The sequence below is a fragment of the Lactuca sativa genome, chromosome 4 (assembly GCF_002870075.4).
Source record: "Lactuca sativa cultivar Salinas chromosome 4, Lsat_Salinas_v11, whole genome shotgun sequence".
Taxonomy (NCBI): domain Eukaryota; kingdom Viridiplantae; phylum Streptophyta; class Magnoliopsida; order Asterales; family Asteraceae; genus Lactuca; species Lactuca sativa.
The window spans coordinates 295,391,039-295,461,198 of NC_056626.2; the positions used below are offsets into that span (position 1 = coordinate 295,391,039).

The window sequence follows — 70,160 nt, forward strand, 5'->3', positions numbered from 1 at the left end:
CTAACCTCTAGACTTCCAATTTCACCCATAGACTAGATCCCACAAACCCCAAAATGAAGAAACAACATACAATCAATCCAAGAACGAGATGTTACCTCCAATGGACGCCCCAACTGCAATGAAATTCGAATCCAAGCAAAGCCCCTTGCCCCAAGCCTTCAATCTCACAAGATTCCTTCAACAAACTCCTCCAATGCTCCAAATACACTCCAATCTTCTTCAATCACACTTTCTAGGGTTTCTGGACTTCAAGAGGGAATAAAGAGGCTGGGGGAAGGATATAATGTTCTTTAAATAGGGCTCAACCCCGAGAATTAGGGCTTTCTCCACTCAGCGCCTACTCGCCGAGTCCATCTCATCGACTCGCCGAGTCGGCTACTTAACACGCGACCAAGCCGCGACTCTACTCGCCGAGTCCATCCATGGACTCGCCGAGTCGCTCTTTCCCAAATAACACTTTTAGCCCTTCAACTCTACTCTTGCTATTCCGGGATGTTACAATTCTCCCCCACTTATATTAGGCTTCGCCCTCGAAGCCTACAACAACTCAACTCCAAGGGTATTCCCACAACTCTCCACCGGGCCTTAACCGGCCCAGGTCTCTTAAGGCATAAATATCGAAACTCGAACATACTTTCTCCCTCCTTCACGGTGTCCTGATCACCATCTCGAACCGAGCATCGACTGTACCCCTGATCATCTCTCTCAATAACCGAGAATTACCCAAGATGCAACTCTGCTCTAAATCTCAACGATCACTCGACCCATAAGGGTTAGGAAACCATGAACCACGGATCCCCGATGCAAAACCCACTCTATCCATTCCGGAACGACTGAGAGACCCATTCTCACTCTCAAAGAAACTCTCACGAGTTCTCTTCTTGCAATCACATACACATGCTGAACTAGCCCCAACACCCACAGGTTGGAAGACCCGATACACTGATGATATCCTCAAACATCCCCCCAGGATGAACCACTGATACATACCCAATACCCTGATCAGAATCACACTGAGAGTCCAGGATTCTCTCCCTGGATCCCTTCCGAGCCTCCTGGCTCTACACCCGTGGAATCCCTTCCGCGTCCTCAGCAGACATCTCATCACGATGTCATTCCATACCACTGTAACGGACACCACGTTCAACCCTCATACTCTAAATCATCCATTCGCACTACTACCTTCACTTCCGTGAACCAACACTCCCCCCCCCCTCTGGGGTTACATACCTTTCTCTTCCCTTACCTAGAGAAATCCACTTGACAACCTTGTCACTACTCCGTGTATCGCACATGCTCTGGATCTGCTCGCAAGGACTCTCGGGTCCATGCGTTACCTCTCCTCAGCAAATGAGGGTCCGACACCACCTCCTATACAACAGCTCAAAGGGCGGCATACCAATGCACTAATGATGGCTGTTGATATAGGACAACTCAACCAAGGATAATTACGTGCCGCAGCTTCCTCCGAAATCTAATACACATGCCCGAAGCATGACTTCGAGCGTCTGAATCGCTCACTCGCTCTGGGGTGTCCTTAGACAACCTCATGATAAGCTCTAGCTCATTTCTCATATCCCTCTTCGAGACTAAGCACCAGGTCAGCTTTTGACTCCACAGCTGAGCCTCCAAAGGTCTCCCATAACATGATCCAAACATCTCACTAACCTTTTCCTCGTGACCACTCTCCTTGCCCAGTGACACGCAAGTCACGAAATCCTCGTTTCCTCATGCGAGAAGAATACGATCCAATCGAGGATCGTCTCAGCCCTGATCTCTGGTTTCTGCTGCGCATATCCCTTGCGCATCTCACCGCATCTCCCGACAGAGACGGAGACCCCAGTCTCGCCCCCGATTCAACATCCAGGCTCCAAAGACTCAATACTAGGGCTACTCAAACCCAAAAATCTTCCACTTCATACACTGCTCGGAAAACATTCCAACATCACATTCTCTTGCCATCTAGTGAGTACTGCGACTCCACGCAGTATCACAACACCCTCTGAATAGTGAGTACTACGGCTCCCCGCAGTATCACAACACCCTCTGACTAGTGAGTACTACGGCTCCCCGCAGTATCACGACACCCTCTGACTAGTGAGTACTACGGCTCCCCGTAGTATCACAACACCCTCTGAATAGTGAGTACTACGACTCGAATATCCATCACAGACTCTGGAGGCAATCAACATAACAAATGCCCACCCTTGCGAAAATCCACTCTCTCAAATAATCTCCCTGGATGCCCATACTCGAAGGGCTCCCACTAGATCCATAGATACCTGATATATCACAAGTCGATTCAATTCAAGATTCACGAGTAACTCCTGAAATAAAGATATCATACCCGGATATCTCAGAATACCCCAACAGAACATCACAAGATCCTGCCACAACCACTGATCTCCTGCCCCAAGCATCATATAGACACAATAATACATTTCCTCTGAATCCCAAAATTAGATCTGCATTTTCCAAATTGCAATCTTGGTGTATCCAATTTCTCAATTGGAATACAAGAAAACGCTAACGCTACTAAATACGCTGATAATTTTCCGAACTCATTTCCACCGCTCAAAATTCAAACAAGGATACACATACCGAACCGGGAGTTGGCTGCCCAATCATTCTCTATCTACTTGCAACAACACCAAACACCTGCCGTGGAGACATTCATCCTTCTCATCAAGTACTTCCCGCATTAACTCACTCTGACCCCTTTCCTCAATCACCGACATCTCTGGTCTCATGATTTCTTACAGAAGATCCCTATACTCCACTTATAACTACTCTTGACAAATCTCTGCTTTCTTACATACTGTACCCGATTCTCCCCCACTTAGGGTTCAAACCATCACCAATTAGCACACAACCAACCCACAACTATTTTTCACCAGCGAAATCGCACGTGCCCCAGGAAAGTACTACACAACGCCCGATAATTCCCTCTTAAGGAAATCAATCAACCTCATATACTCTGAACCTCTGATGAACTACTCAAGAACTTCTCATCACGACTGCCTCTAGTCGTTCCAAATCTCATACCAATCTAGCACTAACCATCTCAACTGCTCAATAACATCCCTGGCTCATAGACTGAACCGCAAAATCATCGTACCTCTCACCTCAACTCATCAACCAACGCTCCAACACCGGAATCGTCCCAAGGACAGGGACCCACTCCCAACATAGATGAAAACTCTCTACACTGCAAAACTCGACTGAACTCCCCACTGATACCATTACAACACATCCTACTATTCTCAAATAGGTGTGGTGTGGTCCTTGACTACCTCAGTCCCAACTGACTGTCTGCTCATGATAAGTCACTGCCTCGTGGCACACATGTTGCCTGATACTCTGGGAGAAATCATCACCAATAACGACCTGCAGGGTTTACCCCCAAACCCAAAACTAAAACATCAGGCCTCTCATGTCTTGCACACAACATAAATAGCACCACCCACATAGAAGGTGACCTCTCCTCTATCGACTGATTGCTCAACTCAGACCAAAATTCTCCTCTCCCTCTAACTCCTTACCAAAATACTCTGATAGGCACTCGACTTCCCTCTCGAGGGACGCCTCTCCAAACTCAATCATGGCCTACAGGCCTAAAACCCATAGCGTCCAATCTCTACCTCATCAATCGTGACCGGATAACAAGATAATCACAAGCATCATTCACTACGAACCATGGTACTCATCCCATGACATCCCTTCTCAATATGCTCCGGTGTATGGTACCCGAACCATAGCATCACTCCTCCATCTGCTCCGATGTATGATACTCGAACCATAAAATCACTCTTCAATCAGCTCCGATGTATGGTACTCAACCATAACATCACTCCTCAATCTGCTCATTAGAATCTTCAGAATACTCCCTGTATCAAGTATGGGTCCTCTGCTTTCAGTAGTACGGGCCCATACTACCTGCCACATCTACCCATACTTTCCACACGGACTATCCCGGAGCTCCTAAGTAGCTGCTCGACCTTCTAGTTCACCAACTCCGTCGCGCACTCGCTCCCTAGCGAAATTCTCTACCCTGCCAGTGCACTCATCTGGCTAAGGTTACTCCCTAGGCTCTTCCCAGATTCCCACACTTCTCTGCCATCAGCTGCTGAAGAGCTCCTAATGATGCCAGCCATCTACCTCCTGAATATCGTCATATTCGCTTGGTAGCTGACTCCCATCATCGAGAGTTCCACAAAGCACGAAGCAAGCAGCATTCGAGCATCGAAGAATATATATGACTCACCCTGAGTGATAACTCCGCTTGCTCTGCTCCTCCTCGGAAGTACCGCCGAACTCTGCAACTCTTCCCCTCGCGGGCTCTGACTATTCTTTCTCCAAGTACCACAGTACTCATCTAGGTATCTCCCCTAGATTACTCCTCTACTCAAATCCCTTAAAGGATTCCAATCAAATATTCTCACTCATCACATACTCAAAAGCACATCGCATATCACAGAAATTCCTAGGCTAAGGCATCACAAATCAGGCCACTCTAGTCCTAATATATGGAATACCTAGCCTGTCTCTAGCATGCAATAATATCTCATAAAGTGCATCATAAATATCTCATAACACAGAAGTAAGGGTATTTTGGGAAATCACCGTTTGGGCTCTGGCTGATTGTACACACTGCTCTTTCTCGTTTTCTCTTTGAACTCTTATTCGCTTTAGAAAATTATTTCTTTGAAAACCTTTCTCACTTCCTCAGTTTGAGTTCAGAATTACCCGAAGGCGCATCCGAATCCCTCAAACCAAGGCTCTGATACCAACTTGTAACACCGTAAATTTCATTGTAACACCGTAAATTTCATGATAAAATTTTCATTTAAAATAATCATTTTAATGTTAAAACACTTGTTTAAAATCTCATTCATAATTGAATTACAAAACATAGCTTCATTTTCACTTGCATAGAAAACCAGGATCCTCCAAAATATGACTCTTTCTCTGATGTGTACAATCAAGCCGGTGCCGTCCCGTGATACTGAAAGAAACCTGAAAACAACATAGCACAAAACACTGTAAGCACGAAGCTTAGTGAGTTCCCCAAAATACCACACACATAACTCATATAAGCCACTCGAGGCTATAACTCTATGGGTCCGTGCACCCAAACTCTGTGAACCCTCAGGTTCTAACTCTGTGAACCTTCCGGTTCTAACTCTAGGAACCCTTCGGTTCCAACTCTGCAAACATGTACAGCATAAATCACATAGAAATAATGCAGTTCAACACATAACATACATAGCATACAAATACTCTGTCACATAACTCTGGTTACCTACTCAAGGTAAAGTATACCGAGAAGACTCACCTGGCAAGCAGAAAGCAGATATCTCCATACTTGAATCTCGAACTCGCCACCGCCTAACACGTAAGGCAAAACTCTCATGACTGTAACTCTCGAGACTAGAATCAATCCTCTCAATGCACCTTCTTAAGGGTAAAAGAATATTTTACCCCTCTCTTGGCCCAAAGGCCACATCGCTGACCAAACCCTAAAAGTCAACGGTCAACCCTTGGTCAAAATCAAAGTCCTCAGTCAAAGTCAACCCCTGACTGACCCTACTCGCCGAGTCAACCCTATGACTCGCCGAGTTCCTATAATCAGAACTTCACTCAATCCGCGACCTAACTCGCCGAGTCACTCCGAGACTCGCCGAGTCCAACAACTCTGAGTCCACTCGCACACAACTCACCGAGTCATCCCTTGACTCACCGATTCTCGACTCAACCAGGGAATATCGGGACTCTTCGACAAGACTCGCCGAGTCCAAGAACAGACTCGCCGAGTCTTAGACTATCATCAACCTACTCGCCGAGTTGTTCATACAACTCGCCGAGTTCCAGGCCATCTTCATCCAACTCGTCGAGTTGTTCTTCCAACTCGCCGAGCTCCAGCTCATCTTCAAGCAACTCGTCGAGTCCACTCATGTGACTCGCCGAGTACCTCCGGTCTGAATCCACTCAGAAGCATTCCAGGCCATGCAAATGATCCAAAACATAGGTCTAGTCTCATACAACTCATCCATCACGTAAAGTGGCCAACTTTACGTGAATCCAAAGAGATCTAGGCCTTATTCACTTATAACTAGGGTTTGGGACATGCAAGCTTCACTAAACAGTCCAACACAGGGACTTTCATGCTCTCTGATTCTTCTCCATTTCAGATCTGAGGTAGCAACCTCAGATCTAACCTCTAGACTTCCAATTTCACCCATAGACTAGATCCCACAAACCCCAAAATGAAGAAACAACATACAATCAATCCAAGAACGAGATGTTACCTCCAATGGACGCCCCAACTGCAATGAAATTCGAATCCAAGCAAAGCCCCTTGCCCCAAGCCTTCAATCTCACAAGATTCCTTCAACAAACTCCTCCAATGCTCCAAATACACTCCAATCTTCTTCAATCACACTTTCTAGGGTTTCTGGACTTAAAGAGGGAATAAAGAGGCTGGGGGAAGGATATAATGTTCTTTAAATAGGGCTCAACCCCGAGAATTAGGGCTTTCTCCACTCAGCGCCTACTCGCCGAGTCCATCTCATCGACTCGCCGAGTCGGCTACTTAACACGCGACCAAGCCGCGACTCTACTCGCCGAGTCCATCCATGGACTCGCCGAGTCGCTCTTTCCCAAATAACACTTTTAGCCCTTCAACTCTACTCTTGCTATTCCGGGATGTTACATTTACACTTACATACATTTTAGAAACAAACATTGGTCTTGAGTGAAGGCTACTTTTATACTAGTAGAAAATACTGGATTTTCTAACCACAAACAAACGAAGATAAAACATTTCAGTTCATTCAAACATTGTTACTTAAATACTTATGAAATTCACCAGCTTAAATGCTGATCTACTCTTTCAAAATTACTTGTATGTCCCAGGGAATCAGTAATTTCAGGTATTCATTTCGCTTTTGATGAAGGGATGCTGCGGCGCCAGTTTAATCTCGTATTTTGACATCATATTGTAATTGAGTTTTGAACATGTAACTTTTGACAAATGTAAACTTTCAATTATATATATGATGGTTGTATTGCTTTCTTTACTATGTATTCATTTGTTACGTTACCACATGAAGTCATCCGCCCCCGAACGTTTCCGCCGTTCAGGTTTGGGGGTGTGACAGTGACCAAGATTGGGGTGTATTATTTAGTTCTTAGTAATGGATTAGGATTAGATTTAGACAATTGTTGCTATTCGCCAGATATGGCAAGAAACATCATTTCATTTCATGGTTTGTTTAGACAAGGTTTTAGATATTCATTTGATAATGAGAAAGGTTCTATTTATGCTTATCTAAATGGTGTTTTATATTTTGAAGCAATGCCTTGTAATGGAATTTATGAAACTGTGATGGTTGTAGATAACTTAGGAAATGATGTATTATGTATCGATTCTTCCAAAAGTTTGGATAAAGCATGCTTGTGGCATTGTCGTCTTGGACATGTCAACAAGAAAGGCATAGCCCAAAAGGATGGAGTGTTGGAGTCATTCGACCTTAGGGATAATGACGTGTGCGAATCTTGTTTGCTTGGAAAGATGACCAAGTCACCCTTTACTGGCACTTGTGAAAGGGTTGAGGGTTTATTGGATCTCATACACACCGATGTGTGTGGACCCTTTAGATCCACCACAAGGGATGCGAGCCGCTTCTATGTAACTTTCACCGATGATTATAATAGATATGGTTATATCTACTTAATCAAGCACAAGTCAGAAACCTTTGAAAAGTTCAAAAAGTTTAAACAAGAAGTGGAGAATCAGTTGGGCAGGTAAATCAAGATGCTTGGATCCGATCGAGGAGGAGAGTACCTAAGTCTTGAATTCCACGACTATCTCAAGGAATATGGAATTGTTTCACAATTAACGCCATTGCGGACACCACATTTGAATGGTGTGGCTGAGAGGTGTAATCGAACCTTGATAGACATGGTTCGTTCCATGATGGGTCGTGTTTCACTACCTATCTCATTTTGGGGGTATGCCTTAGAGACTGCCGCCCATATCCTTAACATAGTACCTACGAAGAAAGTTGCCAAAACACCTCATGAAATGTGGATAGGGAAAGCTCCCTCGTTGGCACATATCAAGGTTTGGGGTTGCAAGGCTTTCGTAAGACGAGAGACTCACGACAAAATCTAACCTCGAAGCAAGCGGTGTATTTTCATCGGCTACCCGCAAAAGTGATGGGTTTTGAGCATTCTAAAACTTCCTAAGTGTACATGCAACCCTAATAACCTTGGATCTATGTTTGTCTAATTATCATGCAAAGTTGAATTTCCAAGGTTATATTCCTATCTAGCATACATGGGGAACAATTTTAACTTGAATAATAGATAGAATAACTTACCTTGTTGTTGCTTGTGTTTCTTGAAACCTTGTGAGCCTAGCACGCCAAGTGTGATGCCTCAAATGCTTCACACAACACCAAATGCTCTTGAAAGACTCTTGAGATAATACACACTTCTAAAAATCGGCCAAGCCCTCTAGTTTCTTAGTGTAGCCGATTTTGGTGGAGAATATGCTTCTTATATAGTGTTGTCACATCTAGGGTTACACCATGTAAACCCTAATGTGTCATGACTCTTCATTTCCATGACCCATGGGTTTGTAACTCCCATGGAGCATCCATGGAGCATCCTATGGGTAGAACCCAACTTGATAATCCATGGAGCCTCTTAGCCCACTATATAAGATATGGATGATTTACATAATCAACCCATATATTTAATTAGTTATCCTTTGATCACTTAATTAATTCCAACTTAATTCTTTGATCAAACTAATCAAATAATATTATTAATATATTAGAACCTATAATATATTAATAATCTCCAAGTGTTATTTCTCTCATTTAGTCTATCCAATTGCATGGTGCCATGCAACCCAAATGGACCATGCCGGGTCGGGTCAAGTACACGCCCGGAATAGTTATGGACTTAGACACCTTATCCAACAGTCTCCCACTTGGATAAGTCTAATAACTATATCTCTAGTACTTCAGGAACCGACCGGCAATCGTAGCTCTTTTCAAGGTTTCTCAGAACTGAGAAGATGATGGTATGCCATTTAAGATAAGTGATCATATAATCCTCCATTCTAGATATCAGCCGGACAAATACATGCAACATTGTCTTGCTTATTGTCCAGCATTTGTTTCCCGATTTCCGATTTGTTTGACATAGAACTTAATTGAACACATCAACTTAGTTCTGACCGGGCCCGGTACATGGGTCAAAACAAAATCATCGAGGGGCCCAGATATCAGCTTCTAATCCAAGAAGGAACAGATAAACTTCGACTCATATGTTTGTTCTACCACTCATTGAATTACACACAAAAGCACATTTTATAACATCGAGTTACCAATATGTTTTCGTACAGTCAATGCATAACCAACTTGTAAGTAACAAATCATATCTCTAGGTTTGAAGACTTATATGATATTACTGTCTCACGATCACTCAAGATAGAATTCCATGAAGTGATTCCAGTGAGCGTGGGTTGAGTCCAATGCTCAGAACTTATGAGCACTCATGATTGTTGTAGCCTTGTCCAAGACCTCTACAACCAAACATGACAGTCTTGATTCATACCTACTTCCAACATATGACTGACTATGGAGGTTTGAATAATATGTTACACCAAACAAAAAATATTTTGGAAGTCAAAACATGCAAAAGAAATATAGTAAACGATCGACAAGAGATAGCAACACCTTACTCATAAATAAAACATTTTTATTCATCATCAAATGTCAATTACACTTTACAAATTTCGAGGTTATCTAACTACTAAATCTAATATCATCCTTCAGCCCTATGCTCCGAGCATGCTGAAGATGCTTAACCCGAGTCAGTCCCTTTGTGAGGGGATCTGCCGGATTCTCATCTGATGATACCCTCTTTGCCACGAGGAGTCCTTCTTCGATCCGATGTCTGATGAAATGGTATTTTCTATCGATGTGTCTGGATCTCCCGTGATCCCTTGGTTCCTTGGCTAAGGCAACAGCACTTTCACTATCACAAAAAATTTCCATTGGCTCTTTAATAGCTGGTACAACTCCAAGGTCTCCAATGAAGTTCTTCAGCGATATCGCCTCCTTTGCTGCCTCGCTAGCTGCAATATACTCTGATTCACAAGTAGAATCTGCCACTGTCTCTTGCTTGGAACTCTTCCAAGAAATTGCTCCTCCGTTTAGGGTAAAGACCCAGCCCGACTGAGAGCGGAAATTATCCCTATCAGTCTGGAAGCTAGCATCACTATACCCTACTACTCTCAAGTCATCACTCCCACCGAGGGTAAGAACCCAGTCCTTAGTCCTCCATAGGTACTTGAGGATATTCTTTACCGCAGTCCAGTGTGCTTTGCCAGGGTTCGCCTGATACCTGCTAACCATGCTCAGGGCAAAGGCTACATCGGGTCGAGTACACGTCATAGCATACATGATCGATCCTACAGCCGAAGCATAAGGTGTTCGACTCATTTCTGCTATCTCAGCCTCAATGCTAGGGCTTGTTGTCTTACTCAATCTGGTGTTACTTTGGATGGGTAACTCTCCTTTCTTGGAATCCTACATGCTGAATCTCTTCAGCACCTTATCCAAGTAGGTATTCTGACTAAGTCCAATTAGTCTTTTACTCCGATCTCTCAAGATCCTTATCCCTAAAATATAGGCAGCTTCACCAAGGTCCTTCATAGCGAAACACTTCCCAAGCCAAGAATTTACTTCCTGCAGGGTTGGAATGTCATTTCCTATGAGTAGTATGTCATCCACATACAATACCAAAAAGCTAACTATACTCCCACTAGCCTTGACATACACACAAGATTCATCTTCACTCCTAGTAAAGCCAAACTCCTTGACCTTCTCATCAAAGCAAAGATTCCATCTGCGAGGTGCTTGCTTCAATCAATAAATGGATTTCTCAAGCTTACACACTCTATTAGGGTACTCGTTGCTGACAAAACCTTCTGGCTGACTCATGTAAACATCTTCAGCCAACTTTCCATTAAGGAAAGCGGTTTTGACATCCATTTGCCAGATTTCATAGTCATCAAATGCAGCTATGGCCAACAGAACCCGAATAGACTTAATCTTGGCTACTGGGGAAAAGGTCTCATCATAGTCTGCTCCAGGAATTTGAGAGAAACCCTTTGCAACCAGTCTAGCCTTATAAGTGTGTACTTTACCATCCATGTCGGTCTTCTTCTTGAAGACCCATTTGCACCCTACTGTCTTACGACCTGGTACATTTTCAACCAAGTTCCAAACTTGATTGTCATACATGGATTGTATCTCGCTATCCATAGCCTCTTTCCATTTAGCAGACTCAGGGCCTGCCATGGCTTCCTCGTAGCTGTTAGGGTCATCTTGACTTACTAGTGTCCCATCACTAATAAGTGTCTCACCTTCTGCAGTAATATGGAATCCACAGTAATGCTCAGGTGCACTCCTAACTCTCGTGGAACGTCTCAGAGGCACAGATTTGTCAATTGGCTCAACAGGAGTTTCCTCCTCAAGTTGAGGGCTAGAGTTTGAAGTTCCTTCACCACTTGATTCTTGAATTTCTTCAAGATCAATTTGCCTCCCACTGTCTCCTTGGCTTATAAACTCTCTTTCTCGAAAGACTCCTCTTCTAGCTACAAAGACCACATTGTCACTGGGTCTGTAGAAGAGGTAACCAAAGGATCGTTGTGGGTAACCGATGAAAATACACCTCTCGCTTCGAGGTTCGAGCTTATCATGAGTCTCGCGTCTCACGAAAGCCTCGCAACCCCAAATCTTGATGTGGTCTAGTTTAGGTACTTTACCAGTCCACATCTCGTGAGGAGTTTTGGCAACTTTCTTTGTAGGGACTAGATTAAGAATATGGGCGGCAATCTCTAAGGCATACCCCCAGAATGAGATTGGTAGCGTAGCTCGACTCATCATGGAACGAACCATATCTAACAAGGTTCGATTACGCCTCTCAGCTACACCATTCAACTGTGGTGTCCTGGGAGGTGTCAATTGTGAGACTATCCCACATTCCCTTAGATAGCCAAGGAAATCTGAACTAAGATACTCACCACCACGATCGAATCGAAGCATCTTAATGTTCCTGCCCAATTGATTCTCGACTTCCTGTTTAAATTCCTTAAACCTTTTGAAAGTCTCTGACTTATGCTTGATCAAGTAGACATATCCATATCTACTGTAATCATCAGTAAAAGTCAAATAATAACGATTAGCATCCCTTGTGGCATGTTTGAATGGTCCACACACATCCGTGTGTATAAGGTCCAACAAACCTTCACCCCTTTCACACGAGCCTGTGAAGGGTGACTTTGTCATTTTTCCAAGTAAGCATGATTCGCAACTATCATCTGACTTTAGGTCAAACGACTCCAAGACTCCATCCTTTTGGAGTTGGCCTATGCGTTTCTTGCTTATATGTCCAAGGCGACAATGCCATAATGATGCTTTATCCAAGTTATTATTAGTAGTAGAATCAATACACAAAACATTATTTCCTAAGTTATCTACAACAGACACAGCTTCATACACACCATCACAAGGTAATGCTTTAAAATAAAGAACATTATTAAAGAAAGCATCAATAGAACCAACTTCATTATTAAACGAAAAGGTAAACCCTTGTTTGTACAAAGCATGAAAGGAAATAATATTTCTTGCCATTCCTGGCGAATAACAACATTTATTCAAATCTAAACTAAACCCACTACTTAGCGATAAAGTATAAACTCCAATCTTGGTAACAGGTAAAGCTTTCCTATTCCCCATGATCAAGTTTATTCTTCCTTGCTCCACATCCTCACTTCTTCTTAGTCCCTGCAAGTCACAACAAATATGAATACCACAACTGGTATCAAGGACCCAAGAATTAGAATGGGGTGAGTTATTAGAAATGATAGTGTAAATACCTGCATGGTTGGGTTTGACTTTCCCATCCTTCACATCCTGCTGGTACTTTGGGCAGTTCCGCTTCCAATGAGCCTTTTCATGGCAATAGAAGCATTCAGCCTCTTTTGGGTCAGAAGAAGGAGTAATGAAACCTTTCTTGGTTCCACTTGAAGAAGAGCCATCAAGGGTCCGAGCCTTGGTACCCTTCGAAGATCTCTTTCTCTTCCTCCCTCGACTTTTCCCGATTGCCAAAACCGGAGTAGAGTTTTGAGTAGGAGTGATAGCAACCGACTTCCCCTTAAGACCTGATTCTGCGGTCTTGAGAAGTCCCTGAAGTTTGCTGAGGGTGACTTCTTCCTTGTTCATGTGATATGTCATGCGGAATTGATCATAGCACGATGGTAAGGAATGCAAAATGATATCTATTGCAAGATCCTCCGGGAAGTTCACATTAAGCTTCAGCAAACGATCCACATACCTTTGCATTTTCTGCATGTGGCTCGTGACGGATTCCCCGTCCTTCATCATGATTGTTATCATGGAGCAGATGATTTCGTACCTCTCTTGTCTTGCACTTTGATGGTATCTTTCCATCAAATCTTGGTGCATTTCATAAGGGTAGAAATCCTCATAAGACTTTTGGAGTTCCGCTGTCATCGTGGCCATCATGATGCAAGCCACTTTCATAGCATCTCTTTCATGTGCCCGAAATTCAGCGATCTCCTGAGGAGTTATAGTGGTCTCATCAATCTCCTTAAGCTCCTTGTCAAGGACATATTCTTTGTCCTCGTAGCGGGTAATCATCCTGATGTTTTTGATCCACTCATTGAAGTTGGATCCATCAAAGGTGACTTTCCCACACAAGTTCATAAGGGTAAAGGAGCCATTAGGATTAGAGCCAGAAGCATTGTTGAAAGACATCTGAAGAAAAGTGAACAAGATTAGTTTAGATATAAGAGAGTCCTTAATAAAACACCCAAATGTAATAATAAGGCTAGGATCCAATCATAATATAATATAACTTAGAACAGGTATGCCGTAATCTAAGCTATATCATATTTGAAAGGTAGCTGAATGACGATTCACCAATTTCCACCACGAAAACCGCAATATTTTAGTATTAGGTTTTTTGAATGGTTCTTAGAAATTCCTATATTCTTTGAGATTCAATGAACTTTTCAAAGGCATGTTTCAATCTCGAGTGTGCCCTCCAAGTTTTGTGACTGGGATACCGAGGATCACAAAACGAGGTGTGAAGTAACCATGCAAATCACTAGGTACCCTTAAGGTTTATCACTCAATCGATGTGCCGGTAAACCACACACGCTCCATCGATACTATAATAAACCCTAAGTCACCCTTTACCTACCTTGTTAAGTCCAAGTTAGTGTGCCGGTTAACCACATACGCTCCACCAACGACTTAATCAAAGTGTAAAGTGTAATTTCATGGAATAGCACCTTATTCACATTTTTCCTAAAGTAACTAAGATTGGGAATTTAATAAAACATTTAGTTACTTTATAATATTCATCATACTTTGAATGAGAATTTGTAAGTCCTTGTCTTACCCGTTCGGCTAACGAACCTCCACCAATCAAGCAAGCGGTGGGTGAGAGTGGACACCCATTAAGTCACCATTTTATAGGCAACAACCTTATACCCACCTTATAGACCGGCTTCGTGAATGAGGCGTACTAGCAGTAAGACGACTTTGTTCTTATACATTTATATATAATTATTAAATCATAATAATATAAGTATAAGGGTTGAATTTTAACTTTTTAAAAATTCTAGGGGTTGTAACTAAAGTTTTAACTTAACTTTACTTGTTCCAAAACTTGAGGGCAAGTTTTGTAAACTTTCAAAACTTTTCATTTCTTGTAACTTATGAGTTTAATAGAGTAATAAAATGAGGACTTTTCATTTTTCCTAACTCTTTTGTTCTTTTAATGGTTTTTAATCCAAGAGACTTTTGGTTTTCCATAACTTGAGGATAAGTTATGGACTCCATTAAAACACATTATGATCAAGAATTAAACTACCACATAGGTTACAAATAATTCCTATGATCATCTAAACATCATAAGAACAAGAATATGAATATGAACACCTTCAAGAATCAAAATCACATTTAATCTTTGTAATTTTGATAACTAGTTGTTGTAAATGAGTTAGAAAAGACATTACACCTTCTAAAACAAGTTTTCAAGTACCAAAACAATTTAGGGTAATGTTTCTAATCCATTTCCAGCAACTGAAGTCGAAATTCTGCACTCTGTCGACCCTACTCGCCGAGTGCATAAACCTACTCGCGGAGTAGGTTGAAGATACAAGTGAACTCGACGAGTCCTCCCCATGGACTCGCCGAGTCCATCAGTCAGACAACAAGATTTTCGACTTTCTTCAACTTTTAAGCACAAATAACAAACAAACAAGCCTAGGCTCTGATACCACTGATGGGTTTTGAGCATTCTAACACTTCCTAAGTGTACATGCAACCCTAATAACCTTGGATCAATGTTTGTCTAATTATCATGCAAAGTTGAATTTCCAAGGTTATATTCCTATCTAGCATACATGGGGAACAATTTTAACTTGAATAATAGATAGAATAACTTACCTTGTTGTTGGTTGTGTTCCTTGAAACCTTGTGAGCCTAGCACCCCAAGTGTGATGCCTCAAATGCTTCACACAACACCAAATGCTCTTGAAAGACTCTTGAGATAATACACACTTCTAAAAATCGGCCAAGCCCTCTAGTTTCTTAGTGTAGCCGATTTTGGTGGAGAATATGCTTCTTATATAGTGTTGACACATCTAGGGTTACACCATGTAAACCCTAATGTGTCATGACTCTTCATTTCCATGACCCATGGGTTTGTAACTCCCATGGAGCATCCTATGGGTAGAACCCAACTTGATAATCCATGGAGCCTCTTAGCCCACTATACAAGATATGGATGATTTACATAATCAACCCATATATTTAATTAGTTATCCTTTGATCACTTAATTAATTCCAAATTAATTCTTTGATCAAACTAATCAAATAATATTATTAATATATTAGAACTTATAATATATTAATAATCTCCAAGTGTTATTTCTCTCATTTAGTCTATCCAATTTCATGGTGCCATGCAACCCAAATGGACCATGCCGGGTCGGGTCAAGTACACGCCCGAAATAGTTATGGACTTAGACACCTTATCCAACAAAAAGTCCTTTGGATATCTCTTCTATAGGCCGAGTGACAATGTTGTCTTCGTTGCGAGGAGAGGGGTTTTTCGAGAGCGAGAACTCATAAGCCAAGAGGAAAGTGGGAGGCAGATTAATCTTGAAGAGATTCAAGAGCAAAGCGATGAAGGAACCTCTAACACTGGCGCTCAACCCGAGGAGGAAACTCCGGTTGAACCTATTGACGAGTACTTACCTCTTAGATGTTCCGAAAGATTTAGTGTTCCACCCCAGTTTTATGGTTTTTGTATTACTACAGAAGGGGATACGTTCATTAGTGATAGTACACTAGTGAATTTAGATGAACCTAACAGCTATAAGGAAGCCATGGTAGGCCCAGAGTCTTCAAAATGGAAAGAGGCGATAGACAACGAGATTCAGTCCATGTATGACAACCAAGTTTGAAATTTGGTTGATCATGTATCGGGTCATAAGACGGTCAGGTGCAAATGGATCTTCAAAAATAAGACCAACATGGATGGGAATGTGCACACTTATAAGGCGCGATTGGTTACGAAGGGCTTTACTCAAACTCCCAGAGTTGACTATGATGAGACCTTCTCACCAGTTGCGAAGATAAAATCTATTAGGGTAATGATGGCCATTAATGCATTTCATGACTATGAAATATGGGAAATAGATGTCAAAACCGCTTTCCTTAATGGGAAGTTGGCTGAGGATGTTTACCTATCTCAGCTAGAGGGTTTTGTCAATGCAAAGCATCCTAATAGAGTGTGCAAGCTTGAGAAGTCCATTTATGGACTTAAGCAAGCGTCTCACAGATGGAATCTTTGTTTCGATGAGAAAGTCAAAGAATATAGATTTCTGCGAAGCAAGGATGAATCATGTGTATATGTCAAAGTCAGTGGGAGTATAGTTAGCTACCTCGTATTGTATGTCGATGAAATACTGCTCATAGGAAACAACATCCCGACATTGCAGGAAATAAAGTCCTGGCTCGGGAAGTGCTTCGCTATGAAGGACCTCGGAGAGGCTGCCTATATTCTGGGAATAAGGATAGTGAGAAATAGAAGTAAAAGAGTAATAGGACTTAGTCATAATACTTACTTGGACAAGGTACTAAAACATTTTAGTATGGAGAATTCCAAGAAAGGGGAGTTACCAATCCAAAGTAATGCCAAGTTGAGTAACACTCAAAGTCCGAGTACTGAAGCCGATATAGAAGAGATGAGCCGAGTACCCTATGCTTTCGCAGTTGGCTCGATCATGTATGCTATGACTTGTACTCGCCCTGATGTGGCCATCTCTTTGAGCATGGTCAGCAGATATCAAGGGAACCCTGGCAAAGCACATTGGACCGTAGTCAAGAATATTCTTAAGTACCTTCGGAGGACCAATGAATGGTTTCTAGTCCTCGGTGGGAGTGATGACTTAAAGGTATGAGGGTACAGTGACGCCAACTTTCAAACCGATAGGAACAATTACCGTTTGCAGTCGAGGTGGGTCTTTACCTTAAATGGAGGAGCAGTGACTTGGAAAAGTTCCAAGCAGGAGACCGTGGCTGATTCAACGTGCGAATCAGAGTACATTGTAGTGAGCGAACCGTCAAAGGAGGCGATATGGTTGAATAACTTCATTGGAGACCTTGGAGTAGTGCTGACCATAAAAGAGCCTATGGAAATTTTCTGTGATAACGAAGGAGCGGTTGCCTTGACTAACAAACCGAGGGATCATGGTAGATCTCAACATATTAATAGAATATACCACTTTATTCGACACCGGGTAGAAGAAGAACTCCTCGTAGTAAAGAGGGTATCGTCGGAGGATAACCCAGTAGATCCGCTTACGAAGCGACTGAGTAGGGTTAAGCACTTGGAGCATGCTAGGAGCATTGGGCTGAAGGACGATATTAGTTTAGATTATATAGTTTGAAACATGTAATAGATAAATGTAATTGACATTTCATGATTAAATAAAGGGGTATTATTTATAAGTAAAGTTACTATCTAATGTTAATTGTTTACCTATTGTTTCATTTTGCATGTTTTGACTTCCTGAATAATTATAATCGAATTATTCAAACGATCCACAGTCGTTCTTATATTGGAAGTAGGTATGAATGAAGATTGTCATGAACTGCTGTGTAGATTGTCAAAAGTGTATTAGACATACCAAAGGTTTGCTGCAATGTTCATGAGTGTTTATGAATACGAATTTGAGCATTGGAATAAACCCACGCTTGCTGGAATCACTTCATGGAATTTATCACAAGTGATCGCAAGACGATAATATCATATGGTCTTAAAACTAAGATATATGATTTATTGTTTTCTGGTTGGTTATGCATTGATGATGCGTAAACGCATTAGTAACTTGATGTTATAAAACACATTGTTGTGTACGATTTGATTAGTAAATGGTAAATGCATATAAGTCAAAGGTTATCTGTTCCTTTTATTCTAAGAGGGTAAATGCGATATCAGGGCCCCTCGATGATTTGATTTGACTTATGTGCCGGGCCCGGTCAGGACTAAACTGATGTTTTCAATTAAGTTCTATGTCAAATAAATCCGAGATCGAGAAACAAACTGCTGGACAATAAGTATGACTATGTTCCATGTAATTGTCCACACGATATCTAGAACGTAGGGCTATACGATCCCTTATTTGTAACACCCTGGGTTTTCTCGGTACGTTTGGTTATTTTAATTTAATTATCCTTGTAACCTTGGGTTAATTTATTTAACCAATGTCTGATTTCTTATGTTATTGGACTCTTTTGATCATCTTGTAAACTCCTTTTATTGAAGTCCATGGGCTATGGGCCTATTTGCAAAGTCCATCTAGTTAATTCTACTTAATGTGTAAATTGAATCATTTGGAACACACACAAGGAAAACACTCTAAACCCTCCCTCTCTCTCAAAAATCGTCCCTCTCACTCTCTTTGGGATCAAGAGCAGCCAAGGGGCTGTTTGGAGCTTAATTCTTGTTCATTTCCAGCCTTGATTTGTATTGGTATGAACCTCCTTATCCTTTCTTACAACTTGATTCATAACCTTGTTCTAGTTTTATGATTTCATCTTCACCTCTTCTCCTTCTTATTTTATTTGTAATTGTATTTTATACATCATCTCAAGATCCTATCTTCACCCCATATATGGTGGATGATGGATGTAGGGGATTACATGTGGCAAAAGATCATGGAAACCCTAAAAGGGAGAATGATGATTTTATGTGCTTATGTTTATTTTCATGTTGATTATTATTACATCCTTGTGGCTAAATGAAATCCTAATGATCCCTAACCCTTTTTAGTACCACCATTATCATGGGGACTGAATTGGGATGATGAACACATCTTAAAATGTGTTTCAAAAGGAGAAGGATGGATAAGCCAAAAAGGAATCACAGGTGGCTACGATTCTGTTTTCCATCAGATCTATAGTCATTTTGTAAAAATCATATCTGGAGTTATAAAAATCAAACGGACCCCAAACCAGTTCCAAAAGTTCACAAATTGAGTTGTATAACTTTATTAAGAAGGCCAACCTCACTGATAAGGGTTTTATCTATGTGAAAGAATGGCATCTTTGCTGTTAGGTCTGATCCGGGTCTGTTCTGATATGTCATTTTGTTTTCATCATTTCTAAGGCTTGGAAAAGGATCCAGAGTGATTCCAAGTTTCTATATGTTCCTTATATTATGAATTTAAGATCTGGAGAATATGGGGTGTTATTTCCAATTATAAATTGGTTAGAATGAATCCACACTCCAGGTCAGTGGGCAGTCACCAGCTTTTGCTAGTGCTGTGATTGTCCACAATGTGAATTTTATATCTGGAGTTTGAGAGATTCTTTTCATTCAATTCCAACTCTGAGACTTTCACTTGTATGTCCTTTACTTCTCTTAATTTTCTTTTGGACGAATTCTACTCACAAGTTGGGTAGAATTGGCCAACATCACTTGACTGTATTGTTGGAGACAGAAGTGATACACCATTTTGTAAAATTCATATTTAATTCGTCTTTTGGAGTTAGAATGAGTTCTTTATAGTTGTGGAATCCAGGGCAATCATAGTTTCCTATAAAATTTAGTTAAAGCTATGTTTCTGTTTTAGATTTTGGAGTAAATCCGTTTTGAACAGCAGGTCTGTTTCAGAGACCTTGCTGTGATTACTCTTTTCTCAACTCATAGCTTCATTACTTCTCCTTTCTAACCTTTAGTCCTTCTTAGGTGAGGTTTTGAATTTTGCTCAAACTTGGTAGCATTATTTGATTGTTATCCATCCTTAATACTCACTCAAGGTGAGTTCTCTCACACCTTTGTATTGATGATTGTGTTTGCTAGTTAGCTCGTGTGTGATTATTTGAATTTATACTATATAAGTATTGTTTTAATTCGTACATGTGCACTGTATGTAACTAATTATGGATATGGGGACACCACCAAAGGATACGGATTTACCGGTGCGGTGGGTAGGTAAGATCACCAACGTAATACTCTTCGTGAGGTGCGGTGATTAGGGCCAAATGATACGGGATCTTCCCGGTGCGGTTCAAACCTACAAGTCCTTCTCGTAATATAGACATTGATTCGTTCTTTGCCTTTATCATTATAATTGGAAAATGGATTAGGGCTAGTAAATATGAATGTTAGTACAATGTCTGTGTTTGAATTCACTAAGCTTCGTGATTACGTTTTTCCCTTATAACTTTTCAGGTGTTAAGATTAAAGAGGCTAAGGCTTGACATGGAGCACCGGGACATCGCTACTAGTTATTTTGTTGGGACCTTATTATTATTATTACTTCCGCACTTATTTTATATGATTATTAAGTTGATGGATTCTGTTATGACTATTTCAGTTGTTTTAACTTAATTTAAGATGAGTTTTAAAAGTTTAAAATTTTTGCAAAAAAATTGGGTGTCACAAGTTGGTATCAGAGCCACAGTTTGAGGGAACTAGGCATTCTTGTGGATGTTCTAGACTCAAATTTGAGGCTCTATAAGAGTTTATTTTCTTTTTAAAATACTTTTCAAACCTTCTAAAGACTAGTAGTGGAAGATGTCGCGGTGTACCAGTCAGCCAGCCAAGTAAGCCTTATTTCTTATGTTAAATGTTTATGTTAAATTGTTGACTATGAATTGGATTCTACTAGCCTTAAAATATTAGATTACACACTTAGTTAGTGTTAACATGTGAGAGAGTTGTAAAATTAACGGCTAGAGCGAATTGGAAATTTTGAAACTAGACGCGAATGCGAAATTGGAACTTGTGTGGAAGGTAGTAGAAGGGCCCCTACTATTTGAAACATCGGTGCCGGTTTCGACTCGGGGCAAGGTTAAATAACTTTTCGGCAAGCTGAGTGTTTTGTCTTCCTAGAAATATCTAGGCTGAATTGTTTCTAAGATTTTCCTTCTTCTGTGGATACCAATGGCTACGCCTGCTCGACTTAATCAGCTCCAAATGGAGCAAGTTAGGGATATTGTCGCTGAGGAATTCAATAACGGTTTCAACGAACTAATCCCGGGTGTGACCAACGACATAATCAACCAATTCGGTGCTCTTCTGGATGAGCGCCTCGCAACTATTCCCGGGGAAGCGTTACTGTCTCTGCCTGTTCAGGATTTGGCATACTACTTCGAGAAGTTCAACAAGTGTAGCCCTCCTCTTTGGAATGGTGAATCCGACCAAGTTGCTACTAAGCCCTGGGTGTCAGATGTTGAGGGCGCCTTCATAAGTGTTGGGTGTCCGGACTAGTACAAAGCAGTGATCGCCATGAATCAGCTGTGAAAAAGGGGAAAGACATAGTGGAACACCATCACCGCTCTATTGAACGAAGACGAAGTGAGGGCCATGTCTTGGGCCCAATTTGTGGAGAGGTTCGAGGCACAATATGTACCTAAGGTGGAGCAGCAGCGGATGCAGCAAGAGTTCATGGCCTTACAGCAGACTACCGAATCCGTTAGTGACCTGAACGCCAAGTTCTTGGAGATGCTATCTTTTTGCCCCTCGTTTGCTGGGAACGAGGCCTGGTTAGTCAGCCGGTACACGGCCATCCTACGTATCGAGATTCGGGAATTCGTTAGCATGCAGGAGTTCTCGACTTTATCTGCGATCATGAATGTAGCGAGGAGGAGGGAAATCGAGTTGCAGACCCAGTCCAAGAGGAAGGCCAATGGCACCTCTTCCAAGACATCCAGAGATGCCCAGAAAATGCAAAAGCAGGGTAGTAAGTCAACTTATGAGTGAAGGACGTCTTCAGGGCGAGAAAAATATGTTGATATGCTACAACTGCAAAAAGCCAGGGCATCATTGGAAGAATTGTAGGGATCCCCCTGCGAGTGCAGTACCTCATATTACTTCTGCAGTTCCCGTCTGCTATCACTGCAACAAGACGGGACACAAGAAGCCTGAATGCCCGAAGTTGAAGACTGGTAAAAGAGACAGGGGTACAAATCCTGCAATTGCATCATCCTCTAAGGGAACCACTATGGTGACACGAGGTCGTGCTCACCAGATGACTGTGGAGGAGCCGGTGATTACAACGAAAGTGGCAGACACTTATTTGCTAGATTCCAATCCCGATGTTGTTATGTTTGATAGCGGTGCTACCCATTCTTTTGTATCTCACACGTTTATTAATCGTTTGGGGCGTAATATCGGAAAATTGGCTCACCCAATGGTTGTCGATGTTGTCGACAACCGCACTATTTATATCACCGATGTTTATCCGGGTTACACTCTCGAGTTTTCTGGAGTTGAATTCCCCATGGATCTTATCCCTATTGCGATGCGAGAGCTCTGCGTTATCGTAGGTATAGATTGGCTTGATGCGTTTGATGCGGAAATTCACTGTCGTAAGAAGCAAGTTCGTGTTCGAAACCCTAGAGGTGGAGAACTTATTATTCAAGGGGACATTCCCCGCCTGGCTATGGCTTCTTGCTCTTCTGCTATAGCACTAGACGATGTTCCTATCGTTTCCGACTTCAGTGATGTCTTTGCGGAGGAACTCCCTGGCTTGCCACCTATTCGGCAAGTGGAGTTTCGTATTGATTTGGTGCCAGGTGCGACTCCGGTAGCGAAATCTCCTTACCGCTTGGCACCACCTGCAATGAAAGAGCTCCAAGATAAACTTCAAGAACTAAGTCATAAAGGGTTTATACGGCTAAGCTGCTCGCCTTGGGGTGCTCCTATTCTCTTTGTGAAGAAGAAAGATGGATCCCAACGAATGTGTATTGATTATAGGGAGCTAAACAAGCGCACGATAAAGAATAGGTACCTGTTGCCACGTATTGACGATCTTTTCGATCAGCTTCAGGGAGCATCTTGGTTTTCCAAGATTGATTTACGTTCCGGTTACCATCAGATGCGTGTTCGTGAAGAAGACATTGAGAAAACAGCATTCCGTACTCGATATGGGCACTTTGAATTCGTAGTGATGCCTTTTGGGCTAACCAATGCACCCGCAGCGTTCATGGATCTCATGAACCGGGTGTGTAGCCTGATGCTTGACTGTTTGGTCATAGTGTTCATAGATGATATCTTAGTCTATTCTAAGAGCAAAGATGAGCATCAGAAACACCTTCAGGAGATTCTGGAAACTCTGGCAAGAGAAAGGCTTTATGCTAAATTTTCAAAATGTGAATTTTGGTTGGAAGAAGTTCAGTTCTTGGGGCATGTGGTAAACAAACAAGGTATCAAGGTCGATCAAGCCAAGGTTGATGCGGTTAAACAATGGAAGATTCCGAAAACACCTTCTGAAATTCGCAGTTTCTTGGGTTTAGCCGGTTATTACCGGAGGTTCATTGAAAATTTCTCTAAAATCGCCTTACCACTCACCTGATTGAATAAGAAATCAATGAAATTCGTTTGGGGCCCGGAGCAGCAACTGGCGTTTGATGAGTTAAGGAAACGATTGTGTGAAGCTCCGACTTTGGCCTTACCTGATGGGGTTGAGGATATGGTGGTTTACTGTGATGCATCGCTTCAAGGTCTTGGTGCTGTGTTAATGCAAAGAGATAGGGTGATAGCCTATGCCTCCCGACAGCTGAAACCCCACGAACGAAACTACCCCACTCATGATTTGGAGCTTGGTGCTGTTGTTTTCGCTCTTAAGATTTGGAGACACTATCTCTATGGAGTGAAGTTTATCATATACACTGACCATAAGAGTCTAAAATATTTGTTCGAGCAGCGGGATTTGAATATGAGGCAGATCCGATGGTTGGATATGGTAAAAGATTATGATTGTGAAATTCACTACCACCCCGCTAAAGCTAATGTGGTAGCTGATGCTCTCAGTCGTAAACAATCTGCCGAACCGATTCGAGCTAAGTGTCTCCAGATCACGATGGTGTCGTCTTTGTTAGATCTAATCCGGGATGCCCAAAAGACGGCAATACTGGAGGAAAACATCAGGCGTGAGAAGATTGGGAAAGAGTTGCCTAAGATGGAACGAGACGGGCGGGGTTTGCTGACTCGCTACGGTAGGATTTGGGTTCCATATACCGGGGGAAATTGGAAAACCCTAATGGATGAGTCTCATAAGTCAAAATTTTCTATCCATCCTGGTGCTACTAAAATGTATCGGGACCTTCATGAGGCTTACTGGTGGCATGGAATGAAGAATAATATGGCTCAATTTGTGGAAGAATGTATGACCTGTCGGAAGGTCAAGGCGGAACACCAGAAACCGCATGGGAAGTTGCAACCATTAGAGATTCCTGAATGGAAATGGGAGCATCTAACCATGGACTTCATTACAAAACTTCCTAGAACTGCCCGAGGATCAGATACGATATGGGTGATTGTTGATTGTTTGACTAAGAGTGCTCACTTTCTGGCTATAAAGGAGAGCTCATCGGCGGACAAATTAGCCGAGATCTTTGTTCGGGAGATTGTCTCATTACATGGGGTGCCCGTTTCTATCGTCTCAGATCGAGACACCCGATTTACCTCTCGGTTCTGTAGGAAGTTTCAAGAGGAATTAGGCATACAATTACATTTTAGTATCGCCTTCCATCCGCAGACAGACGGGTAGAGTGAGCGGACGATTCAGACCTTGGAGGACATGCTTAGGGCATGTGCGATTGATTTTGGGGGTAGTTAGGATGACCATCTACATCTAGCTAAGTTTTCTTATAACAATAGCTATCACTCGAGCATTAAAATGCCTCCATATGAAGCCTTGTACGGGAGGAAGTGCAGGTCGCCTGCTTGTTGGGGCGAGGTTGGGCAGAGGGTACTTGAGAGTACCGATATCGTGCTACGGACTACAGAGAAAATCCAAGTGATTCGGGATCATTTGGTCACAGCGAGCAGTCGTCAGAAAAGTTATGCCGACAAAAGATGCCCCAATCTTGAGTTCCAGGTGGGAGATTATGTGTTGCTTAAAGTCTCCCCCTGGAAAGGTGTGATTCGATTTCGGAAGTGGGGAAAGCTCGGACCTCGATTCATTGGACCCTACAAGGTCATAGCCCGTGTGAGAAACCAATCGCAATTTTAGAACGAAAGACGAAAGCTCTCCGCAACAAGACTATAAACCTGGTTAAGGTGCAGTGGCAACATAGGAAGGGTTCGGAATGGACTTGGGAACTGGAATGCGAGATGCGGGCTCATTATCCGGATCTGTTTCTAGGTTTTGACTTCGAGGACGAAGTCCGTTCTTAGTGGGGGAGAGTTGTAACGCCCTGGGTTTTCTCGGTACGTTTGGTTATTTTAATTTAATTATCCTTGTAACCTTGGGTTAATTTATTTAACCAATGTCTGATTTCTTATGTTATTGGACTCTTTTGATCATCTTGTAAACTCCTTTTATTGAAGTCCATGGGCTATGGGCCTATTTGCAAAGTCCATCTAGTTAATAGTACTTAATGTGTAAATTAAATCATTTGGAACACACACAAGGAAAACACTCTAAACCCTCCCTCTCTCTCAAAAATCGTCCCTCTCACTCTCTTTGGGATCAAGAGCAGCCAAGGGGCTGTTTGGAGCTTAATTCTTGTTCATTTCCAGCCTTGATTTGTATTGGTATGAACCTCCTTATCCTTTCTTACAACATGATTCATAACCTTGTTCTAGTTTTATGATTTCATCTTCACCTCTTCTCCTTCTTATTTTATTTGTAATTGTATTTTATACATCATCTCAAGATCCTATCTTGACCCCATATATGGTGGATGATGGATCTAGGGGATTACATGAGGCAAAAGATCATGGAAACCCTAAAAGGGAGAATGATGATTTTATGTGCTTATGTTTATTTTCATGTTGATTATTATTACATCCTTGTGGCTAAATGAAATCCTAATGATCCCTAACCCTTTTTAGTACCACCATTATCATGGGGACTGAATTGGGATGATGAACACATCTTAAAATGTGTTTCAAAAGGAGAAGGATGGATAAGCCAAAAAGGAATCACAGGTGGCTACGATTCTGTTTTCCATCAGATCTGTAGTCATTTTGTGAAAATCATATCTGGAGTTATAAAACTCAAACGGACCCCAAACCAGTTCCAAAAGTTCACAAATTGAGTTGTATAACTTTATTAAGAAGGCCAACCTCACTGATAAGGGTTTTATCTATGTGAAAGAATGGCATCTTTGCTGTTAGGTCTGATCCGGGTCTGTTCTGATATGTCATTTTGTTTTCATCATTTCTAAGGCTTGGAAAAGGATCCAGAGTGATTCCAAGTTTCTATATGTTCCTTATATTCTGAATTTAAGATCTGGAGAATATGGGGTGTTATTTCCAATTATAAATTGGTTAGAATGAATCCACACTCCAGGTCAGTGGGCAGTCACCAGATTTTGCTAGTGTTGTGATTGTCCACAATGTGAATTTTATATCTGGAGTTTGAGAGATTCTTTTCATTCAATTCCAACTCTGAGACTTTCACTTGTATGTCCTTTACTTCTCTTAATTTTCTTTTGGACGAATTCTACTCACAAGTTGGGTAGAATTGGCCAACATCACTTGACTGTATTGTTGGAGACAGAAGTGATACACCATTTTGTAAAATTCATATTTAATTCGTCTTTTGGAGTTAGAATGAGTTCTTTATAGTTGTGGAATCCAGAGCAATCATAGTTTCCTATAAAATTTAGTTAAAGCTATGTTTCTGTTTTAGATTTTGGAGTAAATCCGTTTTGAACAGCAGGTCTGTTTCAGAGACCTTGCTGTGATTACTCTTTTCTCAACTCATAGCTTCATTACTTCTCCTTTCTAACCTTTAGTCCTTCTTAGATGAGGTTTTGAATTTTGCTCAAACTTGGTAGCATTATTTGATTGTTATCCATCCTTAATACTCACTCAAGGTGAGTTCTCTCACACCTTTGTATTGATGATTGTGTTTGCTAGTTAGCTCGTGTGTGATTATTTGAATTTATACTATATAAGTATTGTTTTAATTCGTACATGTGCACTGTATGTAACTAATTATGGATATGGGGATACCACCAAAGGATACGGATTTACCGGTGCGGTGGGTAGGTAAGATCACCAACGTAATACTCTTCGTGAGGTGCGGTGATTAGGGCCAAATGATACGGGATCTTCCCGGTGCGGTTCAAACCTACAAGTCCTTCTCGTAATATAGACATTGATTTGTTCTTTGCCTTTATCATTATAATTGGAAAATGGATTAGGGCTAGTAAATATGAATGTTAGTACAATGTCTTTGTTTGAATTCACTAAGCTTCGTGATTACGTTTTTCCCATATAACTTTTCAGGTGTTAAGATTAAAGAGGCTAAGGCTTGACATGGAGCACCGGGACATCGCTACTAGTTATTTTGTTGGGACCTTATTTTTATTATTACTTCCGCACTTATTTTATATGATTATTAAGTTGATGGATTCTGTTATGACTATTTCAGTTGTTTTAACTTAATTTAAGATGAGTTTTAAAAGTTTAAAATTTTTGCAAAAAAATTGGGTGTCACAAGTTGGTATCAGAGCCACAGTTTGAGGGAACTAGGCATTCTTGTGGATGTTCTAGACTCAAATTTGAGGCTCTATAAGAGTTTATTTTCTTTTTAAAATATTTTTCAAACCTTCTAAAGACTAGTAGTGGAAGATGTCGCGGTCTACCAGTCAGCCAGCCAAGTAAGCCTTATTTCTTATGTTAAATGTTTATGTTAAATTGTTGACTATGAATTGGATTCTACTAGCCTTAAAATATTAGATTACACACTTAGTTAGTGTTAACATGTGAGAGAGTTGTAAAATTAACGGCTAGAGCGAACTGGAAATTTTGAAACTAGACACGAATGCGAAATTGGAACTTGTGTGGAAGGTAGTAGAAGGGCCCCTACTATTTGAAACATCGGTGCCGGTTTCGACTCGGGGCAAGGTTGAATAATTTTTCGGCAAGCTGAGTGTTTTGTCTTCCTAGAAATATCTAGGCTGAATTGTTTCTAAGATTTTCCTTCTTCTGTGGATACCAATGGCTACGCCTGCTCGACTTAATCAACTCCAAATGGAGCAAGTTAGGGATATTGTCGCTGAGGAATTCAATAACGGTTTCAACGAACTAATCCCGGGTGTGACCAACGACATAATCAACCAATTCGGTGCTCTTCTGGATGAGCGCCTCGCAACTATTCCCGGGGAAGTGTTACTGTCTTTGCCTGTTCAGGATTCGGCATACTACTTCGAGAAGTTCAACAAGTGTAGCCCTCCTCTTTGGAATGGTGAATCCGACCAAGTTGCTACTAAGCCCTGGGTGTCAGATGTTGAGGGCGCCTTCATAAGTGTTGGATGTCCGGACTAGTACAAAGCAGTGATCGCCATGAATCAACTGTGAAAAAGGGGAAAGACATAGTGGAACACCATCACCGCTCTATTGAACGAAGACGAAGTGAGGGCCATGTCTTGGGCCCAATTTGTGGAGAGGTTCGAGGCACAATATGTGCCTAAGGTGGAGCAGCAGCGGATGCAGCAAGAGTTCATGGCCTTACAGCAGACTACCAAATCCGTCAGTGACCTGAACGCCAAGTTCTTGGAGATGCTATCTTTTTGCCCCTCGTTTGCTGGGAACGAGGCCTGGTTAGTCAGCCGGTACATGGCCATCCTACGTATCGAGATTTGGGAATTCGTTAGCATGCAGGAGTTCTCGACTTTATCTGCGATCATGAATGTAGCGAGGAGGAGGGAAATCGAGTTGCAGACCCAGTCCAAGAGGAAGGCCAATGGCACCTCTTCCAAGACATCCAGAGATGCCCAGAAAATGCAAAAGCAGGGTAGTAAGTCAACTTATGAGTATAGGACGTCTTTAGGGCGAGAAAAATATGTTGATATGCTACAACTGCAAAAAGCCAGGGCATCATTGGAAGAATTGTAGGGATCCCCCTGCGAGTGCAGTACCTCATATTACTTCTGCAGTTCCCGTCTGCTATCACTGCAACAAGACGGGACACAAGAAGCCTGAATGCCCGAAGTTGAAGACTGGTAAAAGAGACAGGGGTACAAATCCTGCAATTGCATCATCCTCTAAGGGAACCACTATGGTGACACGAGGTCGTGCTCACCAGATGACTGTGGAGGAGCCGGTGATTACAACGAAAGTGGCAGACACTTATTTGCTAGATTCCAATCCCGATGTTGTTATGTTTGATAGCGGTGCTACCCATTCTTTTGTATCTCACACGTTTATTAATCGTTTGGGGCGTAATATCGGAAAATTGGCTCACCCAATGGTTGTCGATGTTGTCGACAACCGCACTATTTATGTCACCGATGTTTATCCGGGTTACACTCTCGAGTTTTCTGGAGTTGAATTCCCCATGGATCTTATCCCTATTGCGATGCGAGAGCTCTGCGTTATCGTAGGTATAGATTGGCTTGATGCGTTTGATGCGGAAATTCACTGTCGTAAGAAGCAAGTTCGTGTTCGAAACCCTAGAGGTGGAGAACTTATTATTCAGGGGGACATTCCCCGCCTGGCTGTGGCTTCTTGCTCTTCTGCTATAGCACTAGACGATGTTCCTATCGTTTCCGACTTCAGTGATGTCTTTCCGGAGGAACTCCCTGGCTTGCCACCTATTCGGCAAGTGGAGTTTCGCATTGATTTGGTGCCAGGTGCGACTCCGGTAGCGAAATCTCCTTACCGCTTGGCACCACCTGCAATGAAAGAGCTCCAAGATAAACTTCAAGAACTAAGTCATAAAGGGTTTATACGGCTAAGCTGCTCGCCTTGGGGTGCTCCTATTCTCTTTGTGAAGAAGAAAGATGGATCCCAGCGAATGTATATTGATTATAGGGAGCTAAACAAGCGCATGATAAAAATAGGTACCTGTTGCCACGTATTAATGATCTTTTCGATCAGCTTCAGGGAGCATCTTGGTTTTCCAAGATTGATTTACGTTCCGGTTACCATCAGATGCGTGTTCGTGAAGAAGACATTGAGAAAACAGCATTCCGTACTCGATATGGGCACTTTGAATTCGTAGTGATGCCTTTTGGGCTAACCAATGCATCCGCAGCGTTCATGGATCTCATGAACCGGGTGTGTATCCTGATGCTTGACTGTTCGGTCATAGTGTTCATAGATGATATCTTAGTCTATTCTAAGAGCAAAGATGAGCATCAGCAACACCTTCTGGAGATTCTGGAAACTCTGGCAAGAGAAAGGCTTTATGCTAAATTTTCAAAATGTGAATTTTGGTTGGAAGAAGTTCAGTTCTTGGGGCATGTGGTAAACAAACAAGGTATCAAGGTCGATCAAGCCAAGGTTGATGTGGTTAAACAATGGAAGATTCCGAAAACACCTTCTGAAATTCGCAGTTTCTTGGGTTTAGCCGGTTATTACCGGAGGTTCATTGAAAATTTCTCTAAAATCGCCTTACCACTCACCTGATTGAATAAGAAATCAATGAAATTCGTTTGGGGCCCGGAGCAGCAACTGGCGTTTGATGAGTTAAGGAAACGATTGTGTGAAGCTCCGACTTTGGCCTTACCTGATGGGGTTGAGGATATGGTGGTTTACTGTGATGCATCGCTTCAAGGTCTTGGTGCTGTGTTAATGCAACGAGATAGGGTGATAGCCTATGCCTCCCGACAGCTGAAACCCCACGAACGAAACTACCCCACTCATGATTTGGAGCTTGGGGCTGTTGTTTTCGCTCTTAAGATTTGGAGACACTATCTCTATGGAGTGAAGTTTATCATATACACTGACCATAAGAGTCTAAAATATTTGTTCGAGCAGCGGGATTTGAATATGCGGCAGATCCGATGGTTGGATATGGTAAAAGATTATGATTGTGAAATTCACTACCACCCCGGTAAAGCTAATGTGGTAGCTGATGCTCTCAGTCGTAAACAATCTGCCGAACCGATTCGAGCTAAGTGTCTCCGGATCACGATGGTGTCGTAAACAATCTGCCGAACTGATTCAGGCTTGAACGAAAATCCTACAAGGATCTATGAGTTTTCGCCCAAGGGCTTAAGTAAAGGAGTCCATGGACTTGCTTAGGCCCTAAGCTAAGGGATTAGGGTTTCCACCTTAAAACCCTAGCTAGCCTCAAGTATAAATAGCCCCTAGGCTTAAGAATTCGACCACCCCTTGGGAAAACCCTACTATAGCCAAATTTGGGATCTTAGTACCCTTCCTTCTGTCTCTCATATTCATCCTCTCACCCAAAGTGTGTTTGTGAGCCATTAGAGGTACTACGCTTGTGGTACTTGCTTTCAAGAACTAAGGAAATCAAAGGAACTCGTTGTTATTAGTATATAACAAAAAGAGGTATGTATTCTATTCTCCTATGTGAATTTCGATTATAATAGATGCATGCTAGGTTTCTTTTGTGTTCATAAAGCTGTATGTCTAATAGTGAAAACATAGATCCATAAACTAGGGTTGCATGCACACATAGGATTGTTTGTATAAAACCCAACAGAATATTTAGTGGAATATGTGATTCTAGTAAATCAAGCTATCACATAACCACTTACTAAAGTCCTTTCCGAAGTGGAGAATATGAAGTGGTTCTCAGTTTCTTGGCCATCATCTTTATCTGAAACCTTTTAATAGAGCCGGGACATGATTAAGGCATATACCAAGCTGACAATCAATTCCTTCTGAGCCACTCTGTCACTGTCTCATCCAATTCCTGCTCCGAGGATTGCCCAAATAGATGAAGGTCTCCCACCATGAAAGCCGATGAGATCCCTAAAGAGCCTCTGACTCGTCTTCCATCTAAGCTATTCATTACCTAATTTGCTCAACAAATCATCTCCTCCATATCATCTTAATTTTATCCATTCATGGACAAAGGCAAACGAATAGCCCCTGATTCATACACTACAATGAATTTGTTAAAAAATTCAAAGGGGTAGTCAAAGGAACAATTACAACAAGCATTGGATGAAGCATTCAGATTCGAACTCTCAAAGATAATCCAAATCCGATGTTGGGCATTTCCCCTCTCTTCCGAGATAGGATTATTCATGATATACATTTTGTGCCCTTCATGTATTTTGATATTCTAACTCAATATGTTGATCAACTAGACTTACCACTTCACCCACATGGACGCTACTAAATCAAGTTCGCAGCCCTGCATCTAACTGATGATCTTCAAAATATCATTCGGGCTGAGTGTGAGAGATTGAGAACCTTTTACTCTACCAATGCTCGTCGACAAAAAAGACGTATGGTTTTGGAAGCGAATTACCAAGATAGTTGGTCATGGTAGAAAACTCCAAAGAAAGTTTGATCTTGATTGTCTTCTATAGAAGTTTTTCATTTCTCGGAACAAGGAATCCACCATCACAATCTAAGATGTATACTTTCCTTCAATGAATCCAGATGCCATTCTTGTTATAGGTACTCACCTCCAAGATCTCCAAACTAATGAATCAAGCATCGAATCCTATAACTCTGATATCTACTTTTTGAAGGACTATATCGCATAATTTTGTCGATTGGATGTGGAGTTCGCTCATCTCTTTGGAACGAAAAATGTTTTGGCTAAAATCACTACAAAACATCCTCCCAAATCTTTGTTGAAGGACAAATTGAAGAACCATAACTTGGTTATGTCTACCTCAAGAAGAGGACCAATACAAATGGTTTTTTTAGATTGCTTGACAAACATCTCATTCCTACCAAGATTTTTCAAAAGTTAATTGAAAATGCTGCCAAAAGTGATTCTTCTAAGCACATTAAGAAGAAATTTACTGAGCATCACCAATGGTACATCGAAGTCCAAAATGGGCTCCAGAGTGCCTACATGTTTTTTTTATGAAGTGATGTGATAAGTTGGATGATTGCAATGGTCATTTAGGGGGAGATTGTTAGAACATGAAAAGTGACCTCATGCATTTCGAAGTGAAGGAAATCTGAGATGATGTGTTCCAAAATGAAGACCGATCCCAAGCAGAAGACATGTTCAAGATGCATCTTAGAGATTAAATGTTTCTGTGTCTGTAATATGCATTTATTATTCTAAGTACTATTTTGTTTTGTTCTTATTGTTTGATAGTATAGTACATGGGACAAGATCAACAAAACGGGTTGTGTCAGTTTGTTGATCTTTAGATGTGTTTTAGTCCATTTACTTTATTAGATTTTTCTTTTAGTCACTCCTTATCTTTTTAAGGAGTTGTAATCTTTGTGTTAAGCACACATGAGTGCAACATACACATTTCTCATCACTATGAAGAATCATTCAGTCAATCATTCTCTCTAACGTTCTTATTGTTCTTGAATCTCTTTACATTGTTCATACTTAGAATTTATTCACTTTGAACACTTTGGTGAACTTCTTAATTCCAAGGCAAGACTAGTTTACCATACTTGAATGGATCCTTATTATTAGAAGACTATAACATCCCCAAAATTTTGACCCAAAAATTTCATTTAGTTTACCAAAACATAATAAGAACAACAATGTTTTCAAAACCATGAGGACACGAAAAAGTTTTAGTAGTACAATCAAGACAGTACATAGAAATTCATCATCAGAGTATAAGTCCCAAAATCTTAAAGGCGGAAATCATGGTGTGCTGCGATATGATCAAGCTGACCCTTTCCCCTTCGAGCTGGAGGTAACTAAAACACAAATTGAACCGGTAAGCATAAAGCTTAGTGACTTTCCCCGACCATACCACATACTACATAACATACTCTCAAGGATATCTGGGTGCCCAACCTACCCTGCTGAGCATATCTAGGTGCTCAAACTACCCTTATCAAGCGTATATGGGTGCCCTACCTACCCTTATGAGGCATATCTAGGTCCCTGAACTACCCTTCGATCTTATTCTAACTGATTACGAGTTTATCTCACCCCTACCACTACCATATAAAATCATGCATATCTTACATAAACATCAAAAAATACATGCCACCTTAATAATTATCACAAAGACAATTATTAATATATATCAATACTATTAGGCCGACCTTTGTGACTTCAACCCACAAAATCTATGAAGGGAGACTCACCTCAACTATGAATGTCGAATACTACTTCGTGGATAAGTCAGGGCTCCTCTCCCTAAAGCACAAGAACTTCCTAACTAGCTATTGGATCCAAATATAACTCCAAAGGCCCAATTTTACCACATAAAGCAAAAGTTCCCTAATCTTTTTCCTATTGGGCCCTTTCCTCTCAAGGCCCAACTTTCATAATAAAATTACTAAGTCTAATTAATTAGGCTTTAAGGCCCAATAAGGCCCAATATAATAATCCCAATCCCAGCCCCAAGGGTTTCAGTCCACCTGTGGGTTTGAGGCCCACAAATTCCAAGCCTAACACTCACGGCCCAAAGTAGCCAACTGAACGAGTAGACGTGACGTACACAACAGGTAAGCCCGACGTACTCCGACTTTGACCAAAAGTGGGAAGCTGACGTGGTACACGTAGAAAACCAAGTGGTACGCCCGTCGTTCCTGCCATCCACCCTAAAATCCTTCTTTTGACTTAGTCCATTAAGTCTTAACATCTAGAACGTAGATCTAGGCTCCTAAAAATGTCCTAAACAATAAAGTTATGAACTTTATGCGTTTGCATACATGGGAGTGAGATTAATACACTCATTAAGTCCATAAGTTCACTTAGTGGGCATCTAACACTTGCATGGTTAAGGCTAAACCATGAAGATCTGATTTTTATGGTTCTAAACACCTCCAAGAGCCAAAAAGGACAACTTATTTGGTTAGATTCTTCTAAAACTTGAAGGACCTCATGTATGGGACCAAAATGAGACATAAAACTCCCCAAAACTAAATCTATGCATGGAATGATCAAGTTTAAAGCGTTATACCTCAAATGGGTCAGAAGTGATGCCAATCTTCTGGATCTACAAACCCTCTCCAAGTTCTTTCTCTTTCTTCTTCAAAACCACCAACATGATGAAAGTAAGCTCAAGAAACATGCAAAGGGGTAAGGGTTCGACTTGGAAACTTTGGGGTCACTGGAAGCTGAGAGGGTAAGGGTTTGTAGGGTTACAAGAAGCATAAATAAGGTGCAAACCCTAAACCTTAGTGTATACATCTGATCAACCTACGCCTAGCGTATGCATGGGGACTTCCCACTCCACCCCTCGCTTGTGTACGTTGTGTGTACACCTTATACACCCATCGTAACCCCCAACCTTCAATATCCAATATATGAACAATAAAACTTGGATAAGTAGCAACATATTTACCTGAGAAATCCCGGGCATTAAACAGACATTGATCTTAAGTTAATTCAAGGTTTGAGTTTTCAAACCTTGTCCGTGCACATCTTTTCTTTCACATACGTTACGTTTATATTTATGTTCTATACTACATAGTGAAATATCATCAAGAATCTATTGTATATAAGTAAGATTCACCTATGTCAAATAAACTACATTATTTGCCTTCAAAGATTGCTTTCTTGAAGTTGGAATATGTGAATGTCATATATATATATATATATATATATATATATATATATATATATATAACAATGTCAAATATGATCTTGATTCAAAACAAGTTTGAGTGAAAACTTAATTTGCATATATAAAATTTTATATGTAAAGATTGATATTTACTTTATAATTCTTGTTAAGAGATCATAGTCAATTAAACAAAATTTTATTCATTTTCGAATCTGATTGTCATCGTTATGAAAAACGATTTGAGTAACTAGTCAATCATTCATAAATTAAATAACCAAGACACATATTTAGACAATCTAAATTAAAGGATACATTTTTCCAAAACAAACATTGTTTTATTATACAAGTATATTATGTTCCTAGCATAATTAATAAACTAAAGTTTGAGAGTGTAGTTCCAACTTGATTGTGCTTAACTGGTTACTCTTCTGTAAATATTTGCAACCTATTTAGACGTATTAGATTTAACGTTTAACTACCAAGTACTTGAGTGTTACATGAAAGTTATAAGTTCTATTTAATAGATACTTTAAGTACTAGTTTCTTGTATACTTTTTTTTCCAGATATCAGGAGAAGTTCCTCTTTAGGTATCTAGTTTTTCCAAAAAAGAAAATTGATCCATCTATGTGGGGGTTGTTGGATTTCTTGGGCTTAAAGGTGAATTTTCCGAGAAATTGGGACCTTTTAGAGCACCCAGGGTGGGTGTTCTCAGCCTTGCACTATTATAACATTTGTAAAAATAACACTCAATTTACTGAAATATTGCTTAACCTGTTATATCATTAGATATGCATCTAAATTATCCAAAACTTCATGGAAGTCAGCAAAACCTATTCTTTGTTTGATGTTAGAAACATATTTATCATCAATATGATTGCTTTACTGGGTATCTTGTTCAGGTCTAATGATCAAAGCCGGTTGTTTAGGACTAGGACCTTTCAGTGTATAGAATTTTATATCTCTCACGAGATTGCCTCTCAAGACATGAACACATTTAATGAAGTTGTATTTATTGAATGTTATAATTTCATTAAGTCATTAAATAAAATGACAATTCATGGTAATGAGAATGGATTATTTGTCTACAAAATTTTAACAAAATTCATTTAGTATTTTCAATGTTTAAACTCTTTCAGAATTAATACCCTTTTAGTTTCCAAAAAACACTAGTTATCAAAGTCTAGGATCCAAGTAGCAAAGCAAGTAAATGGTTAGGTGACATTTATCCCATTAAATTTAATCCAACCCAATAGATATCGGTTATCAATTATATCCTAATATACAATTCCTATATTTACGGGACCTCTAATACAAAATTAATTAGACATGTTTGATCCCATCTATGCCTTAGAACTCTCTTCCTTATGTATTCTTTATCACAAAAGATTTCCCAATCAAATCATTTAATTTGAAAAACTTGTATAAACAACCTATAACTTGGTTATAGATATTGCGAATATACCCTTACCATCAAAAGATAACACTAAGCGGTTAGGTATTCTTTATCCCACTAGTGTATACATGTGATGTGCGAGTGTTCTTCAAAATGGATTGCATAGATTTGAAGTTTGAAAGGATAATTTTGTGTTTTATAATTCTAGTTAAAAAAATTATGATATCATGGTTGCTACATGCATATAATAAGCCATGTTACAAATTTTAAAAACAATATCTCTTTTTAAGCATCTATAATTTGACGTGATTCAATTTTAAATATAATAATTTGTATTAAGTTATGTTTGGGCACATATAAACCTGTTATATCTTTAATAAAACTTCCTTTTATTACTTATATATATGGAGTTTGTATAAGTTACAAAATCATAATTTTAAAACTTATAGTTGAGTATTTCAAAATTTGTCATTATTAACGTTTTTATATAACCAGTTTTTATTTTAAAACAATAACTTGTTACATATTATGTCCACATTATAAGTTTTGACAACTAAACTCCATGTGATGTTTGTTTTGTCCAAAATTATATTAGTATGTGAAAAACTAATTTAGCAACCACACTTAATAATTACATAAGATAAGCAACACAAAAATGCATAAAAATATATGTGCATAAACATAACCAATTAATGACATTTTTGTGAGCAACATAAAAGATCTCAAATCCATTCATAAAGGGACATTTAAAGGGACCAAAAAACTTTTTGTAATGTTTTTGTAGAAGCTCCCACATGAGAAAACATTTATTGCTTGCAAAAGAATGGATAAACTTCTTGAATGTTATATTTCAACAACAATCATTAAAAGTCCAATAGCCCTTAAGAAACAGCCTTACTGACGGTTTACAGAAGCTGCCGGTAACTTCCCATCATGCTTTCAACTTTGAAAATTACCTCTTTTTTCCATAAAAATGGCTCTAACTTCATTTCTTGTTACAATTTTGTACGAAGAAATTATTTTTAAAAACTATTCTATTACTTACAAAATAAACTAAGAAGACTACTCTATTTAATTTATTACATACCATCTGAATAAATAAATTATTACAACCATTTTTATAAAAAAAAAATAACAAGCATACACACATAACAACATATTGGTCCTTGGCTAGTTTATGCAAATCATACATATTAAAATACATGTAAAACAACTTTTTTTTCTTAGACAACTTTAAATGACAATTTGCATGAACTTTTGTCCATAAAAAATAACAATTTTAAAGTTGACATAGAAAATATGTATGAAATCATTTTAGTAAAAAAAAGTTATCTATGTTTTCCAAAACGTAAGATTTCCCAAAACCATAAAATGTAACCAAACTTCCAAGGATGGCTCTTATACCAATTTTTTGGTTTTCATTCAAGAATTAGCTTAAAAATAGAAGATTTAGCAATGAAGACTTTGATTTTTGACCAACATAAAACAACTTTATAACCAACCATGGATTTTCTTGGATAGTTTGAAAAGAAAACATGCACCAAAGAAGAATATGAAGAAATAACAACCTTTCTAGTTATTTGGGTTCTCTTGGGAGGCTTGGAAGTTGATCGAGAATGTGGAACCTTTGAGACACCAACATAACTCAATTTGATGTCAAGATGCTAATCTTTGTAAGATACGTATTAAGCTCAGTTCTTAACCAATATGAAGTTTAAGAGAGCAAAATTCAAGCAAATATGACTCACAGTCTTGAAGAATATGGAGAGTGTAACATATAATAAACAAGTTATGATTTGGTGCTCTAAAGAGTAACATAGTGAAGCCTTTTTCGCATCTCTAAAGCATGAACAATATACATGAGTCTTTAACCATTAAGCAACCATGCATCTACTAGTTAGATTGTTCCCCATGTTTCTTATTACTTTAGATTAAATAAGTGAAAACCCTATTCTTTGTCTCCTATAGGATTTTCGTCCATAAGGAAAAAAAAAGACACAAATTTTTTATTTTATAAACAAAGTAAAAATATAAACTTTAACCTTTTGGTAAAAGCATAAAGAATCTATCTAGTGCAAAATGTTATGCATGACTTAATAATTATGTAATCTTACTTTCTAATGAAAATTATTATTTTCTAGAAATTAATAATTTCCAATTAATTATAAGTGTTTATTTCATATTTATTAAAACTAATTTCTAATAAAAAATCAATTGTATTAAGTTTTTCTTAGTTTGACCCATTAGTGTCATATGTTAATTAGTAATATCACTTTTACTACGACTCTTGATAATACTAGATCTTTCCCTCTTCTAAGTTACATCTCCACCATTCAATAGAAATACCCATCCAAATTATGAATAACTATTATCTCGATCTATTTGAATGTTGGCATCATTATGTTATGCCCAAGTAAGTTCTCTTCCTAGCTATGTAAATACTTATTCTAAGAATGTACATTGCCTCTCCTAGATCCTTTATAATGAAACATTTCCCAAGCCAGGACATCACCACTTGAAAAGTTGGAACATTGTTTCCTATAAGGAGTATGTCATTGACATGCAAAACAAGAAATGTCACTACACTTCACCTAGCCTTGACGTATACACAATCCTCATCCTTACATCTAGAAAATCTAAACTCTTTGACCTTTTCATGGAAGCAAAGGTTACAGCTACAATATGCTTTTTTAAGTCTGTATATAGACATTTAAAGCTTGCACACATTTTTTAGGGATTTTGGCATTTTGAAAACCTTCTGGTTGAGCCATGTAAGCATCGTCAGTCAGTTTCCCATTAAGGAAAATAGTGTTAATATACATATTCCATACTTCATAGTCATGATAAGTAGCTATGTAAAGCATTACCATAATTGACTTGATATTGGTAACTGGTGAAACGGACAAACCATAGTCAACCTATTAAGTTAAATTAAAGACCTTTCCAACCAACTTTTCCATGAAGGTCTTCTTAGAGATCTGTTTTCACTCTACTATCTTTCAAACAGGCATGCGATCAACCAATGTCCATACTTGGTTATCATAAATGGATTGAATATCTCTATGCATTGCCTCTTTCCATTTTGAAGCCTTGGGGCTTGCCATCACTTCCTTGTAGTTAACCAGATCATCCATATTTACTAGTGTGTTATCACTGATAAACATTTACCCATCTGGCTTTAAACGGAAACCATAAAAGTCAGGTGGGATACTAACTCTATTGGATTGACAAAGGGGTAATGAATTGTCATTGCACTCAACAGGTTCACCCTCAGGTTGAGAGCTAGTGTCATATAAGGTTCCATCATTGGATGACCATTGAATTTCTTCAAGATCAATCATATTCCTATTTTCCTCGTTGGTTATATATATATATATATATATATATATATATATATATATATATCTTTTTCTCTCTTTGTCTTTCTTTTTTTCTTTCTTTCTCTTTCTCTCTCCCTCTCTCCCTCTCTCCCTTTGTCTTGTGTGTACGTGCAAAAGACTAATCTTTGAGCTACAAATACCACATTATTAGATGTTAAGTAGAACAAGTATCCAGAGGACTTCAGTGGATTACCAATGAAAATACACCTCTAATCTCTAGGGTCTGGTTTTTCTTGAATCTTGTTCCTAACAAGTGCCTCACAACCCCAGACCTTTATACATCCGAGTGAGGGATGTTTCCATATCCACATCTGATAAGTCATTTTGGCAACCTTGTTGGTCGGAACAAGATTAAGGATATCGGCGGTTGTCTCTAAGGCACTCCCCAAAAAAATATACGGAGTGAAGATTGACTAATCAATGAATGAGCCATTGTCTACATCACTAGAAAAAACAATACTAAAAACAATATTGCATAGTTCATTTACACTCATACACATAACAGTTTCATATAATCCTTTACAAGGATAAGCTTTAAAAATAAAAACACCATTTGTATAAACCAATACTAAACCTTCATTATTATTAACCATTTAAAAATAACCTTTTCTAAATAAAGTGTGAAATAAAATTATGTTTCTTATTATTTATGATGAATAGCAGCAATTGTCTTAATCAACCCTAACAATATTATCAAACATAAGCTCATAAACTCCAATATCGGTGTCAAAGTGAAAGCGTTTTTCTCATCTTTAAATCATGAACAATATACACGAGTCTTTAACCTTTCAACAACCTTGTGTCTACTACCTAGATTGTCCCCCATGCTTCTTATAACTTTCGATTAAATAAGTTAAAAGCCCATTCTTTGTCTTCTATAGGATTTTCGGCCATAAGAAAAAAAAAGACACAAACTTTATATTTTTTAAACCAAGCTTAAAAAATATAAACTTTAACATTTTGGTAAAAGACAAAAGAATTTATCTAGTCCAAAATGTTGTGCATGACTTAATAATTCATACCTTATGAATTATGTAATCTTACTTGCTAATGAAAATTATTCTTTTCTAGAAATTAATAATTTAGAATTAATTATAAGAGTTTATTGGATATTTATTAAAACTAGTTTCTAATAAAAAAAATCAATTGTATAAAGTTTTTGTTAGTGTGACCACTTAGTGTCATATGTTAATTAGTAATATCACTTTAATATTACTCTTGAGCATACTAGATCTTTCACTTTTCCAAGTTACCGCTCTACCATTCAATAGAAATACCCATCCAAATTGCGAATAACTATTATCTTGATCTGTTTGAAGTTGGCATCACTATAAACACTCACATTAAGTTCATTTTTGCCACTGAAAATTTTGAATCCTATCTTTTGTTTTGCACAAATACTTACGTATGTTTTTCACTGTTGTCCAATAAGTCGCACCAGGATTTCCCTGATATCTACTAACAGTGCTCAAAGCATATGCGACCTCATGTCGTGTGCATGTCATAACAACCATGATCGATGCTATAGTCAAAGATATGAGACTCCACTCACTGCATCTATGTCCTTATCACTAATGGATTATTAATCCTTGCTTAATTTTATAGTATGATGCATGGGTAAATATCATTTCTTGGAATTATCCATATTGAAGTGTTTCAATATTTTATCCAAGTAAATATTATGGGTAAGCCCACGTAAGCGTCTCTTCCTAGCTATGTAAATCATTACTCCAAGAACATACATTACCTCTCCTAGATCCAACACAACGAAACATTTCTCAAGCCAAGAAATCACCTATTGAAAACTTGGAACATTGTTTCCTATAAGGAATATGTTATCGACATAAAAAATATGAAAGATTATTCCACTCCACCTAGCTTTGACTTATACACAAGTCTCATCCTCACACCTAGATAATCTAAACTCTTTGACCTTCTCAAGCTTGCACACCTTGTTAGGGTATTTGGGCTGTTAAAAACCTTTTGGTTTACCCATTATAAGTAGCTATGTCAAGCACTACACTAATTGACTTGATCTTGGTAACTGGTGAAAAGGTCTCATCATTGTCAACCCCTAATTAAAGCCTTATTGCAGCCAATCTTACCTTGAAGGTCTTCTTGATGATCTATTTTCAGCCTACTATCTTTCAACCAGACATATGACCAACCAAGGTCCATACTTGGTTATCGCACATGGATTGGATCTCTATATCCATTGCATCTTTCCATTTTGAAGCCTTGCGTCCTGCCATCATTTCCTTGTAGATAGCCGGCTCATCCAAATTACTAATGTGTTATCATAGATAACATTCCCCATCTACCGTTAAATGTAAAACATAAAACTAAGGTGGGATACTAACTCTACTGGATCAACAAAGATGTAACGAATTTTCATTGCACTTAACGGGTTCATCCTCAGGTTGAGAGCTAGTGTTATATAAGGTTCCAAAATTGTATGACTCTTGAATTTCTTTAAGATCAATCATACTCCTAATTTCCTCGTTGGATATGATCTCTCTCTCTCTCTTTCTCTCTCTCTCTCTCTCTCTCTCTCTCTCTCTCTCTCTCCCTCTCTCTCTCTCTTTCACTATTTTTGTGTGTGTGTCTATCTTGTGTTTACGTGCGAAAGACTTATCTTCGAACTACAAGGACCACATTATCATATGGTCAGTAGATCAAGTATTCAAAGGACTTATATGGATTACAAATGAAAATACACCTCTAAGGTCTAGGTTCTAGTTTTTCATGGGTCTTGTTCCTAAAAAGAGCCTCACAACCCCAGAACTTGATACATCCGAGTGAAGGAGGCTTCCCAGTCCACATCTCATGAGGCATTTTGGCAACCTTCTTGGTTGGAACAAGATTTAGTATATGGGCGGTTGTCTCTAAGGAATTCCCCAGAAAAATATAAGGGTTGAAGAATTACTGATCAATAAGCGAGCCATTGTCTACACCATTAGAAGAATCAATACTAAAAACACTATTTCATACTTCATTCACACACACACACACAACAATTTCATAAAATCCATTACAAGGATAAGCATTGAAAATAAATACAACATTTGTATAAAACGAAACTCAACCATCATTAATATCAAGCATATAACGATAAATTTTTTAAATAAAGCGTAAAATAAAATTAGGTTTCTTATTATTTATGATGAATAGCAACTGTTGCCTAATCAACCCTAACAATATTTTCAAACATAACCTCATAAACTCCAATATTGGTGACAAAGTGAAAGCCTTTTTCTTACCTTTAAAGCATGAACAACCATGCATGTAACAACGTGAATTTCTCAAAACAATTTTTCATTTTAAGCACATAATTCATTCTTTAAGAAATCCCAAAATTCAATGTTTACATATCATCCGATTAAAACAAATCCCAAGATCTCAATACATAAAATCCCTTAGTGTGTACGACTCATGTCGACGCCTTCCCGCGATCCTCGCTGGTACCTGAAACACATATCACAAAACACGATAAGCATAAATGCTTAGTGAGTTCCCCAAAATACCACATACAACACACACGCCACTCGAGGCTACAGTACGACCCTCCGGTCGAAGTGTCTCAGCGGGACCCTATCGTGTCGTAGCTCATTGGATCCTCTGGACCGGTCATAGCTTGTTGGACCCTCCAGTGCAGTCTATATTGTTGGACCCTCTGATCCGGTCGATACAACACATAGCATACATATAACACAATGCACATAATCTGAAACTTACACATATCACATAAGACCCTCCAGTCTGCACATAGATACCACTCTAGGTAATGTATAGTGAGGAGACTCACCTCGAATGAAGTCGGATAAAATCTCGTGCTCGACGTCCCTACCTAGGCTCCTCCTATCATCCATATAATATTACAGATCAATACCCTATCATAGTCTCATCTCTAAAGATTGAGTAGATGGCCATTCTACCCCTCCCTGAACTCTCTTGAATCAGCTTGAGCAAAACCCTAAGGTCAACTGAAGTCAATGGTCAAACTATGACCCGACTCGGCAAGTGCACATGGACGACTCGGCGAGTCCATGCGGGTCCTTTGAATCCTTGTATTCTTACATCGCACGTCGAGTTATCCCTTCACTCAACGGGTTACACCTGTCACAAATCGCGGGGTAACCCCGACTCGACTCGTCAGGTCCGCTTATGGACTCGGCGAGTTGCTTCCATGATCACACTCAAATGACCTTCTGAGGTCAAATCTGCTTCTCTAACCTATATATCTGCCGTTACCATACACAATAATCATGTAAAGGTCCAGCCTTGACATTCATGCAATGTACATAAGGATTTCCTTGGTGAAATGGCTTCTAAAATGGCAACATAGTCTAATTTCCTCCATGAACCAACATAAAGTGGAGTGGATAAGGCCCTATGGATCTCTAAAGGTCCAGATCTAGAGTCTAACACTCAAAGGGACAAGATACTCAACAATTCAAGCTAATAAAGGGTATAGAAAACCCTAAAATTCAAGGATCTTAAACAAAACAGAGAAAGGATCGATTTGCTACCTCAACACTGTAGATCTAAGTTTGGAAACCATGGATTAGAAACCCTCTTGACCTTATCTTGCTGGATACACCTTCTTCTTTGCGAAACCACAACAAAAAGGGATCAAAAAGCTCTCTATCTCATACAACTCGCTCCAGCTATCTAGAGGTTCTCTCTCTGGACTAGTAGCCGCAATTGAGGGCTATAAGGTCCCTTAAATAGGGCACAGGCCTAGAGATTTAGGGTTTCTAACATTAGCACGGACTCGTCAAGTCCACCCATCGAATCGTCGAGTCCGTTCATTAATCCAGTCAACACTCGTGATCCTACTCGGTGAGTCTAAGCGTCAACTCACCGAGTCCCTCCTCAGAACTTCAATTTAAACAATCAAAATATGATACATGGAAATCCGGATGTTACAATGCATCTACTAGCTAGATTGTCACCTATGCTTCTTTATATACATGAATCTTTAACCTTTAAGTAACCATGCATATACTAGCGAGATTGTCGTGCATGCTTTTTATTACTTTAGATTAAATAAGTCAAAAGCCTATGCTTTGTCTCCTATAGGATTTCCGGCCATAAGACAAAAATGTAAGACACAAAATTCATATTTTATAAACCAGGTTTAAAAAATATAAAGTTTAACCTTTTGGTAAAAGACAAAAGAATTTATCTAGTCCAAAGCATGACTTAATAGTTCATACCTTATGAATTATGTAATCTTACTTGCTAATAAAAATTGTTCATTCCTAGAAATTAATAATTTCCAATTAATTATAAAAGTTAATTGGATATTTATTAAAACCAATTTCTAATAAAAATTCAATTGTATCAAGTTTTTGTTAGTGTGACCCATTAGTGTGATATGTTAATTAGTAATATCACTTTAAAATGACGCTTGAGCTGTGACATCCCCAAAATCTCGACCAGAAAAGACCGGTTTCATTTATGATTTTAAAAGAGATGCGGAATTTGTTCCCAAAAACAAAATATGATAAAATATATTTTATCAAGACATTTCATAAAGAAATATGATTTCATTTCATAATCAAAAATCAGGATGTCATGTTCCGATACAGGCCATAAAGAATAAACAATACATTACAAGTCATTCAACAAATATATACATATACAGACTTGTAAACAAAACAACTTGATGATTCATCCATCTTATGCCGTTGTCACTTTCTGTAATACAAATAAACTGAGTGGGTCAGGCTTGGGAGCCTGGTGAGCATATAGGGTTTTTAACCCGCAATAAATAATTATATTTAATTTCAACAATCAACAATAACCCGATTACCCATTCCCGTTATCCTCAATTTACGTCCCAAAAACAACATCTATTATAAGGAACCTAATTTAGGATTTTCATCAGGACGAACATTACTGCAAGGGGTTTCCTCAGCAATAAATGTCCTAAAGATAACCATGGGGGGATAGAGTACACCGGTGATGTCACACCTCGAAAACCGAAGGCGGAAACATTTCCGGGGTTGACTCCACGGTTAGTATCAAATCCAATGTACATAGTAAGTAAAGTAAATCAACCATTACATTACATTTATGAAAGTTTTACATTCGTTTCAAAATCATAAGTTATACAAGTGATACATATAATATATAAACAACATGAAACGAGTCTTCTACGCACTTCTTCTTCACCAAAAGAGATCGTCGGGTACTTGTCTAATGTGAACCTGAGAATACAAGCGGTTTGAAAATCAGCATAAAGTTGGTGAGTTCATAAGCGGTTTTGTTTTTTTGAAAATGTACGAGTTCCCTTAGTTTTCTGAAAATGTAGTTATCCAAGAAAATCCCATATTTTCTTATGTAAAGTTAGTTTCCAAATCCGAAAAGTAAAGTAAACGATGTACAATGAAAACATGATTGTTCTTGTGAATTGTAGTTCAGTTATTTAACTTGTTATACTTTTCTAGTTACGTACTATTGTTACTCAGGAAGAACCCCATGTTCTCCTGACTGTGTGTGTGTGTGAACTACTACCAATTCTGATTATGTCAGTGTCCTCCCCAGGAAAACCCCATGTTTTCCTGAATGTGTGTGTACTGTTACTAATCCTATGTGTGCTAATTGTTACCGATTCCGAATATGTTCAATGTTATCCCCAGGAAAACCCCATGTTCTCCTGACTGTGTGTATGTGTGTGCCGGTCATCCTTGAACGTACATTAGTTTTATTACGTACATAAAACTAATAAATACTCGTAAAGTGTTAATAATCCTGATTGTGAGTCCTTAACCATACTCATACTAGATATGACTCGGACCAGGGCCAATATATTTTTTAAGACATTCGTCACCCTTGAACCTTTCGGTTTGGCTGTAGCTAGCAGCCAGGTGTGGGATTGTCAGTCCCGTATAGATCTATACACTCAAGCCACGCTCTCCTACGTTCGAAGATTCTGGTTACAGGGTTAGTCCTCCACTATCTCGTGCCAAGGAAGTGTTACAAGGACGTGTCTCCAATATTTAAGATTATTCTTTACTTCTCGCCTAGGGAAATAGTATCTACGACTAACTAAGTTCTAACGTGCCTGTCCTTTACACTCGAGCCTAGGTGTTTTATTAAGGACATTACACTCGAGCCTAGGTGTTATCTAAATGATGATTGTCCTTTACACTCGATCCTAGGTGTATTATTACGGGCGTTACAAATGATATGTGTGTTATCTTATGGTGTTTGTCCTTTACACTCGATCCTAGGTGTATTATTAAGGACATTACAATTGATTTGTGTATTATGATTGTATTTATCTATCACACTCGAGCCTAGGTGTATTGTTAAGGACATACAGATGTTGTATGTTTTCTAATGGTGTCTGTCATTTACACTCGAACCTTAGTGTTTTATTACAGACATTACAATGGTTTATGTGTCCTATCATTTTAAGTGTGAACAATCAAACATAAAGTATACAATATAACAGTGTATAATAAGAATTGAAAATCGGGTTAAACAAACAACTCTGCAAGTAAAAAATAGTTTGTTAAAAAGGTTTTCAATCCTTAAAAATGTACAAGTATGAAACCATTTAACTAAAATCATAAGTTTAAGTACAAGATATACTTGTACTGTTGCTTGTATTCCCCCCTGAAAACATTGAAAAAGGGTAGGGGTATGAAGTGACCGGACGCGGAAATGTGTCGATTTCGGATGCTAAACGTCGAATCGAGGCCTGATAACACGCGAGGTTCCTATGTAAAATGAAATGGCATACAAATATATCTAATTAGATTCATAAACTCTAATTAGATATGAAGTCACACTCCAACGAACGAAAACACCTCAAAACGGGTGTTTGGAGTGACCCGGGTGGTATCTACGGACGGGAAATGAAGCGAGGGACTTGGGATTTGAGTTTACTCCCCAAGAGTAAACTTCCTAATGAAGTTTGCAGCCATATACCCCTATATACATGAGTTCACGGCCGTGAACTCATGTTTGGGTGGTTTTGAGTGCTAAAATGGCTTAAATGGACAAGGGAATGTTGGAATGGATTTTTCTAATACCATGGATTTAATTGAAGCAACATATACATCACATTTGAGAGTTCACGGCTGTAAACTTGGAGTTTATGGCCGTAAACTCTCCTATGCTCAAACCATATTTAATTTGTGATGCTTAAAGGGTCAATAACACTTGGGAAGGGTTCGAACAAATTTACCTAAGGATTGGAATGAATTTGAATCACCAATAACAACACTTAAGGGAGTTTACGGCCTTAGCATGGAGCTTATGGCCGTAAACTCTCATACTCCCTTGAATATGTGTTTTTAATGTCCCAAAATTAATCACATGTGATTCTAAAAATTCCTACAAGCCTTGAAATGAATTTGTGACACCAATTGACATACTTATAGGAGTTTACGGCCATGGAACACATGCTATGGCCGTCAACTCTCAAATGATTAGTTTGGTTGAGTTTAAGGCCCTAAACTTTTTTTGGTTGGTTCTATGATTTATTCTAAAGCTTTTGGTGGTGTTGGATGGCTTTCTAACACCTTGGAAATGAGTTTACACCTATGATTGAGGAGTTTACGGCCCAAGCACATGCCTTGGCCGTAAACTCATACAAATCCCCCAAAATTCATGTTTGAAGTGTTCTAAGTCCATTACCAAATGTCTAAAAGTCATATCTAGGTCTAGATTGAGTCATGGAAGGGTTTAAGGGCTTAAAACCCCTTTAAATATGGGTTTACGGCCTAAGCACCTTCCTGGGCCGTAAACTCATATACAAGGCTCTAAATCATGAATAAATATCGAATTTGAAGATCCAATATGATGCAAAATGAGTATAGGAAGGTACCTTGAAGATTTGAGACCTTAAACTTGAGATTTGGACCTTTAAATCTAGTTTGAGGATAGAGGTTGGAGTGATAGTTGTAGAATGGAGCAAAAGCTTCAAAATGAAGACTTGTATCACTTTAAATAGTGTCCAAGTTCGGGACACGGTAAAATTCTACCCGATACCGGCGTTACACGGGGCTTTTGGTCGCACCCGACCAATTTGCCATAACCCGATATGGTTGATTCTAGAAATGTTCCGATCATTAATATGAGACATTAGAATGAGTTCTAAGGGTATTAAGACACTCATTAAGTCATAAAATAAAATCCACATTAATGACTTAATAAAATGTCTAAATCGGGAACGAAATCGGAAACGTCGATTGGATGATCAGAACGAGTCGCAAGAAGGGTTACATTCAGGGATATGAATTTCGGGTTGTTACATTATTCCCCCCGTTAGAGGGAATTTCGTCCCAAAATTCAAAGATTCGAACACAGATCACGAAGTGAAAAGAGATATGAGGATGAATCTACTGCTTCGGGTCTTTAAGCTCCTAAGTGGAATCGGGTCTCCGCTTGACATTCCAGCGAACCCTCACTGTCAGGATGTGGCTTTGTTACGCATGGTTAACCTCTCAATCCACGATCTCAATTGATTCATACACGAAGGTTCGGATTTTCATTGGTTTTGACCTCATCAAAGGGTGACTAAGGTTTTCGTCAGGTTAGCACTTCTCACAAACAACGATGTGGAATACCGGATGCTCGCTGCGGAGTTCCTGAAGATAGCTCGGATAGGGCTATGGAATCGATTCCTAATGAGGATCTCGAAGAGTCTAAGGTTCCACAAGTTAAGTTTTCCACACTTCCAAAGGTGTACTATGTCTTTCCAGGGTAAAGCCTCCAACAAGTGGGTACATTTTCACATGGCAGAGCAACTAAGGGTCTGATGGTTCTAAGGGAAACTTCTACGTGAGTCTATGATTATAGTCGGCGGAACCCAAGAATCGACAGGTTTCCATGGGTGTTCCCGATGTCGACTAATTCTTTATTGCCTTTGGTTTTGGAAGGGTTTACGAGTATGACTGCTTTGCTTATCTACATGACCAAGAAAATGGTTCGATCGAAGGGCGCCACTACTACCTCGTAGTGATCGTATCATGCCCTGATTGCTGCCTTGCACATAACGTGCTTACTGAATTTTGGTTACGAGATAATTTCATGGATTAGGTCGATGCGAGACTTGACTACACGTTCGGAAAGAATTATCAAGAATTCTTTGGAAATAGAATCGGGGAAAGAATCATAGACTTCTCGTTTCTCGATGATTACTCGGACGAGAGGTACATAGGAAAACTTTTTAAGCTTTGATGTACGAGGATCATGAAGGTCGAGTCGGAAGAAGGTTGGAACGAATGGATTTCTCTAAACTAGGAAAGACAGCATGAATGAGGCTCAGTCATTACATGCTAAAGGTGACATCAAAGCATTTCATAAAAAGTTTGCCAATAGGTCGAATGGAAAGAATAATCGCTCGGATTGAGAATACAATCAACGGATACGACACAAGCGTTCTCGTTCTCACATGATAACCATCTCGAAGGTATACATTTTCGGTTACTCGCAAACGACGGGGTTAGAATATGTTCCAATGGATGGTTAATGAATTGCTTATGGTGCTAGAATCGAAAAGAATCACAGGCATATAAATTTAACAAGGGGAAATATACCTGTGGCAACGGTGGGATCGGTGGATGTCTCCTCGTGTCCTATCACTAGAACTCTTCCGGTGTTTCCAGGTGTTACAGCTTTGGGATAGTTTCGTTTAAGATGCCCAACTTCTCCACAACCATAGCAGGCCCGACCAATGCCTGCTCCGGAAGTTTGACTCGTTGATTGGGTTGGTGTCTTACAGTTTTTCTCCATGTGACCCTTTATGCCACATTTGTTGCAAATTACCTCGATACATGGACCGGAAGGAAGATGATGATAGTTGCACTTGCCACAACTAGGAAGGGTTCCAGTATACCTATTGGCAGGTTTTCGAGTTGAGGATTCAACAACAGAAACAGTTGCAGGGGAATTGACAGCATGAACTGCCACCGTTTGCTGTTTCTTCAAAGACTCGTGCGATGTCTGGCTTTTCTCTTTCTTCCCAAGTTTTCTTTTCTCGCCACTCCTCACTATCGGCTCAGGAGTGGTAGTTGCTTCCTCAAGGTCTTCGCTATGATCGATTAGGATCTGTGCTAAGCGTTTGGCGCTGTCGTATGTATCCAGCCTTGCGGCTAAGACGTTTCCTTTCGTTGGCTGGGTCATCCCCCAGATGAATCTTTCTATCTTCTTACTCTCTGGGGTAACCATTCCCGGGCAGAGTAGTGCCAAGTCGTCGAACCTGGAAGTATAAGCAGTGATGTCGGAACCTTTCATCTTCAGGTTCCAAAGTTCATGTTCTAACTTCTGCATTTCACCCCGATGGCAGTACTCAGCCATAAGAAGTTCCTTCATGGCTTCCCAAACCATGGTGTTGGCTACAGGTAAGGTTAGGGATTTGACTCGGCCATTCCACCAAGTCAAGGCTTTGTCGATAAAGGTGCAGGCGACAAACTTCACCTTGTCTGAATATGAGCAGGCGCAAATTTCAAAAATGGATTCGATCTTCTCGAACCATCGAGTGAGGGAAATGATACCGCCAGTGCCTTCAAAGGACGTGGGCTTGGCGTTCATGAAATCCTTATAGGAACCCTCTTTCCGGCATCCCTGACTGCTTTCTTGGTTTTGGGTTTGGGTACCACCTCCCGAACCATCGGAACCGTCGGAGTTCCGTTGAGACATGACAGCTGCTACCGCGGCTGTAACAGCTGCCTGAAATACTACTGGATCAATTTGGGGAGGAGGTGGTGGCGAAGGGTTGTTGGTCTTGGAGCTGGGTCTCTTTCTTGGAGGCATCTTGATCTAGTAAGATCAAGGAAGAGAGGATGAGAAGTCCTCTGAATTGAATCAAGAGATATGACAGATATGTGCTGAATAAGCGATAAAGCAAGATAGAGTTATCAAGACAAGAAAATTATCGCTAAGAGAATGATCAAAGAACAATGTATGAACGAGGATTTCTACAAAGGATTGGCTCGAGAAATACTCCCATAGTATTTCATGATTCGTTACGACACTAGCTCGATGTTTGTGGTATTAGGGTAAGTTTTAGGCATGTCGCATACCACAGTCACTCCCAAGCACATGTTGGCCGTGTCTCGAATGAATATAGTTGGCTAGGCTATATTGATCCTAGACACGACTACATAACTGCCCAGGTTTAACCACAGCGTACAACACCCATTTACTTATGTTCTGTTCTACTTGTAGTTACGGATCTCGACGGTTTGGTATACTTATATACTTTCGAAAATACTTATATTTTGAAGGATACTTTTAGTTCAGAGCACTTAGGCCCCTTAATGTTTATAGTTTTATACCATGTAAGGTTTGGTATACTTCATTCACTATAAACACGGGCTCAGATACCAATCTGTCACACCCCGAAAACCGAAGGCGGAAATATTTTCGGGGTTGACTCCACGTTGAGTATCAAATCCAATGTACATAGTAAGTAAACTAATTCAACCATTACATTACATATATGAAAGTTTTACATTCGTTTCAAAATCATAAGTTATACAAGTGATACATATAATATATAAACAACACGAAACGAGTCTTCTACGCACTTCTTCTTCACCAAAAGAGATCGTCGGGTACTTGTCTAATGTGAACCTGAGAATACAAGCGGTTTGAAAATCAGCATAAAGTTGGTGAGTTCATAAGCGGTTTTGTTTTTTTGAAAATGTACGAGTTCCCTTAGTTTTCTGAAAACGTAGTTATCCAAGAAAATCCCATATTTTCTTATGTAAAGTTAGTTTCCAAATCCGAAAAGTAAAGTAAACGATGTACAATGAAAACATGATTGTTCTTGTGAATTGTAGTTCAGTTATTTAACTTGTTATACTTTTCTAGTTACGTACTACTGTTACTCAGGAAGAACCCCATGTTCTCCTGACTGTGTGTGAGTGTGAAGTACTACCAATTCTGATTATGTCAGTGTCCTCCCCAGGAAAACCCCATGTTTTCCTGACTGTGTGTGTGTGTGTGTATCTTTACCGATTCTGGTTATGTTCAGTGTTCTCCCAGGAAAACCCCATGTTTTCCTGAATGTGTGTGTACTGTTACTAATCCTATGTATGCTAATTGTTACCGATTCCGAATATGTTCAATGTTATCCCCAGGAAAACCCCATGTTCTCCTGACTGTGTGTATGTGTGTGCCGGTCATCCTTGAACGTACATTAGTTTTATTACGTACATAAAACTAATAAATACTCGTAAAGTGTTAATAATCCTGATTGTGAGTCCTTAACCATACTCATACTAGATATGACTCGGACCAGGGCCAATATCTTTTTTATGACATTCGTCACCCTTGAACCTTTCGGTTCGGCTGTAGCTAGCAGCCAGGTGTGGGATTGTCAGTCCCGTATAGATCTATACACTCAAGCCACGCTCTCCTACGTTCGGAGATTCTGGTTACAGGGTTAGTCCTCCACTATCTCGTGCCAAGGAAGTGTTACAAGGACGTGTCTCCAATATTTAAGATTATTCTTTACTTCTCGCCTAGGGAAATAGTATCTACGACTACCTAAGTTCTAACGTGCCTGTCCTTTACACTCGAGCCTAGGTGTTTTATTAAGGACATTACACTCGAGCCTAGGTGTTATCTAAATGATGATTGTCCTTTACACTCGATCCTAGGTGTATTATTACGGGCGTTACAAATGATATGTGTGTTATCTTATGGTGTTTGTCCTTTACACTCGATCCTAGGTGTATTATTAAGGACATTACAATTGATTTGTGTATTATGATTGTATTTATCTATCACACTCGAGCCTAGGTGTATTGTTAAGGGCATACAGATGTTTATGTTTTCTAATGGTGTTTGTCATTTACACTCGAACCTTAGTGTTTTATTACAGACATTACAATGGTTTATGTGTCCTATCATTTTAAGTGTGAACAATCAAACATAAAGTATACAATATAACAGTGTATAATAAGAATTGAAAATCGGGTTAAACAAACAACTCTGCAAGTTAAAAATAGTTTGTTAAAAAGGTTTTCAATCCTTAAAAATGTACAAGTATGAAACCATTTAACTAAAATCATAATTTTAAGTACAAGATATACTTGTACTCTTGCTTGTATTCCCCCCTTCAAAACATTGAAAAACCATTGAAAAAGGGTAGGGGTATGAACTCACCGGACGCGGAAATGTGTCGATTTCGGATGCTAAACGTCGAATCGAGGCCTGGTAACACGCGAGGTTCCTATGTAAAATGAAATGGCATACAAATATATCTAATTAGATATGAAGTCACACTCCAATGAATGAAAACACCTCAAAACGGGTGTTTGGAGTGACCCGGGTGGTATCTATGGACGGGAAATGAAGCGAGGGACTTAGGATTTGAGTTTACTCCCCAAGAGTAAACTTCCTAATGATGTTTGCGGCCATATACCCCTATATACATGAGTTCACGGCCGTGAACTCATGTTTGGGTGGTTTTGAGTGCTAAAATGGCTTAAATGGACAAGGGAATGTTGGAATGGATTTTTCTAATACCATGGATTTAATTGAAGCAACATATACATCACATTTGAGAGTTCACAGCTTTAAACTTGGAGTTTACGGCCGTAAACTCTCCTATGCTCAAACCATATTTAATTTGTGATGCTTAAAGGGTCAATAACACTTGGGAAGGGTTCGAACAAATTTACCTAAGGATTGGAATGAATTTGAATCACCAATAACAACACTTAAGGGAGTTTACGGCCTTAGCATGGAGCTTATGGCCGTAAACTCTCATACTCCCTTGAATATGTGTTTTTAATGTCCCAAAATTAATCACATGTGATTCTAAAAATTCCTACAAGCCTTGAAATGAATTTGTGACACCAATTGACATACTTATAGGAGTTTACGGCCATGGAACACATGATATGGCCGTAAACTCTCAAATGATGAGTTTGGTTGAGTTTAAGGCCCTAAACTATTTTTGGTTGGTTCTATGATTTATTCTAAGGCTTTTGGTGGTGTTGGATGGCTTTCTAACACCTTGGAAATGAGTTTACACCTATGATTGAGGAGTTTACGGCCCAAGCACATGCCTTGGCCGTAAACTCATACAAATCCCCCAAAATGCATGTTTGAAGTGTTCTAAGTCCATTACCAAATGTCTAAAAGTCATATCTAGGTCTAGATTGAGTCATGGAAGGGTTTAAGGGCTTAAAACCCCTTTAAATATGGGTTTACGGCCTAAGCACCTTCCTGGGCCGTAAACTCATATACAAGGCTCTAAATCATGAATAAATATCGAATTTGAAGATCCAATATGATGCAAAATGAGTATAGGAAGGTACCTTGAAGATTTGAGACCTTAAACTTGAGATTTGGACCTTTAAATCTAGTTTGAGGATAGAGGTTGGAGTGATAGTTGTAGAATGGAGCAAAAGCTTCAAAATGAAGACTTGTATCACTTTAAATAGTGTCCAAGTTCGGGACACGGTAAAATTCTACCCGATACTGGCGTTAGACGGGGCTTTTGGTCGCACCCGACCAATTTGCCATAACCCGATATGGTTGATTCTAGAAATGTTCCGATCATTAATATGAGACATTAGAATGAGTTCTAAGGGTATTAAGACACTCATTAAGTCATAAAATAAAATCCACATTAATGACTTAATAAAATGTCTAAATCGGAAACGAAATCGGAAACGTCGATTGGATGATCAGAACGAGTCGCAAGAAGGGTTACATTCAGGGATATGAATTTCGGGTTGTTACATTATTCCCCCCGTTAGAGGGAATTTCATCCCAAAATTCAAAGATTCGAACACAGATCACGAAGTGAAAAGAGATATGAGGATGAATCTACTGCTTCGGGTCTTTAAGCTCCTAAGTGGAATCGGGTCTCCGCTTGACATTCCAGCGAACCCTCACTGTCAGGATGTGGCTTTGTTACGCATGGTTAACCTCTCAATCCACGATCTCAATTGATTCATACACGAAGGTTCGGATTTTCATTGGTTTTGACCTCATCAAAGGGTGACTAAGGTTTTCGTTAGGTTAGCACTTCTCACAAACAACGATGTGGAATACCGGATGCTCGCTGCGGAGTTCCTGAAGATAGCTCGGATAGGGCTATGGAATCGATTCCTAATGAGGATCTCGAAGAGTCTAAGGTTCCACAAGTTAAGTTTTCCACACTTCCAAAGGTGTACTATGTCTTTCCAGGGTAAAGCCTCCAACAAGTGGGTACATTTTCACATGGCAGAGCAACTAAGGGTCTGATGGTTCTAAGGGAAACTTCTACGTGAGTCTATGATTATAGTCGGCGGAACCCAAGAATCGACAGGTTTCCATGGGTGTTCCCGATGTCGACTAATTCTTTATTGCCTTTGGTTTTGGAAGGGTTTACGAGTATGACTGCTTTGCTTATCTACATGACCAAGAAAATGGTTCGATCGAAGGGCGCCACTACTACCTCGTAGTGATCGTATCATGCCCTGATTGCTGCCTTGCACATAACGTGCTTACTGAATTTTGGTTACGAGATAATTTCATGGATTAGGTCGATGCGAGACTTGACTACACGTTCGGAAAGAATTATCAAGAATTCTTTGGAAATAGAATCGGGGAAAGAATCATAGACTTCTCGTTTCTCGATGATTACTCGGACGAGAGGTACATGGGAAAACTTTTTAAGCTTTGATGTACGAGGATCATGAAGGTCGAGTCGGAAGAAGGTTGGAACGAATGGATTTCTCTAAACTAGGAAAGACAGCATGAATGAGGCTCAGTCATTACATGTTAAAGGTGACATCAAAGCATTTCATAAAAATTTTGCCAATAGGTCGAATGGAAAGAATAATCGCTCGGATTGAGAATACAATCAACGGATACGACAGAAGCGTTCTCGTTCTCACATGCTAACCATCTCGAAGGTATACATTTTCGGTTACTCGCAAACGACGGGGTTAGAATATGTTCCAATGGATGGTTAATGAATTGCTTTTGGTACTAGAATCGAAAAGAATCACAGGCATATAAATTTAACAAGGGGAAATATACCTGTGGCAACGGTGGGATCGGTGGCTGTCTCCTCGTGTCCTATCACTAGAACTCTTGCGGTGTTTCCAGGTGTTACAGCTTTGGGATAGTTTCGTTTAAGATGCCCAACTTCTGCACAACCATAACAGGCCCGACCAATGCCGGCTCCGGAAGTTTGACTCGTTGATTGGGTTGGTGTCTTACAGTTTTTCTCCATGTGACCCTTTATGCCACATTTGTTGCAAATTACCTCGATACATGGACTGGAAGGAAGATGATGATAGTTGCACTTGCCACAACTAGGAAGGGTTCCAGTATACCTATTGGCAGGTTTTCGAGTTGAGGATTCAACAACAGAAACAGTTGCAGGGGAAGTGACAGCATGAACTGCCACCGTTTGCTGTTTCTTCAAAGACTCGTGCGATGTCTGGCTTTTCTCTTTCTTCCCAAGTTTTCTTTTCTCACCACTCCTCACTATCGGCTCAGGAGTGGTAGTTGCTTCCTCAAGGTCTTCGCTATGATCGATTAGGATCTGTGCTAAGCGTTTGGCGCTGTCGTATGTATCCAGCCTTGCGGCTAAGACGTTTCCTTTCGTTGGCTGGGTCATCCCCCAGATGAATCTTTCTATCTTCTTACTCTCCGGGGTAACCATTCCCGGGCAGAGTAGTGCCAAGTCGTCGAACCTGGAAGTATAAGCAGTGATGTCGGAACCTTTCATCTTCAGGTTCCAAAGTTCATGTTCTAACTTCTGCATTTCACCCCGATGACAGTACTCAGCCAGAAGAAGTTCCTTCATGGCTTCCTAAACCATGGTGTTGGCTACAGGTAAGGTTAGGGATTTGACTCGACCATTCCACCAAGTCAAGGCTTTGTCGATAAAGGTGCAGGCGACAAACTTCACCTTGTCTGAATATGAGCAGGCGCAAATTTCAAAAATGGATTCGATCTTCTCGAACCATCGAGTGAGGGAAATGATACCGCCAGTGCCTTCAAAGGACGTGGGCTTGGCGTTCATGAAATCCTTATAGGAACCCTCTTTCCGGCATCCCTGACTGCTTTCTTGGTTTTGGGTTTGGGTACCACCTCCCGAACCATCGGAACCGTCGGAGTTCCGTTGAGACATGGCAGCTGCTACCGCGGCTGTAACAGCTGCTTGAAATACTACTGGATCAATTTGGGGAGGAGGTGGTGGCGAAGGGTTGTTGGTCTTGGAGCTGGGTCTCTTTCTTGGAGGCATCTTGATCTAATAAGATCAAGGAAGAGAGGATGAGAAGTCCTCTGAATTGAATCAAGAGATATGACAGATATATGCTGAATAAGCGATAAAGCAGGATAGAGTTATCAAGACAAGAAAATTATCGCTAAGAGAATGATCAAAGAACAATGTATGAACGAGGATTTCTACAAAGGATTGGCTCGAGAAATACTCCCATAGTATTTCATGATTCGTTATGACACTAGCTCGATGTTTGTGGTATTAGGGTAAGTTTTAGGCATGTCGCATACCACAGTCACTCCCAAGCACATGTTGGCCGTGTCTCGAATGAATATAGTTGGCCAGGCTATATTGATCCTAGACACGACTACATAACTGCCCAGGTTTAACCACAGCGTACAACACCCATTTACTTATGTTCTGTTCTACTTGTAGTTACGGATCTCGACGGTTTGGTATACTTATATACTTTAGAAAATACTTATATTTTGAAGGATACTTTTAGTTCAGAGCACTTAGGCCCCTTAATGTTTATAGTTTTATACCATGTAAGGTTTGGTATACTTCATTCACTATAAACACGGGCTCAGATACCAATCTGTCACACCCCGAAAACCGAAGGCGGAAATATTTCCGGGGTTTACTCCACGTTGAGTATCAAATCCAATGTACATAGTAAGTAAACTAATTCAACCATTACATTACATATATGAAATTTTTACATTCGTTTCAAAATCATAAGTTATACAAGTGATACATATAATATATAAACAACACGAAACGAGTCTTCTACGCACTTCTTCTTCACCAAAAGAGATCGTCGGGTACTTGTCTAATGTGAACCTGAGAATACAAGCGGTTTGAAAATCAGCATAAAGTTGGTGAGTTCATAAGCGGTTTTGTTTTTTTGAAAATGTACGAGTTCCCTTAGTTTTCTGAAAACGTAGTTATCCAAGAAAATCCCATATTTTCTTATGTAAAGTTAGTTTCCAAATCCGAAAAGTAAAGTAAACGATGTACAATGAAAACATGATTGTTCTTGTGAATTGTAGTTCAGTTATTTAACTTGTTATACTTTTCTAGTTACGTACTACTGTTACTCAGGAAGAACCCCATGTTCTCCTGACTGTGTGTGTGTGTGAAGTACTACCAATTCTGATTATGTCAGTGTCCTCCCCAGGAAAACCCCATGTTTTCCTGACTGTGTGTGTGTGTATCTTTACCGATTCTGGTTATGTTCAGTGTTCTCCCAGGAAAACCCCATGTTTTCCTGAATGTGTGTGTACTGGTACTAATCCTATGTGTGCTAATTGTTACCGATTCCGAATATGTTCAATGTTATCCCCAGGAAAACCCCATGTTCTCCTGACTGTGTGTATGTGTGTGCCGGTCATCCTTGAACGTACATTAGTTTTATTACGTACATAAAACTAATAAATACTCGTAAAGTGTTAATAATCCTGATTGTGAGTCCTTAACCATACTCATACTAGATATGACTCGGACCAGGGCCAATATCTTTTTTATGACATTCGTCACCCTTGAACCTTTCGGTTCGGCTGTAGCTAGCAGCCAGGTGTGGGATTGTCAGTCCCGTATAGATCTATACACTCAAGCCACGCTCTCCTACGTTCGGAGATTCTGGTTACAAGGTTAGTCCTCCACTATCTCGTGCCAAGGAAGTGTTACAAGGACGTGTCTCCAATATTTAAGATTATTCTTTACTTCTCGCCTAGGGAAATAGTATCTATGACTAACTAAGTTCTAACGTGCCTGTCCTTTACACTCGAGCCTAGGTGTTTTATTAAGGACATTACACTCGAGCCTAGGTGTTATCTAAATGATGATTGTCCTTTACACTCGATCCTAGGTGTATTATTACGGGCGTTACAAATGATATATGTGTTATCTTATGGTGTTTGTCCTTTACACTCGATCCTAGGTGTATTATTAAGGACATTACAATTGATTTGTGTATTATGATTGTATTTATCTATCACACTCGAGCCTAGGTGTATTGTTAAGGACATACAGATGTTTTATGTTTTCTAATGGTGTCTGTCATTTACACTCGAACCTTAGTGTTTTATTACAGACATTACAATGGTTTATGTGTCCTATCATTTTAAGTGTGAACAATCAAACATAAAGTATACAATATAACAGTGTATAATAAGAATTGAAAATCGGGTTAAACAAACAACTCTGCAAGTTAAAAATAGTTTGTTAAAAAGGTTTTCAATCCTTAAAAATGTACAAGTATGAAACCATTTAACTAAAATCATAATTTTAAGTACAAGATATACTTGTACTCTTGCTTGTATTCCCCCTTTAAAAACATTGAAAAACCATTGAAAAAGGGTAGGGGTATGAACTCACCGGACGCGGAAATGTGTCGATTTTGGATGCTAAACGTCGAATCGAGGCCTGATAACACGCGAGGTTCCTATGTAAAATGAAATGGCATACAAATATATCTAATTAGATATGAAGTCACACTCCAATGAATGAAAACACCTCAAAACGGGTGTTTGGAGTGACCCGGGTGGTATCTATGGACGGGAAATGAAGCGAGGGACTTGGGATTTGAGTTTACTCCCCAAGAGTAAACTTCATAATGATGTTTGCGGCCATATACCCCTATATACATGAGTTCACGGCCGTGAACTCATGTTTGGGTGGTTTTGAGTGCTAAAATGGCTTAAATGGACAAGGGAATGTTGGAATGGATTTTTCTAATACCATGGATTTAATTGAAGCAACATATACATCACATTTGAGAGTTTACAGCTTTAAACTTGGAGTTTACGGCCGTAAACTCTCCTATGCTCAAACCATATTTAATTTGTGATGCTTAAAGGGTCAATAACACTTGGGAAAGGTTGCAACAAATTTACCTAAGGCTTGGAATGAATTTGAATCACCAATAACAACACTTAAGGGAGTTTACGGCCTTAGCATGGAGCTTATGGCCGTAAACTCTCATACTCCCTTGAATATGTGTTTTTAATGTCCCAAAATTAATCACATGTGATTCTAAAAATTCCTACAAGCCTTGAAATGAATTTGGGACACCAATTGACATACTTATAGGAGTTTACGACCATGGAACACATGCTATGGCCGTAAACTCTCAAATGATGAGTTTGGTTGAGTTTAAGGCCCCTAGCTATTTTTGGTTGGTTTTATGATTTATTCTAAGGCTTTTGGTGGTGTTGGATGGCTTGCTAACACCTTGGAAATGAGTTTACACCCATGATTGAGGAGTTTACGGCCCAAGCACATGCCTTGGCCGTAAACTCATATAAATCCCCCAAAATTCATGTTTGAAGTGTTCTAAGTCCATTACCAAATGTCTAAAAGTCATATCTAGGTCTAGATTGAGTCATGGAAGGGTTTAAGGGCTTCAAACCCCTTTAAATATGGGTTTACGGCCTAAGAACCTTCCTGGGCCGTAAACTCATATACAAGGCTCTAAATCATGAATAAATCTCGAATTTGAAGGTCCAATATGATGCAAAATGAGTATAGGAAGGTACCTTGAAGATTTGAGACCTTAAACTTGAGATTTGGACCTTTAAATCTAGTTTGAGGAGAGAGGTTGGAGTGATAGTTGTAGAATGGAGAAAAAGCTTCAAAATGAAGACTTGGATCACTTTAAATAGTGTCCAAGTTCGGGACACGGTAGAATTCTACCCGATACCGGCGTTAGACGGGGCTTTTGGTCGGACCCGGCCAATTTGCCGTAACCCGATATGGTTGATTCTAGAAATGTTCGGATCATTAATATGAGACGTTAGAATGAGTTCTAAGGGTATTAAGACACTCATTAAGTCATAAAATAAAATCCACATTAATGACTTAATAAAATGTCGAAATCGGAAACGAAATCGGAAACGACGATTGGATGATCAGAACGAGTCGCGAGAAGGGTTATATTTAGGGATATGAATTTCGGGTTGTTACAGGTGAACACATCGTTCACAACGCCTATAGGTTATGAGCCTGCTAGCGTTCCATAGGATTGTCTGAAAAGAGTTTGTGGTTGTTATCCATACTCCGCTGAATAACTAGATCAACAACAACAACATCGAGGGCTCTTATCTGTTTATCACTCTTCAACTATCCACCCATGTTCTACCCAACATATCAATAGATAAATATATATATATATATATATATATATATATATATATATATATATATATATATATATATATATATATATTTATACATAGTTTAAAACCTATATATCATTCTCATTCAATACATATTCCAAACAACAGATGAGACACATACACATAACACGTATTTCATAGTAAACAAGTCATATCTATGAGATAGAAGAAGGTGAATATACGTTCAAACATATAACAACAAAATATACACATAACTTGTATTTTATATAAAATACTTCATAATGCGTTAGAAGAAAGTAACTATACACTCACATGATCAGAAGACGATCGGGCAGCACTACGACTTGCAGAAGTAGTATTCTTCGGTAGATCTAGAAGATCTTTACAAAAACTGGGCTCCTCGCGGGCAGAGCTTCGGCTCGGGAATCTCACTTCTTGGGATCTTCAGGACTTCAGAACTTGCTTCAGGACTCGGGAACGGTACCGGGGCTTCGAGATATAATTGGCATGCAAATCGAGGAAAAAACTAGAGAGAAAGGAAGAAAAGTGGCAAGGAAAATGGCTGATCTCGGGTTCCATTTATAGGCTACTGGGTCTGGGATTACGCTGGGCGTACTCAATACACTGGGCGTACCAGGCCTTATGTTGGGCGTAATAAACGTCATTGCATGCGTCACTTGGTGGCACTCGAGTATTGGTCAGGCAACTTGCACCCTTCTGAGCACGCTGGGTGTACTCAAATTACACTCGGCGTAATTTGACTCTTCAAACTTCTAAATTGCGTAACTTTCGCATACGAGCTCCGTTTTTGACATTTTATATATCCACGTGTAGGTCAGGCCATTCTCTACAAGTTTCATTTAGACCCCGTCGGCTAATTTTGAATTTATTTTTATTATTTACTTTTAGTACGCTGGGATAGAAAAACTTTGTTAGAAATTCATAACTTCTTCGTCTGATGTCCGTTTTCGTCCCTCTTTCTGTCATTGCACTACCATCGACGAGATCTTCGATTCTCGTTTAGAAAGTTTCGGCTAAAACTCGCTCGATCTCAATTCGAACTTTTGGGCTGTCTACTGCTAAGCTAAAACTTCAAAAAATCATAACTTCCTCATACGAAGTCAGATTTAGGCATTATTTTTATGCATGCTCTCGGTTCAACATTATTCAACGAATTTCATTTAGATCACTAAGGCTAAATATCTCTCTAACATAAATTTCACTTTTGACGTCATTCAGCGTCGTCGGTTTTCGAAAACCTTGTCTCAACCACTACATCTTCATGCATCGATATCGGGTTTATATAACATTTCATTTTTATGCTTATTCTTATTCTTGATTAAATCAAATGACATAATTAAGCAGATAAGTATAAAACACACAATTCGCAAATAATACATTCTTATTGTTTCAAATGGGTTACAAAGGTTAACGTAGACTATTACATTGCTAAAAATGGCAACCCCAGAAACACGGGCGTTACATGAGCATACTATATATTTCACTCTTCCATGTTACAGCTCCACCATTCAATAGTAATACCCATCCAGATTGTGAATAACTATTAGCTCGATCTATTTGAATGTTGGCATCGCTACAATCATTCACTTTAAGTTCATTTTTTTCAATTAAAAATGTGAAACCAATATTTTGTTTTTCACAAATACTTATGTATGTTTTTTGTTGTTGTTGAATAAGCTGTGCCAAGTTTTCCCTGATATCTACTAACCATGCTCAAAGCATAAGCGTCATCAGGTCATGTACAGGTCATAAAATCCATAATCAATTCTATAGTCGAAGGTATGAGACTCAACTCATTATATCTATTTCCTTATCACTAATGGGTCATTAAGCGTTGCTTAATTTTATAATATGATGCATGGGAAAATCCTATAAATTGGAATTCTCCATACTGAATCGTTTCAATATTTTATCCAAGAAAATAGTATAGCTAAGCCTAAGTAAGTGTCTCTTTCTATCTATGTAAATCCTTATTCCAAGAATGTACATTGCCCCTCCTAGATCCTTTATTGTGAAACATTTCCTAAGCCAAGACATCACCTTTTTCAAAGTTGGAACATTGTTTCCTATAAGGAGTATGTCATCGACATAAAAAATTAGAAAGTTTACTGCACTCCACCTAGCTTTGACGTATACACAAGTCTTATCTTCACATCTAGAATATCTAAACTCTTTGACCTTTTCATGGAAGCAAAGATTACTGCTACGATATGCTTGTTTAAGTCCATATATTGACTTTTCAAGCTAGCACTCTTTGTTAATGAATTTAGCATGTTCCAAACCTTTTGGTTGACACATGTAAACATCCTCAGTCATTTTATTAATAATAAAAATAGTTTTAACATACATGTCACACCCCCAAACCGGAACGGCAGAAATGTTTGGGGGTGGCAGACGTCATGTTAAGTATCACAACACATGCATCATAGTAATCAAAGTAACAACAACCATTGTATTGATAATATAATATTTACATTGTATTCGAAACATTACTTGAAATACATTAAAAGTACAACAAAAGATACGACGGAAAACTCTGTCTTCGCAGCACCTGGGAGAGAGTACCTGTATACTAACGACCCTGAGAATACAAGTGGTTTGAAAAAGTGTCAACATTAAATTTCGTGAGTTCATAAGTATTTTTTTATAGAAAGTATATCCTTTATTCTTTTGAAAAGTTTGCCACTTCCTCCAGAAAATCCTATATTTTTTGCTATTAAATGATAACTAAAATTGTTCATGATTTTTCCTTCTATGAGTACTAAGTGAATACAAGTCATATACATTGAGATCAAACACATAGTCGACTGTGTGGTTCTACTCCAAGCCCACAACAAAACAAGGAGCAGGAAATGAGGCGGATTCCACACATCCCACTATCTGTCGGATCCTAATGTATCTAAACCTGACGTATTCTCCAAGTACATTTAACATAAAGTTTAATGATCCTTTGATTTGAAAATGTCCCTTAGGAAAATACTATATTTTCTTAATAAGTAAAATGACTGAAGTTAATCCTTTTGTAATCGTCCGGTGAATACTAATTATATATAATGCAAACGATTAGACAATTGAATGTGTGAATCTGCCGTAAGCCCACAACCAAAAAAGGAATAAGAAATGAGGCGAAAGTCACACATTCCACTGTCTACCGGATTTTTATTATATATAATCCTAATGCATTCATCAAGCAATTACATAATTAACATTAGCGAATCTCTGGTAAAATTTAACCACAATATTACCTTCTATAGTCACTTAGTTTATACTAACTATATATAACCTAATATCAAACAGACACTTGAATGTATGAATCTGCCCTAAGCCCATAAGCAAACAAGGAACAGGAAACGAGGCGGAAGTTACACATTCCACTGCCTATCAGATATTATTTATATATAATTTGAATGTATAAACTAAGGAGTTATAGAATTAACCATGAAGGTCCTTTAAGTAATACTAGTTTAATAATGCAATATTAAACATTTGTAGATAAGTTTATCCTTCAAAATAACGATGTAAACCATAGAAAATCCTATATTTTCTATCAAACTGATTTGTAATCTTAAGCAATCCAAGACCGAGAAGCACAAGTATAATTACCATACTTAGCTTAATGATACTCATTTTTGTTTTTATCAGTAACCATATCTGAAAATGTGATTACCCTAAAAACTTGACGTGACGATACTACCCTCCTATGATCACTTAGTACACATGAGTTATATAATACCGAAATCATATAGACAGTTGATTAGGTGAATCTTCCCTAAGCCCACAACCAAACAAGGAACGGGAAATGAGGCGGAAGTCACACATTCCACTGCCTATCGGACTTCAACTTTATCTAACCCTATAGTATATACTAACAAATCATATAGTTACTACTCATTATCTGAACATGTAATTATGCTGAAAAATCAATGTAATGATACTACCCTCCTATGATCACATAGTACACACAATTTATATAATACCGAAATCGAATAAACAGTTGAATAGATGAATCTGCCCTAAGCCTACAACCAAACAAGGAACAGGAAATGAGGTGGAAGTCACACATTCCACTGGCAATCAGACTTGAAAAGTATATGTAAGTAATTAGTTAATACTAACTGTGAATATTCATTATAACCATACTACTACAAAGTTAGTCCCGTATAGATCTATACACCAACTCGCGCTCTCTCTTGTGAAGATTCTAGTTGTAATTTAGATTCGAAAGATTACCGTGAATGGTACATCTAGTGGTTCACAATCCTGTATTAATTATTTACATACAATGTAAAACCTTATTATAATTAACAAGTAATTTTGTAAAACGATTTGCTTTCGTTTCATAAACCATGTTTATAAGTCCATTTCCATGTTTTAACCTGGATTTTTGTAAAACAGTTCCTATGATCCATAAACTATACCTATTATAGTTTATAAGTTGATTTCTATGACTTTAACAAGTTTCAAGTTAAAATACATTTAAACAGTAAGAAAACATAATAAGTAAATTATGTTTTTAAACACAAGCAATCTTGTGTTTTACTTGCATTCCCCCCCCCCCCCCCTAAAAACATTAAAAATCTTGGAAAATATGGGTGTGTGAACTTACCTAAGTGGTGATTTGGTCAGCATTTCATTTCTAGAAATGAATTTCCTTGACAAAACCGCAAGTTTCTGATGAAAGCCGGGTTTTACATGGGCAGATTTTCGACTGAAAAATATATTTTTCTCGGGAATTTCGGGGCTTCGTTCTTGCGTCAGAGTTTGGATACGTCACCGGCGCATCGAGGTAATCTCAAGGGGCTTTAATCATGAGAAATATACGAGAGAGATTGGATTTGAGCAACAAAATCCGAAGGTCTCGGTTTCTATTTATAGGAGGTTGAGGCCTCCCCGTACACTGGCCGTACTCGTAAGTTACATGGGGCGTACCGCCTCGCGAGCCCCTTTGTTGGGCGTAACCTCATACGCGAGGCGTATGAGTGGATTGTATCGTACGCGTCGGAGCTACGTACACGTATCGTGCATGCATTTAAGTAGGCTTTGAGGCTGACAGTGGACCGAGTACGTGCGAATTTATGCTAGGCATAATTTCTTTCGTACGTTGGGCGTACTCCACCGAAAATAAATATTCAAACTTCAGGAAATCAAAACTATCACATAAAATATCTGTTTTTGACATTCTTTATATCCAACATAGGTGAGACCATGCTGTACAACTTCCGTTTAGACTCCGTCGGCTAATTTGACTTTATATTTAAAGTTATATTTTTAACAGACCGGGGCAGGAAAATTCAATTAAAAATTTATAACTTCTTCATCTGACATCCATTTTCATCCGTTTTTATACCGTTGAACTACAAATAATGATATCTTTGATTCTCATTTAGGTTGTGTCGGCTAAAAATTGCTCAATCTTTAATTCGAGTTTCGGGCTGTATACTGATGTGTCGAATCTTAGAAAAATCATAACTTCCTCATACAAAGTCAGATGGGACATTCCTTTTATGTAAACTCTCTGTTTAACGAATTCTAAAACTTTAATTTTTATTGTTAAGGCTAGAAAGCATTCGATTGTAAACTCACTTTTTACGATTCTCGGTGTCGTGCTCGTTTTGTCGTGAAACTTCGACAAGTCATAACTTCTTCGTTATAACTCGGATTTCGTCGTTCTTTATATGTACGGAAACCTTGTGACGTATACTACAACATAGATAAAACTATTTATTCTAAATAATAATTTATCAAAAAGTCATGTTTGATGTGAAATAATGGGTTGTTACATTATTCCCCCGTTAGAGGGAATTTCGTCCCGAAATTTGAAGTGGTTAATAGGAATTACAATACAGGTAGGTACTTTGGTTATATCTGATCTTCTATTCTGATTGGTGGAGAGTTTGCGAGTTTCGCTTACTTGACTACGTTTATTCAACTGGTAGGATGTCCACTTGTAGTTCTAGAGAGCTTTGTCCTGAAGTTCATGGTAAGACTCATACTTGGTTCGTGTATCATCGTCTCGTGTATATAATTCGTATATAATTAACATTAGTAAGATGGTCGGATGTGCAACTCTAGGTCCACAACCAAACAAGGAACGGGAGATAGGACGGAAACACACATCCTAGGTTTATAGAATCGTAATTATATACCACTCTCGCGTATACACTTAACAGTGATAGGTTAAACATATTTGTCCTTAGCCTCTATGCTTGAAATTGACTTTCTATATAAGTGGTGTTCTTAGGAGATCCATTGGAAATACTTCAGAAGAAATGGAGACTTTCAAAATATTCTCGGTGTGTCTCCCCTTAAGTTCCTTGTCTATGGAGTAAACTACAAAGACGTGGTACCCCTCGCATGGGTACTTCTGGGTTTTGAAATGAGAGACGATACGAAGGTTCGTGTCAAGTTTGTCGTTATAGATTGAAAGGATTTCATTAGATGGTTGATTAAAGCGAAGGGTCTTTATGTAACATAAGAAATTTGTATGGTAAGGACCAAACAAATATATTTCTAAAGACGACATCGGAACTTCTTATTGCGACGGTTGTTAAGCTGAATAGAACGACATACTATTCTATGTATGTGTTTTCAATGTTCTCTAGTTTTATCCTTGTTATTATTATTACGAACAATTTGTACCACATTAAGCGAGTACTAACAGTATGATTGTTCAGGTATTCGATGCTGATTCATTTTCATAAGATAATACCTAACAGATCTCTCTATAATCACTTGGTGTATACAACTTATGTATAATTAAGATTGGAAAGACAGTTGACTGAACAATTCCACCCTAAATCCACAACCAAACAAGGAACATGAAATAAGGCAGAGTTACTCACTCTAAGCCTACAAATCTTAATTATAAAAGACCCTAATGTATATACTAAACCATCACAGCTTATCTGTAAAAGGGTTCTTAATTTCTTTTATGACTGATGTATTTTGTTCAATTATTTATAATTATTTATAAAAAGTCTTAAGTTTTAAAAATA

At 39.1% G+C, this 70,160-nt stretch overlaps 2 protein-coding genes across 2 annotated transcripts; both read left to right on the forward strand.

Moving 5' to 3' along the window:
* The first annotated feature begins 22,321 nt into the window (after positions 1 to 22,321).
* Positions 22,322 to 27,886, forward strand: LOC128133653 (uncharacterized). The gene is made up of 2 exons (XM_052771161.1): positions 22,322 to 23,178; positions 27,880 to 27,886. Exons 1-2 carry the CDS (start codon positions 22,322 to 22,324, stop codon positions 27,884 to 27,886), a joined length of 864 nt encoding a protein of 287 aa, XP_052627121.1.
* Positions 27,887 to 29,437: 1,551 nt separating this feature from the next.
* On the forward strand, positions 29,438 to 38,321 carry LOC111903476 (uncharacterized). The gene is made up of 2 exons (XM_052771162.1): positions 29,438 to 30,157; positions 38,205 to 38,321. The coding sequence occupies exons 1-2, from the start codon at positions 29,438 to 29,440 to the stop codon at positions 38,319 to 38,321; spliced, it is 837 nt and encodes a 278-aa protein (XP_052627122.1).
* The last annotated feature ends 31,839 nt before the right edge of the window (positions 38,322 to 70,160 follow it).

Coding starts and splice junctions, on each gene's coding strand:
- LOC111903476 (XM_052771162.1), top strand. CDS start 29,438: ATGTTGATATGCTACAACTGCAAAAAGCCAGGGCATCATTGGAAGAAT. Junction 30,158..38,204: donor TCGTTTCCGACTTCAGTGAT/GTCTTTCCGGAG, acceptor ATGTTTTTGTAG/AAGCTCCCACATGAGAAAAC.
- LOC128133653 (XM_052771161.1), top strand. CDS start 22,322: ATGGCACCTCTTCCAAGACATCCAGAGATGCCCAGAAAATGCAAAAGC.